This window comes from Chaetodon trifascialis, chromosome 15, assembly GCF_039877785.1.
Source record: "Chaetodon trifascialis isolate fChaTrf1 chromosome 15, fChaTrf1.hap1, whole genome shotgun sequence".
NCBI lineage: Eukaryota > Metazoa > Chordata > Actinopteri > Chaetodontiformes > Chaetodontidae > Chaetodon > Chaetodon trifascialis.
Genome location: NC_092070.1, coordinates 16,890,254 through 16,962,342, shown reverse-complemented (window position 1 = coordinate 16,962,342; position 72,089 = coordinate 16,890,254). Strand labels below are relative to the sequence as shown.

General features: G+C 41.9%; 3 protein-coding genes and 1 long non-coding RNA gene across 4 annotated transcripts in view; 3 read left to right on the top strand and 1 right to left on the bottom strand.

Moving 5' to 3' along the window:
• Positions 1-17,328, top strand: part of LOC139343499 (immunoglobulin lambda-1 light chain-like) — a 22,992-nt gene extending 5,664 nt beyond the window's left edge. Inside the window, exons 3-4 of the mRNA XM_070981195.1 lie at positions 16,062-16,095; positions 16,912-17,328. Of these exons, the coding sequence (XP_070837296.1) occupies positions 16,062-16,095; positions 16,912-17,237 (360 nt within the window). The 3' untranslated portion in view covers positions 17,238-17,328. The remainder of the gene's footprint in view (positions 1-16,061; positions 16,096-16,911) is intronic.
• A 19,044-nt stretch (positions 17,329-36,372) lies between these two features.
• On the top strand, positions 36,373-42,384 carry LOC139343519 (immunoglobulin lambda-1 light chain-like). The gene is made up of 4 exons (XM_070981225.1): positions 36,373-36,412; positions 36,505-36,830; positions 41,018-41,051; positions 41,867-42,384. Exons 1-4 carry the CDS (start codon positions 36,373-36,375, stop codon positions 42,190-42,192), a joined length of 726 nt encoding a protein of 241 aa, XP_070837326.1. The 3' UTR covers positions 42,193-42,384.
• An 841-nt stretch (positions 42,385-43,225) lies between these two features.
• On the top strand, positions 43,226-70,652 carry LOC139343398 (immunoglobulin lambda-1 light chain-like). The gene is made up of 4 exons (XM_070981046.1): positions 43,226-43,265; positions 43,358-43,682; positions 69,385-69,419; positions 70,236-70,652. Exons 1-4 carry the CDS (start codon positions 43,226-43,228, stop codon positions 70,559-70,561), a joined length of 726 nt encoding a protein of 241 aa, XP_070837147.1. The 3' UTR covers positions 70,562-70,652.
• Positions 55,949-57,162, bottom strand: LOC139344173 (uncharacterized). The gene is made up of 3 exons (XR_011603135.1): positions 56,609-57,162; positions 56,145-56,306; positions 55,949-56,047 (listed from the first exon to the last, which is right to left on the bottom strand). It is a non-coding gene; the product is annotated as an uncharacterized lncRNA (long non-coding RNA).
• Positions 70,653-72,089: the final 1,437 nt, after the last annotated feature.

Here is a 72,089-nt window from a genome sequence, read left to right as displayed (position 1 = left end):
CGATGAGAGCTTAATTGACTGGGGGCTGGCGGAGACATTGGGGTTAAAATCGAACCCCCTGGCCAGCCCCATCAAAGCCAGGGCTCTCAACGGAAAAAAACTGTTTTTGATCACTCACGCCACGGAACCACTGGATCTGCAGATCCAGGGGCATTGGGAACTCCTGACCTTTTACTTGGTTACTTCACCCTCTCAGTCTCTGGTTTTAGGCTACCCTTGGTTATGTCAACACAACCCCCACGTGAACTGGATAACAGGGGCTATTATGGGATGGGGGGAGGATTGTGTGGACCACCGCAAACCGGTTCCGGTCCAGGGGAATAACATGACTGCTATTAATCACTTCTCTGTCACCTCTGCCACAGACTCTGAAACCTCTGACCTGAGCTCCGTGCCTTCCTGCTACCACCACCTCCGAGAGGTTTTTAACAAAAGCAAGGCCTTGTCACTTCCCCCACACCGGCCCTACGACTGCGCCATAGACTTGATTCCTGGCTCCCCCATACCCAAGGGCCGGTTGTACTCCATCTCCGGGCCAGAGAAAGCAGCCATGAAAGATTACATAGAGTCATCATTGAGGGCGGGGCTTATTCGTCCTTCCTCGTCAGCAGCTGGGGCCGGATTCTTTTTTGTGGGGAAAAAGGACGGATCTCTCAGGCCCTGCATCGACTACAGCCCCCTAAACGCCATCACCGTCAAAAATCGCTATCCCCTGCCCCTGATGACGTCTGTTTTCGACCAGCTGCAGCAGGCTAAGGTATTTACCAAGCTAGATTTACGCAATGCCTATCATTTAATCAGGATCAGAGAGGGGGATGAATGGAAAACAGGATTTAATACTCCTAGCGGCCACTACGAGTACTTAGTCATGCCTTTCGGTCTCACTAATGCCCCAGCTGTATTCCAGACTATGATAAATGAGGTGCTCCGGGATTTTTTAGACCGGTTTGTGTATGTGTATTTGGATGACATTCTCATTTACTCACCAGATCTAGAAACTCACAGAAACCATGTATCCCAGGTCCTCCAACGGTTGTTGGAGAATAAGCTCTATGTGAAAGCAGAAAAAAGTGAGTTTCATGCCGACACCGTCTCCTTCCTGGGCTTCATTGTAGCCCCTGGAAGGGTGCAGATGGATCCGGCTAAAGTGAGCGCTGTGGCCAAGTGGCCCACGCCTGATAGCCGCAAAAAAGTCCAGCAGTTCCTCGGCTTTGCTAACTTTTACAGGCGGTTTATCAGACACTTCAGTGCTATAGCGGCTCCGCTCCATGCACTCACCTCCACGAAGCAGCCATTCCTCTGGACTCCGGAGGCAGAGGCAGCCTTTCAGCACCTCAAGACCCGCTTCACCACGGCTCCCATTCTCACGATGCCTGATCCTCTGCGGCAGTTTGTGGTCGAGGTGGACGCCTCCAATGAAGGGGTTGGGGCAGTCCTGTCCCAGCGGTCGGAACAGGACGGGAAGGTGCATCCCTGCGCCTTCTTTTCGCGGCGCCTGTCCAGGGCGGAGCGGAACTATGACGTCGGCGACCGGGAGCTGCTGGCGGTCAAGCTGGCCTTGGAAGAGTGGAGACACTGGCTTGAGGGGGCGGAACATCCGTTTATTGTCTGGACCGATCATAAGAACTTGGAATACATACGTAAAGCCAAGAGACTGAATTCTCGCCAGGCCAGGTGGGGACTCTTTTTTAACCGCTTCTCCTTCTCTCTTTCTTACAGGCCGGGGTCCCAGAATGTCAAGCCCGATGCCCTGTCACGAATCTACGACCCCGAACCTGTTGCCAAAGAACCAGAGCCAATCCTTCCACGGACCTGTGTGGTTGGAGCGGTGACTTGGCAGATAGAAAATGAGGTTAAGCATGCAAACGGTGAGAGCCTGCCACCTAGTGGGTGTCCCGAGAATCGATTGTTTGTCCCGGCTGAGCTGCGCCCACAGGTGATCCACTGGGCTCACACCTCGCTGCTTTCCTGTCATCCGGGGGTACGGCGCACCATGTATGCCATCTCCCGGAGGTTCTGGTGGTCATCCATGGAACGGGAGGTCCGGGAGTACGTCGAGGCTTGTTCGGTCTGTGCCAGGAATGAGACGTCCTCCAGGCCACGTATGGGACTTCTTCAGCCGCTGCCCATCCCCTCCAGACCATGGGCCGAAATCTCCATGGACTTCGTCACGGGGCTCCCGGTCTCCCAAGGTAACACCACGGTTCTTACGGTGGTAGACAGATTTTCCAAAATGACTAGATTCATAGCCTTGCCCAAATTGCCCACAGCCAAAGAAACGGCTGAGATTATGATTAACCATGTCTTCAGAGTCCACGGATTTCCTAGGGACATTGTTTCTGACCGGGGGCCCCAGTTTGTGTCACGTTTCTGGAAGGAGTTTTGTCGTCTCATCGGGGCCACGGCTAGTCTCACCTCAGGCTATCACCCGGAGGCCAACGGCCAGACCGAACGCATCAACCAGCAGTTGGAAACCGGCCTCCGATGTTTGGTGTCCCAGAACCCCTCAACATGGAGCAAACACCTGGTCTGGGTCGAGTATGCCCACAACTCCCTGCCCACCTCAGCCACAGGTTTTTCACCCTTCAAATGTGCGTATGGTTACGAGCCTCCTGTCTTCGCGGACCAGGAACCTGAAGTGTCGGTGCCTTCCGCCCATGCCATGATCCGCCGTTGCCGACGAATCTGGGCGGCCGCCCGGCAGCTCCTTATCCGCCAGGGAGACCGGGTCAAAAAGGCCGCGGACCGGAGAAGACGGCCCGCTCCTGCATACCAGCCAGGCCAGAGAGTGTGGCTCTCAGCCAAGAACCTTCACCTCCGAACCACCTCGAGGAAATTGGCACCACGCTTCGTGGGGCCATTCCCCATCACTAAGGTTATTGGTCCTGCAGCAGTTCGCCTGCGTCTGCCCCGGTCTCTCCGTGTCCACCCCACGTTCCACGTAAGCCAGGTCAAACCAGTCAAGGACAGTTCCATGGTCCCGGCCCCCCCGCCCCCTCCTCCTCCGGAAGTTATAGACGGGGGTCCTGTCTACAAGGTCAAGAGGTTGCTGGCAGTGCGCACCCGGGGTCGGGGCAAGCAGTACCTGGTTGACTGGGAGGGTTATGGCCCAGAGGAGCGTCAGTGGGTCCCGTCCCGCTTCATACTGGACCGGTCCCTCATAGACGACTTTGTCAGGGACCATCCTGAACTTCCTGGGCCGTCAGGAGTCGGCCCTTGGGGGGGGGGTACTGTCACACTGCGGTGAGGTCGTCCTGTCTTGGGTTATTGTCTTGTCATTTCCTGTTTTATTTTGAAAGTCTAACTCTCCTCTCGTTTCAGATCACTTGCCCTTCCTCTTGTGTCACCTGTTCGTCATCCCTGATTCCTGATTGTGTCCACCTGTTCCCCATTACCCTCATGTGTTTAAATAGTCTGCGTCTCCCTTTGTCCTGTGCCGAAGTGTTTCGTCTTATGTCCGATCACCAAAGCCTGCATCATAGCTCACAGCCACAGTCTGTACTTGTAAGTCTTGTTTCCTCGTCAGAGTGATTTTTTGTTGTAACTTCTGTAGTTTAGTTTAGCATTTATAGTCTTCTGAGTAATTTGCTTTTTTGGTTTGCCTCCCTTAGGAGTGATTTTTAGTTCATATAGTTCATAGTTGTAGTGAGTCTAGCCTCCATCTTTTAGGAGAGTTTTTTGTTTCTGTCCTGTTCTTTCTATTTCTTTGTTAGCTCATTCTCCATTCGGAGAGACTTTAGTTTAAAGTTTTGTAGCCTTTTGATTTTCCTCTCTGTGAGTGATTTTGATTTTGATAATTTTAATAGATCCGTGTTTGAGATATTTTCCTCCTTTGGAGTGTTTTTTGTTTTCACTAGAGTAGTCAAGAATTCTCATAGATCAGGTTTCATAGCCCCTTTGTTTGCTCTGCATTGAGGTTGTCTTGACTCAATAAAAGTCTGCTCACTGTCATTCTCTGCTCCTGAGTCCTGTTTTGAGTTCGGGCCTGACAGAAAATAACACAAAATATGAAATGTTGAAACAGAGAAATTTCATTGTGGTCTGATCATGACATCCTCATTTAGATTTTAATGCCAGCAACAGCAGTGTCCCAAGGTTTTCCAAGTCAGACTTCAGCTCTTTTGTGGTGTTCATCTTTTCTTCATTGATCAAATGTTTGCAGGTGAAGCGCATCAGCAACATTCATTTGAAAACAATAATAATGTAAAAATATTTCACAGATCTCAGTTACAAGCAATTTACACACATCGATCTGAGCAGCAGCAAGATGAATCGCCCCATGGAGTCCAGACACTGTTGATGGCAGATGAGTCCGTTGATTGACAAGCTGATGACGATGATGAAATGATGAAAGTGAAGATGTGTAAAGACTGGATGTGAGGATCTGATGAGAACAGCTGATATCTTCATTGACAGCCCCTGACAATGTCAACAAAGAAACCATGCCTGAGAACAGTGAATATATGATCGTCTGAGAAGGGCAATAATAATAATAATAATAATAATAATAAGAAGAAGAAGAAGAAGAAGAAGAAGGTCTTAGCGATGTTGTTTTCTTGATGTCGCAGTGCCAGCTGCTCCTCCTCCCTCTGTGTCTTGTCCCATCATCTCTGCTGATGAGGCTCATCAGTTTCATGCCGTCCATAATATCTTGATCATATAAATGGAGTCATATTTGGGAGAGCAGTTACGAGTCATCAGCATGCTGGATATACACATGTATGCATGCATATAATCTCTTCATGGTGAAAAGTAACCTATTACTTTAATCATGAAATACTTATTCAGCACTATTTGTTCTCCAGAAATTTTTTGATGTTCATTGTTGTTTTATATAATTTTCTCTCTTGCATGTACGTAAAGTTAAATGTTTATGTTGACCTCTGGTCAGCTTTGCTCTGAGCTGTTTGTCTATTTTTGTATAAGTACACTGAGAGCAACGGAAAACCAAATTCCTAGTGTGTGTAAACATACTTGGCCATTAAAGCTGATTCTGATTGTTACTGAACACTGTTTACTGCTCATAGTGTAAAAAGCAAGTGTGAAAAACCATCAATCTGAAATCCAGCAACATCGTATTTATCATGTGATCACATTTTTTTTTGGTCTTTTGACTCAAACACCTTAAAAAGAACATTTGTACCACCCCTGAGAATATTAACACCCCTCCTCCTCCTCCTCCTCCTCCTCCTCCTCCTCCTCCTCCTCCTCCTCCTCCTCTCCTCAGTGTCTTTATAAGCTTCAGTCTCTCTTCTCCTCACACTCCAACCCTGCTCACCTCTCAGCTGGACAGTAAGGGACGTTTACAGCACACACTGACAACATGCTGGGGACCCTCTGCACTCTCATCACTGCTCTAACATGTAAGATATTCTTCTCATTGATTTTATAGCTCATATTTTCACACACAAACCTTTCACTCGTGGATTTTTCTCTGTTTGTTGACAGATGTTGATGCAGTGATCGTGCTGACCCAGACGCCTGCTGTCCACACAGTTTCTCCAGGACAAGAGGTTGTTCTCAGCTGCAACATTCAGAGATATGATGGATATTATGTCAGTTGGTACAAACAGGTTCCTGGTGAAGCTCCTCAGTATGTTCTGAGATTTTCCTACGGGAGCAGTTCACCCGAGTTTGGAACAGGATTCTCCTCAGACAGATTCAACTCTAAAGCCTCATCAAAGACAGATTACCAGTTCATCATTAAGAGGGCAGAGGCAGGAGACTCTGCTGTCTATTACTGTCAAACATATGACAGCTCTGCTGCTGCAGCTGTATCACAGTGATTTACACTGTGACAAAAACCTCCTCACTAACTACTTCTGCTTTCTGACTCTCTGACACATGTCCACTGATAATAGACTCAAACCCAGTGTGCGATTTCAAAAATGTTGGGCCCCTGTGTGAAACATGTATAGAAGCAGAATGTGATGAATATTCAAAATCCCACATTTTATTGAAAATAACACAAAATATGAAATGTTGAAATAGAGAAATTTCATTGTGGTCTGATCATGACATCCTCATTTAGATTTTAATGCCAGCAACAGCAGTGTCCCAAGGTTTTCCAAGTCAGACTTCAGCTCTTTTGCGGTGTTCATCTTTTCTTCATTGATCAAATGTTTGCAGGTGAAGCGCATCAGCAACATTGATTTGAAAACAATAATAATGTAAAAATATTTCACAGATCTCAGTTACAAGCAATTTACACACATCGATCTGAGCAGCAGCAAGATGAATCGCCCCATGGAGTCCAGACACTGTTGATGGCAGATGAGTCCGTTGATTGACAAGCTGATGATGATGATGAAATGATGAAAGTGAAGATGTGTAAAGACTGGATGTGAGGATCTGATGAGAACAGCTAATATCTTCATTGACAGCCCCTGACAATGTCAACAAAGAAACCATGCCTGAGAACAGTGAATATATGATCATCTGAGAAGGGCAATAATAATAATAATAAGAATAATAATAATAATAATAATAAGAAGAAGAAGAAGAAGAAGAAGAAGAAGAAGAAGAAGAAGAAGGTCTTAGCGATGTTGTTTTCTTGATGTCGCAGTGCCAGCTGCTCCTCCTCCCTCTGTGTCTTGTCCCATCATCTCTGCTGATGAGGCTCATCAGTTTCATGCCGTCCATAATATCTTGATCATATAAATGGAGTCATATTTGGGAGAGCAGTCACGAGTCATCAGCATGCTGGATATACACATGTATGCATGCATATAATCTCTTCATGGTGAAAAGTAACCTATTACTTTAATCGTGAAATACTTATTCAGCACTATTTGTTCTCCAGACATTTTTTGATGTTCATTGTTGTTTTACATAATTTTCTCTCTTGCATGTACGTAAAGTTAAATGTTTATGTTGACCTCTGGTCAGCTTTGCTCTGAGCTGTTTGTCTATTTTTGTATACGTACACTGAGAGCAACGGAAAACCAAATTCCTAGTGTGTGTAAACATACTTGGCCATTAAATCTGATTTTGATTGTTACTGAACACTGTTTACTGCTCATAGTGTAAAAAGCAAGTGTGAAAAACCATCAATCTGAAATCCAGCAACATCGTATTTATCATGTGATCACATTTCTTTTTGGTCTTTTGACTCAAACACCTTAAAAAGAACATTTGTACCACCCCTGAGAATATTAACACTGATGTAAACTCCTCCTCCTCCTCCTCTCCTCCTCCTCCTCCTCCTCCTCCTCCTCCTCCTCGTCTCCTCAGTGTCTTTATAAGCTTCAGTCTCTCTTCTCCTCACACTCCAACCCTGCTCACCTCTCAGCTGGACAGTAAGGGACGTTTACAGCACACACTGACAACATGCTGGGGACCCTCTGCACTCTCATCACTGCTCTAACATGTAAGGAGGCTGACTTACTGCAGCTTTCAGCTCATGTTGGATTCATCAGTCTGTGTGTTTCTCTTGACTTCATGTCATCTTGTTGTTTCCAGGTGTGAGTGGTGTGACGGTGGTGACACAGAAGCCTCCTGTTGTGACGCTGAGGACAGGAGAGACAGCCACCATGGACTGTAACCTGGGCACTGTGACTACCAGTGTTGCTAGTTGGTACAAACAGATTCCAGGAGGAGTTCCTCAGTTTGTTTTATATTTTTATCACAGCTTTAGTTCTCCCACCTATGGCTCTGGTTTCTCGTCTCCAAAGTTCACATCTACTCATCAGTCACAATCATATTATCGTTTGATCATCAACAATGTGGAGGAGGGAGACTCAGCAGTCTACTACTGTCAAACATATGACAGCTCTGCTAAGGAGGAGGTATCACAGTGATTTACACTGTGACAAAAACCTCCTCACTAACTACTTCTGCTTTCTGACTCTCTGACACATGTCCACTGATAATAGAGCCACAATCAGGCTCAGTGTAACATCTCACCATGTGCGATAAGTTTTATTCGACCATTTAGATGCTCTTATTTTTTTTCCACAAGAATTGATTAATGTACATATTTATGAGTATTTTTGCCTTCATACTTTTACAATGAAATACAAAACAAAAACGCATTGAAGCAATGCACCATTAAAAACACTCCACCAACATGAATAATGAAAGCAACACTCAAACAAATACTGATGATGGTTCAACACAGTTTACGTAGGAATTGGGAAAGGTGAGATGGATTGATGGTGAGCTAAGATGGAGTTTACGGTGCAGTGTGTCAGGTGAGTGAATGGCTGGCAGACAGTGGACAGAGCAGAGCTGAACAGCAGAGCAGGGAGAAGCACAGCAGGCACAGAGAGCTGAGCTGTTGGCTGGAGAGTGGACTGGTGAGATGCTGAGCAGGACAGACAGACAGAAATCACAGAGAATGAGTGAACCTGAACACAGATTAACACAGGATTAATCACAGATACAAACAACACGAGCAATCACAGAACTAGAGCTTGACTTGGCCGCAGCTTTAGCAAACTGAAGGATCTGGAGACGAGTGGCTGAAGAACCAGGGTTGATGTTGTGCAGGGTTGATGAGTTGACGGGCTGCAGGTGAGCGGCTTGGAGCAGGTGTGTCTGCTGAACAGCAATCAGGAAGTGAGGAGCAGAGGAGAGCTACGACCACAACACATCCACAGACAAACACAGAGAAACAACGGCTGTGTCCCTCAGGGGCTGCATCCTTCGGAGGATGCATTTGAAGGCCGATTACATCATAGAGCTGCGCGAAGGCTGTCCCAATTCGTCCAAAGTCCTCCTTTTCCCTGTTTTCGGAGGATGCATCGCTACTATCCTTCGCAGCCTCACATATCCCAAAATGCTTTGCGCACCGATTGTTTTTTTTAACAATAGCGACCAACAGCACCAGCAGCACCATTATTATTGTTATTGTCGTTATTATATCGAACAATAATTTTGTCTGTTGACATAACAGAAAATATGGTTTGCATGTCATTTTGTGAGCAAGGAGCAGACGGAGGAGGTTATTAAATTCCGTGGTCAAAACGACCATCTGTTTACAGGAGCCAAAAACACGGCCACACTCGGATGGAGGTAACTGTTGAGGCATAAATGAATAGCCCATTTGTTCTCTACACATACTGTATTTGTATGTGAAAGTTACATAAAGGAACAAATATAATCTTTGGATCACATCGAATGTTGTTTTTGGGTGGGGGTGGGAATTTTATGTCTGTCCTGATGTCACTTTTTGTGAATCTGTACATATCTGTGATAATGTGATCTTGTGTGTTCACCTTTTGTCATGCTTCACTCATGTTTAGAACAATCCTGCAGAAAATGGGATTGACAAAAAATGATTGACAGGTGCTGATGTTTTTTTTTTTTTTTTTTCTGCTTGATTATGTTCTGTGTTGTTAGATTTAAACTGTTAATTAAAAATATTGTGTTCTAAATTCTTATAACCTTGTTACATTTTCTATTCCATTTCTTATTTACAATATAAGTAGACTTTTGAACTACTTTTCAGTGACAACAGAATTAGTTTATTTTTTTCTGTGATATTTACAGATATTTACAAAGATACAATATGAATATTTCTATTTACACGTGGGCATTCTTAAAATGTACAACTATTTACAAAAGATCAGTAGAAATGACTATTTACAGAGATTTGCAGATTTACAGAGAACATGTATACAGTTGAGGCTGAGCAGGAGTCCCTGGTGGTGCTGCAAGATTATTGAAGCAAACAGTTTCCTGTTCCGATAACAGTGACCATCAGGACCACTTGGAGGCTTGATCCTCACATGGCAGCCATCGATTGCTCCAGTAGCTTTTCCAAAGGCTCTGTGTCTTGCCAGCTCTGCAAACCCCTGAGTTACTGCTGCCAGGCCTTCTGTGGTCTTGGGGAGGTAGATGACCCTGTGGCGAATGGCCACCACCTCCTCAGTGACTCAATGGATTATGCGGTGAACAGTGGAGCGAGCGAGGCATCCCAAACACCCTTTTGCCACCACAACTGGAGGATGTCCCACTCCCCAGCCAGAAGAGACAGACCAAGGTCTCTATTGTGGCACCCCATCCGTGTCGCCTTTCCTGGTGGAGAAGCTCCAGCAGCACCGCCAGGGACTCTCTGCTCAGCCTAAAATCTCGTCTGGTGTCATGATCGTTGAAAAATAATAGCAGAACAGGAACACTGATGTTTATGCAGCAGTACATCACCCTTGTCTGGATGGAGAAGGGAGGGTAAGAACAGGAGGATAAAACAAGAGCAACTGAATTTTAGTTGATGCAACAACTCTAGTGACTGTTAAAGCTTAGACCAATAATGCTTCATTTCTCCATCTGTTACACTTTGGCTCCTCAATATGGTTCTGATGTTTAATAACACAACATTTTAATAGGCTATTGAATTAAGTCAGGGTTATTTACAGGGTTCGTACACACTTAACTATTCAATTCAAGCACTTTTCAGATCTTGAAAACATAGCATTAAAATTACAGCATACAGCAGTATCAAGACTCATGGTTAAATGACACATATGTCACTCTGTCACTATGAATGGTAAGTGATTACATTGTAAAAACAGAAGCCACATGGCACAGCACTGACAAGACAGCGAGAAAAGAGAGCTTCTCATGAGTGATGTGTGTACCCTTACATTTTGTATCCATGGCAACGCACAGCGGTGGCAGCCATAGACATAATATACGTAGACGGCTCATTACGTGCTGGAGCGTAATCCAGCATCACCGACATATTGGGTGGGTCTCCGCTAGCACCAGAGCAGACCAAAGTCAACGTAAAGAGAGCAACTATGCCCCTATTTTATTTATTTATTTTATTTTATTTAGCTTCCCAGCCCCAGTTGCAAGCTTAACAGGGTAGTGTAAGACGCTGGAATGACCTGGAATTTTAAAGCTTACTTTTCCAGGCCTTAAAAAAAAGAAAGAAGGAAAGAATGTACTGAGCAGGTATATATGGGAGCTTTGTATGTATGTATGTATGTATGTATATGTGTTAAAATCAGTGTGTATATATATATACACACACACACACACACACACACACACACACACACACATATATATATATACACATATCTATCATGTGATCATATTTTGATTCAAACAGCACCTTAAAAAAAAACATTTGCACCACCTCTGAGAATATTAACACTGATACAAACTCCTCCTCCTCCTCCTCCTCCTCCTCTTCTCAGTGTCTTTATAAGCTTCAGTCTCTCTTCTCCTCACACTCCAACCCTGCTCACCTCTCAGCTGGACAGTAAGGGACGTTTACAGCACACACTGACAACATGCTGGGGACCCTCTGCACTCTCATCACTGCTCTAACATGTAAGATATTCTTCTCATTGCTTTTATAGCTCATATTTTCACACACAAACCTTTCACTCATGGATTTTTCTCTGTTTGTTGACAGATGTTGATGCAGCCAAAGTGCTGACCCAGACGCCTGCTGTCCACACAGTTTCTCCAGGACAAGAGGTTGTTCTCAACTGCAACATTCAGAGATATGATCGTGCTTATGTCAATTGGTACAAACAGGTTCCTGGTGAAGCTCCTCAGCATGTTGTGGGTTTTTTCTATGGGGACAGTTCACTCAGCTTTGGAACAGGATTCTCCTCAGACAGATTCAACTCTAAAGCTTCATCAAACACAGATTACCAGTTCATCATTAAGAGGACAGAGGCAGGAGACTCTGCTGTCTATTACTGTGAAAAATGGGACGACTCTGCTAAAGAGTGGGTATCACAGTGATTTACACTGTGACAAAAACCTCCTCACTAAATACTTCTGCTTTCTGACTCACTGTCACATGAAGTGATAACTGAGTGAAATATCTCATCTCATCACCAGCCAAAGGAGTGGAAGATCTCATGACTATCCTGCTTCACCTGACCTATGCTCACCTGAAGAGGCTGAGCGGCACTGTGAGAGTCATGCTCTTTGATTTTTCCAGTGTGTTCAAGACCATCCAGCCTGCCTTGCTGGGGTGCAGGCTGATGGAGATACAGGTAGACACTCACCTGATGGCCTGCACTGTGGGCTATCTGACTGGTCGTCCTCTGTATGTTAGACTGGCTGCATGTCTGCAGAAACTCTCTGATCTCTGGCGCTGTGAGCTGCATCAGTGAGGAGAAAGAGTCTGAGTGCAGTGACTCCTTTGTTGATTAATGTGGTCTGATCCAGCTGCCCCTCATCTCCAGTAAGACAAAGGAGCTGTTGGTGGACTTCAGCAGGCAGAAAACACCCACTACACCTCTGTCCATCCAGGGGGAGGATGTAGAAACGTTCCAGAGTTAGACGAACCTGGGAGGCTGTGCACAAGAACTGACTCTACTTTCTGTGGAGGCTCTGGTCTTTCAGTGTCTGCAGCTCCGTGCTGAGGATGTTCTCGCAGGCTGTGGTAGCCAGAGCTGTTTCCTTTGCTGTTGTTTGCTGGAGCATCAGGGTGAGGAGTCCTGAAGTGGCTCCAGGCTCCATTTCAGCTCTGCTGCTTTAATAACAGGACATTATGAAATATCATGGACATAATCACTGAACATTGTGAGTTTAATTTATACACACTTGTATATACACACCTCTAGTCTACATTTGATATCACCAATGATCTGTGCCAATAACCTGTTTACATTTCTAATGTTGTGTTAATTTTGGATTTGCAGACTTTGTGTCACTGCACATGAGTAACAGCCATCTGTGTCAACGTCATATTTATCATGCTGGCAGCCATACAGGGTGGTTCATTCATTGGACAACAAGACCATTCAGCTTCACAAACACCCATATCTCTCCTCCTGCAGGCTGCTGATTGGCCGGTCTTTTGCACTGTGGGTCAATCTCATCCTCTTCAAATTCAGTCAGAAACATGTTCCTCACATGCAGAAAAGTCTTCTTCATCCAAAGTGGAAGACACTCATTCAACACTCGCTTCTCTCCTCCTCTTCTTCTGTCAGGCGCTGCATGGTGTGCATTCAGTGGACACTGAAAACTCGCAGGTTCAAACCCAAAATATTACAGTCATTGGATTAAATACCCAAAATGTATTAAATACTTTTGGAGAACAATCACTTGGTCACCAGCTAATGTCATAAATGTGTCGGGGAGAAAATGAGGCTGGCAGAAGTCGACACCAAAGCAACAACTCCAAAAGCAAAAGGCAATTCACAGAGACATGACATAGAGTCCACAAAGTGTGAGGCTGGAAAACGATAATGAAACCCAAAAACACTGTGAAAAACTGTGGGGAAAAAAGGACTGAAATACACTGGGAGGAAGATTAATGAGGCACAGATGACAAAAATTAGACAGTCAAACGTGGGAAAATAAAGTAAAGTGGGACACAAAAGGTAAAACATGCAACAGGAAATAAAATAAACAAACAAACAAACAAAAACTTATTAACCAGATCATGACAGTTAGTGATGATTGTTCTATATTGTCCATGCATATTGTCATATCCATGTTCTTCATGGTTATAAAGTGACCTGTTTCATTAATCATTCAAATATTTATTCCACCACTATTTGCACTCTGCACCACTGCACTGTGGTTTTCTTGTTGGGATGCACAGAAACAGTCAAACATGATTATAGATGATGTTCATTATTGTTCTACATCATTTTTTCTCCTGTATGTGCGCGTGCTTAAATATTTATGTTTACCTTTGTTCAGCTTTGTTCTGAGCTGTATGTCTATTTCTGTGTGCGTACAATAGACCAACAGAAAACCAAAATCTCGATTGTTGAGTGATTGTTACTGAACACTGTAATAAACAATTGTGAGAAAACATGAATCTGAAATCCAGAAACACATGTCACAGGGTGTGTGCGTGCCTGTGTTTGGGTTGTGGGTCTGCTCTGTCCCCCAGCTCCCTCACCCACCCCCCTCTTGTTGTTAACAAGTGCACCTCCTGATTTGCGGTGATGAGTTGCACCTGTCCACAAAACGACTGGTCCCAACAGCCTTATCTCCGGATGCAGCCGGGGCCAGCTGTTTTGCAAGAAGAGGCTCCTCCCGAGACCCTGAACTCCTAGTGGCTGGTGAACTGTTTTTTATTTATTGAATTTTTTTTTTTTAAGAGACTTTAGTCAAGGACTATTTTAGCAAATATTAAGACTTCATTCTGTGTGCTGAATGACAGACTGCTCTCAAGTAGAAATGCAAGGAAAGCAGTTAGGGGCTCCACCCCTGAACACATACTGATCAGATGATATTTTTTGTTTGTTTGTCTTTTTTGTCTTTTGACTCAAACAACAACTTACAAAGAACATTTGTACCACCCCTGAGAATATTTACACTGATGTAAACTCCTCCTCCTCCTCCTCCTCCTCCTCCTCCTCCTCCTCCTCCTCTCCTCAGTGTCTTTATAAGCTTCAGTCTCTCTTCTCCTCACACTCCAACCCTGCTCACCTCTCAGCTGGACAGTAAGGGACGTTTACAGCACACACTGACAACATGCTGGGGACCCTCTGCACTCTCATCACTGCTCTAACATGTAAGATATTCTTCTCATTGCTTTCATAGCTCATATTTTCACACACAAACCTTTCACTCATGGGTTTTTCTCTGTTTGTTGACAGATGTTGATGCAGTGATCGTGCTGACCCAGACGCCTGCTGTCCACACAGTTTCTCCAGGACAAGAGGTTGTTCTCAACTGCAACATTCAGAGATATGATGGTGCTTATGTCAGTTGGTACAAACAGGTTCCTGGCGAAGCTCCTCAGTTTGTTGTGGGTTTTTACTACGAAAGAAGTTCACTCATCTTTGGAACAGGATTCTCCTCAGACAGATTCAACTCTAAAGCCTCATCAAACACAGATTACCAGTTCATCATTAAGAGGGCAGAGGCAGGAGACTCTGCTGTCTATTACTGTCACACGTGGGACGACTCTGCTAAAGAGGACGTATCACAGTGATTTACACTGTGACAAAAACCTCCTCACTAACTACTTCTGCTTTCTGACTCTCTGACACATGAACATGAATGCTCTCGATAACTACCCTACATGACACTTTTCGACAAACCAGTTTCATCAATCTGATCCTGACCAGTTTCTACCAAATCTCTTTCAACACTGAAATTGAAGGAATAATTAGATTTAGCAGTTGTTGTTTTCTGCTTTTCATTTAATTCTTTTCATTTGCAAGAGACAGAAAAAACACCAACAACTGATAAACAAAGATAAACACTTACTGTTGGGGATAAATATATGTGGTCAATATCTGTATTGATCAGTCAGTGGAAATGATGAATCACTTCTGTTTGTGGTCTCAGAGACTCCGTCTGTGAAACCAGATTAAATACAATGGATTTGAATCAGCTCCATCTGTGTGATTGGTGCTGTCAGCACTTTTTATGCAGCATTTCACCTCCCAAACATCAAATCAGTCTCCAGAAGTTCATGTTATTGCAGTTTTATAACAGTCTGTTCATAAGAGGTCTAACAGGGAGTTTGACCTCTCTGACGTTTAATTGACCTCAAACATCAGAAATGTCGCCATGTGTCAAAACATCTTTCACTTTTCTACATATTGAGTTTTAATGAGGTCATAAGAAGAACATATTGAGTATATTTGCACATACAGCAGTGGGTCTGTGGGTCTCCAACAACGTCAACAAAACACAGGGTGAACACTGTTACAGGACAAAATCCACAGCCTGATAAGTTCAGTACAGCAGGAGCCATTTTTGTGAGTCATTATGTCTCTGACATTATATCAACTGCTTTGGTTAAATCTGATCGTTTGAAGACGACTTTTGGCTGCAGCAAGTTAAACAGAAAATGACTGTTATCCCATCCCTGCAGTCAATAACAGCCAACCAAGTTCAGCTGCATTGTCTGAATGATGTTTCTCATTAGCATTGGACTGAATTGACTGATGATATCTGGACTTTGAACATGTCCAGCGTGAAAACAAAAGGATGCAGCAGAAGACTGAGAATCAGTCCTCAAGTCCAGCAGTGTCTGTGAGCAGAAGCAGACTGATGAAGTGAATGAGATGTTGACAGTGAAAGTTGGTCTCAACAGGATGTTTCAGTTCCACTCCCCTCATCAGTGAGAGTCAGGAGGTTTTTGTACGGCCATGTGTACAAACTGAATCACTGTGGTATTCGGACAAGGCACCAAGCTGACTGTGACAAGTAAGTACTTTTTAACTGATCACAAAACAAGACAGATTCTCTGTTTCTGAGTCAAATTCAGTCAAAATCATCAATTCATATCAGGCTGACTGTTTAGAAAGTCAAACATGTTGTTGAGTGAATTTCACTTTGACTTCTTTTCATCTGCTTTGATGCCAGACTGTGTCTTTGAGGACAAAGTAAAGATCTGCTAATGATCAAAATATGTTCAATGATATCTACAAATACTCTGAAGTGTTTTGATGGCTGAGCAATTTTAACATTTCGGCAAAATCTGTAAAAAATATATTTTATATTTTCAAGACTGATGACACTTTTGTATCATTGTAAAACCAAATGCTAAATAATCTGTCAAATGTAATTTATTCTGTCATATCAACACTAAATTATTGAGTTTATTCATGTTTACTGACTAATCTTCCCAAGTTTAGGGAGTTTTTTCATATAAATGAACATAGTTTTTCTCTCGATGATTAGACAGACAACAGCAAAACAGCTAAATGACCACTGATTTACTGTTGTGCCATTTGTGAGACACAGAAAGTGACTTCATGAATTTGTTCAACATAAAAATGATCCTGAATGAATCCAAATATTTCTCAGTTTGTAACTGATAGACTTTGTTTGAAACAGGAAGAGTGCTCATATTTTAGGTGATGATTTCAAAATGTTTTCACTCATTTAAAAAGCTTCTTCACTTCTTCACTGTGTCTGTTGTATTGTTGAAGAAAACAGGTCAATAATCTGCTGCTGTCATGCTTTGTATCAGTGATTCGATTTGGAGTTATTTGATGAATGTCCTTCATGTATTTTCAGGCTCCAGCCTCCCTCCTCCTGTCCTCACAGTCTTCCCTCCGTCCCGTGCTGAGCTCCAGTCCAACAAAGCCACTCTGGTCTGTCTGTCCAGTCAGTCTGTGCCTTTTGCAGATGTGAGCTGGTTGTCTGGTGGGAGTCCAGTGAGCAGCGGGATCTCCACCAGCACCGCTGTTCAGCAAGCAGACCAGACTTTCCGAATCAGCAGCTCTCTGGCCATCCAGACGTCAGACTGGGACATGGATAAGGTTTACACATGTAAAGTGTCTTTGGGCTCCCAGACTTCAGAGAAAGACATCAACAAGTCCCACTGTCCCACTCAAGAATAGCAGAGGAGCAGAATGAGCATTTCAAAGCTGCTTCTTTACTCTTTGTGCTCTTTGCTCATGACAAGGTTGACATGTTAGAAAAGATGTGTCTGCATGCTTGTAATAAATGTTGTGACAGTGAGGTGGAGGTGTTGTATCAGCTTTGCAACTGCTGCGTTTGTCCAGACTCATTCAATAAAAAGTAAACATACCAAAAACTGTGGACAACAAAAGTGTTTGTATTTATTTGTTTTGTTGAAAACATCATTTAAAACAATAATGTTCACCAAAATGTTGTAACTGTCAGGAGATTTTATTTTCCTCCTCGTGTTCATCTCACATCTCATGAATCCAGGACACAGAGATAACAGACATATTTGTGTCTGATTATTACTTCAGTGTGTTTTCTTCAGAAAGCTACATTGTTATTAGGTGTTAATTTGCAATAAAAGCTCAACACAGATTAATATCACCTTTTTTTGGTTTTAGTTGCTTGCAGTCGTTACAACAATCAGATGAAATGAGCAAATGAAACGGAACGTTTATCCTCCGTCAGTGAAGCGTCACCTCTCTGCTCCTCCCTCTCTTCCTTCCCAGGATGCACCTGCAGGCCTCCTCTGCTTATTTATAGCTGCATGTAAATGAAGAGGTCAAGTGTCAGCTCTCTGTGAAACCAGAGGGAACTCAATTCAATCCCTTTTCTTAAGAAGTGAGCAAAGAAACAAATCTATGACAATAAAAGTGCAGGAAGTCTTTTTCAAATCATCATGTTGTCATATTTTGGGGTCAGTGGGAGACATTGTCCACAGAGACAATAATGGAGACAGAAAAGACTTTTCCCTTCACAGAAGATAAGAGAGCAAGAAATGTGGCAAAGCATGCAGATTGAAGCAAAGCTCCTCCTCCTGTCAGTCACTCTCAGTTTCAGTGTTGTCTTAAATTGCTCCTCCAGCACCTCCTCTCCTCATCCTCCAAACCCTCCAATCTGTCAGCAGGAAGCTCACTTTCCAAGTTCCAAGGCCATTCTCAGCACACACTGACAACATGCTGGGGACCCTCTGCACTCTCATCACTGCTCTAACATGTAAGGAGGCTGACTTACTGCAGCTTTCAGCTCATGTTGGATTCATCAGTCTGTGTGTTTCTCGCGACTTCATGTCATCTTGTTGTTTCCAGGTGTGAGTGGTGTGACGGTGGTGACACAGAAGCCTCCTGTTGTGACGCTGAGGACAGGAGAGACAGCCACCATGGACTGTAACCTGGGCACTGTGACTGATCAGTCAGCTCGCTGGTACAAACAGATTCCAGGAGGAGTTCCTCAGCATGTACTGAGGTTTCATCACAGCTGGAGCTCTCCCAGCTATGGCTCTGGTTTCTCGTCTCCAAAGTTCACATCTACTCATCAGTCAAAATCAGATTATCGTTTGATCATCAGCAATGTGGAGGAGGGAGACTCAGCAGTCTATCACTGTGCTACATGGGACAACTCTGCTAAAGAGTGGGTATCACAGTGATTTAGACTGTGACAAAAACCTCCTCACTAAATACTTCTGCTTTCTGACTCTCTGACACTCGTCCACTGATAATTGAGCCACCAAACAAGCTCAGTGTAACATCCAATCATGTACAATTTGTTATGTTTAGTAAATCAAAGTTATTTTAATTTGGACCCAAGAGGCAGAAACAAAACAGCACGAGAAACAAGGGAGCTGTTCAAAAACACAAACGGTTTATTACAACCAAACAATAACCACCAAATACAACTAAAAAGACCCTAAATCCAAGAAAAACATAAATTCAACCTTAAACATAATTTCTACGACTCTGTGGCGAGCGGGTAGGACAGCAGACGACTCTGCAGATGAACTAACTAATGAAACCACAATGTGGGAACACAACAGAGAAAACCAAAGCGAGATACGCACACAGGCGACTATGAACAAACTAAATCCAAGGTTACTATGAGCACAAAGACGAAATGGCTGGAAAGTCAAGGCGAGACACGAGATAATCTGGCAGCGGGATGATGCCGCTACGCTGCTTAAATGCAGTGGAAATTAGTGGAGTCAGCCTCAGGTGCGTCGTCTGCCCACAGCACTGCCAGGCCACACCTCCACTGCAGACACAGAGGGAGAAAAAACACACACAGACAACTAAGAAAAGAAAAATCATAATCACACACCATAACACAATCATTTGTTTTAGAAAATTAGAATAATTTTATTGTTTTTTCCCCCAGAATTGACAAAGGTATATATTCAAGTATGTTGCATTTATTATTTTACAGTAATAATATTATTATTAATAAACTGATTGGAGAAGTGAACCAGTAAAAACACTCCACTTTCATGCAGAATAAATTAGTTTTTGTTTTGTTTTGTTTTGTTTTGTTTTGTTTTGTTTTGTTTTGTTTTGTTTTGTTTTGTTTTGTTTTGTTTTGTTTTGTTTTTCTTTACAGGTCAGGATTCACACCTGGTGCTGTGTTTAAATGTTCTTTATTCAACAAATGATCTGGAGGTCTGGTGGACTGCCAACATTGTGATTTGAAAAGATTGTTTTGTTTGTTCTATTTACACATAGTTAAATGTTTATGTTGACCGTTGTTCAGCTTTGTTCTGAGCTGTATGTCTATTTCTGTACGTACATTGAGGGCAACAGAAAACCAAATTCTTTGTGTGTCGAAACATACTTGGCCATTGAAGCCGATTCTGATTGTTACTGAACACTGTTTACTGCTCATACTGTAATAAACAACTGTGAGAAACCCTCAATCTGAAATCCAGCAACACCATATTTATTATGTGATCATATTTTGATTCAAACAGCACCTTAAAAAGAACATTTGTACCACCCCTGAGAATATCAACACTGATGTAAACTCCTCCTCCTCCTCCTCCTCCTCCTCCTCCTCCTCCTCCTCCTCCTCCTCCTCCTCTCCTCAGTGTCTTTATAAGCTTCAGTCTCTCTTCTCCTCACACTCCAACCCTGCTCACCTCTCAGCTGGACAGTAAGGGACGTTTACAGCACACACTGACAACATGCTGGGGACCCTCTGCACTCTCATCACTGCTCTAACATGTAAGATATTCTTCTCATTGCTTTTATAGCTCATATTTTCACACACAAACCTTTCACTCATGGATTTTTCTCTCTTTGTTGACAGATGTTGATGCAGTGATCGTGCTGACCCAGACGCCTGCTGTTCACACAGTTTCTCCAGGACAAGAGGTTGTTCTCAACTGCAACATTCAGAGAGATGATGGAAATTATGTCAGTTGGTATAAACAGGTTCCTGGTGAAGCTCCTCAGTATGTTCTGAAATTTTACCACAGTCACAGTTCACCCTACTTTGGAACAGGATTCTCCTCAGACAGATTCAACTCTAAAGCCTCATCAAACACAGATTACCAGTTCATCATTAAGAGGGCAGAGGCAGGAGACTCTGCTGTCTATTACTGTGAAACATGGGACGGCTCTGCTTCTGCAGCTGTATCACAGTGATTTACACTGTGACAAAAACCTCCTCACTAACTACTTCTGCTTTCTGACTCTCTGACACTTCAACTGATAATAGAGCCAGTAAGGAACTGAGTGAAACATCTCATCTGAAGTATATATTTCCATCCATCCATTTTCTATGCCACTTATCCCTTTCGGGGTCGCCGGGGGCCGGAGCCTATCTCGGCTGTCAACGGGCAGGAGGCGGGGTAAACCCTGGACCAGTCGCCAGCCAATCGCAGGGCAAAGTATATATTTGTTTTTTGTTTTTTTGTGTGTGTGTTTTATTGGTGCTGGTCACAGATTCTTCCATCCCTGTGCAGCACACATGTAGGACACCAGGGATTTGTCAGCTCTGAACCTAAAGGAATTGACAGCTTAGCTGAGGAGGGAGCACTGGCTTGTTTTTTTGTGTTCTTGCCATCGTCAGCTTCCTCTTGACGAGCTCCTGCTCCAGTTTGTGAGAAACAAAAATGTTATCACATGTGATTCTGTGACCACGGAGTCTCTTGCATCATTTCCAAGACAGCCCACATGAGCCCATTCCACTGCTGCTGACTTCTCACCTGATGAAGTCTCTGGAGAGGCTGGTCCTCATCACTGGACCATCACTGGACCCCCTTCAGTTTGCCCACCAGCCAAAGTACAGGTTGGGCTGCACAGTGAGAGCCATGTTCTTTGATTTCTCCAGTGTGTTCAACACTGTCCGGCCGGCCCTGCTGGTATGCAAGCAGACAGTGATGCAAGTACACACTCACCTGCAGATGTTTCGGGTTTGTGAATCTGCAGCTGTAACTAGCAGGCAGGTAACAGTGAGATGGTGAGGTGATGAGACTAATAAAGATTGCTGGCTAGCTCGCCTGCCCACGGGCCGTCAGTGAGTTTATTTGTGTTTATTTTTCTTCCCGTCTATTGACACAAATGCCACGTTCATGTTTAAAGTCATATTTTATGCCATTAGAAAGCAGAGATTCTGGTGAATCTATTGGTGCAAACCCTTTCAAGGTACAGTCACAACAGAAGGCACAATTAACGGCAACAGCAGACTGTCGTCATTCAGTGATCCACAGATCAATAACACTCCAACAAAAAACATCTGTTAACATCGACAAAGATCCACATGATCCACTGCTGTGAACATATTTAGTCAAAAACTTGAAAATAATCCACAGAAAGATGTTTTCTCCTTTCAAATTAGTGGGCCATGGGCTTGTCTTCCACTTGTCTTCTGTTTTCCCCCTTTACAACTTTTGGAAAGTCTCAGGTTTCAAATGACACCTCACTTGACCAATCACGATTCACTACATGGAGCCCAGCAACCAGAGAAGCCAATCACAGTCTGAGTTGAACAGGAAGGCCTCCTCTTCTTCTGTGTGAACACTGAGCCAGTCAGAGCCGATGTTGCAGATGACTGACGCACCCAATAGCCAATGAAATTCTGAATATGCTGAAATGCCACTTCAGTGAGTTATTTCCAACCCCAGTCACCTGAAATCAAGGATTTCAGTGCTAATAGTGAGATTACATACAATTTGGAGTGATACGTATAGAATAAATGGCACTCAATTCATCCAACTCAAATCCTTCACTTCCCAGCCCTCCCCCGTCTCTTCTGGTGTGCCCCAGGGCTCTGTCCTGGGGCCCCTTCTCTTCATCATTTATCTTCTACCTCTTGGTAATATCTTCCGTAAATTTCATATCCATTTCCACTGCTTCGTGGATGACACCGAGCTCTATCTTTCCAGTAAAACGACCTCCACTCTCCCACCCTCTTCCCTCACCCTCTGTCTCTCTGAGATCAAATCCTGGTTCACCTCCAACTTCCTTAAACTCAACAGTAACAAGACCGAACTTGTTCTCATTGGTACTAAATCAACCATATCCAAAACCAACAGTTTCTCCCTCAACATTGACAGCTCCACAGTGTCCCCCTCCCCTCAGGTTAAGAGTCTGGGTGTCATCCTCGACAGCTCACTATCTTTCCACTCTCACATCAATAGCATTACCCGGTCTGCCTATTTCCATCTACGTAACATTAATCGTCTCCGCCCCTCTCTCAACCCTCACACCACTGCCATCCTGGTTCACAGCCTTGTCACCTCCCGCCTTGAGTACTGTAATTCACTCCTTTTCGGTGTCCCTCACAAGTCCCTCCATAAACTTCAACTGGTTCAAAACTCTTCAGCCGGCATTATTACCAGAACTCTCTCCTCGCACCATATTACCCCCATCCTGCAGCAGCTTCACTGGCTCCCGGTCAAATTTTGAATCACTTTCAAAATCCTGCTGTATACATTTAAGGCCATCCACAACCTCTGCACCCATGGGGAGCAGAGCTTTCAGTCGCTCCGCTCCCCAACTTTGGAATTCACTGCCACCTGACATCAGAAACACCGATTCTCTCCCCATCTTCAAATCCAGACTCAAAACTCATCTGTTCCAGACTGCCTTCTCTCTTTAATTTCAGTTCTCCTTTTAGCCTGTTTTTAACTTGATGTGTTTTTAATCATTGTGCTCTTATTTATTCTGTGTATTTCGCTTGTGTTTTTGTGTAAAGTGTCCTTGAGTATTTTGAAAGGCGCTTCTAAATTCAATTCAATCTCAATTCAATTCAATTTTATTTGTATAGCGCCAAATCACAACAGAAGTTGTCTCAGGACACTTTCCATATAGAGCTGGTACAGACCAAGCTCTTTTATCTACAAAGAAACCAACAATTCCCCCATGAGCAAGCACTTGGCGACAGTGGCGAGGAAAAACTTCCTTTTAACAGGCGGAAACCTCGAGCAGAACCAGACTCTGGGTGGGCGGCCATCTGCCTCGACCGGTTGGGTGAGAGAGGAAGAGCAAGAGAGGGAGAGTGAGACAGACAGACAGACAGACAGACAGACAGACAGACAGACAGACAGACAGACAGACAGACAGACAGACAGACAAAAAAGCAGTCAGAGAGGGAGAGAGAGAGAGAGAGAGAGAGAGAGAGAGAGAGACAGAGAGAGAGACAGAGACAGAGAGACAGACATGCAGTCACAGTAACAGTGACAGTGGATGTAATAACAGCAGTAGCAGTTGCAGTGGATGTCAGGCAGGGCCAAGGAGCCTCCATGGGAACCTGCAAGACGACAAAGCACAGTCACTAAATAAAATGTATTATTATTATTATTCAATATAAAGATCTTCAAATATGAATATAAATGGCCAACATTTAGATTTCTTGAATATAAATCTGAACATTGATGTCCAGATTTTTATTGTCTCAAATGGCTAGAAAAATAGTTCATAGAGGAACCATAAATGAGAAAAAAAATCTCTGTGGGGGAGTATGGCTCTGGACCCCCCTCAGATGAGGCTGAGCTTTGAATGTTGACGACATCTGGGTCCACCTCTGACTTAGACAACAGGGCTGCGTGTCTGATACTGTGGTGAATGACATTCGGGCCCCACAGGGGACATGACTGTCACCATCTCTGTTCACCCTCTACACTTGAGACCTTTGTCATCGTGGACTCCTTTGTTGAGTGGTGAAGGCTGAACCACCTACAGCTGAACTCTAGTCAGACAAAGGACTGAGATCAGAGGTGAACACATATTCTGATTAAAAAAAAAAAGAATGTTCACTGATAACGATAAAGGATAAACATGAAGTGATGCACTGATGATGATCTGACTGGAGTTAAAAATACTCGTGCAAAGGACATCAACACACCTCCAAACACCATCTGTTCATAAACATTAAGGTTATGAAATATGAGATTGTGTGATTGAACCATTTCATGCCAACAATGTGAAACCACAAACACAATTTATTTTATCTGTGAATGAAACCAGTGTTGAGTGTTGAAACTCCTCCTCCTCCTCCTCCTCCTCCTCCTCTCCTCAGTGTCTTTATAAGCTTCAGTCTCTCTTCTCCTCACACTCCAACCCTGCTCACCTCTCAGCTGGACAGTAAGGGACGTTTACAGCACACACTGACAACATGCTGGGGACCCTCTGCACTCTCATCACTGCTCTAACATGTAAGATATTCTTCTCATTGCTTTTATAGCTCATATTTTCACACACAAACCTTTCACTCATGGATTTTTCTCTCTTTGTTGACAGATGTTGATGCAGCGAAAGTGCTGACCCAGACGCCTGCTGTTCACACAGTTTCTCCAGAACAAGAGGTTGTTCTCAACTGCAACATTCAGAGATATGATGAAAACAAATATGTCTTTTGGTACAAACAGGTTCCTGGTGAAGCTCCTCAGTTTGTTCTGTATTTTTACTACGGGGACAGTTCACTCAGCTTTGGAACAGGATTCTCCTCAGACAGATTCAACTCTAAAGCCTCATCAAACACAGATTACCAGTTCATCATTAAGAGGGCAGAGGCAGGAGACTCTGCTGTCTATTACTGTGCTACATGGGACAACTCTGCTAAAGAGTGGGTATCACAGTGATTTACACTGTGACAAAAACCTCCTCACTAACTACTTCTGCTTTCTGACTCTCTGATACATGAACTAATGTTCTCTGTAACTACCCCACAGAAAAAATAAGATAATTGTGTTGTCACTGAAAAGTAGTTCAAAAGTTTACTTATACTGTAAATAAGAAATGGAATGTAACAAGGTTATAAAATTTTAATTTAGAACACAATATTTTTAATTAACAATTTAAATCTAACACAGAATGTAATCAAACAGGAAAAAACAAACAAAAAAAACATCAGCACCTGTCAATCATTTTTTGTCAATCCCATTTTCTGCAGGATTGTCCTAAACATGAGTGAAACATGACAAAAGGTAAACACACAAAATATTAAACATTCCGACTCAATGTGCTGTTTCCCCGCTGCTTCTCTGACGTCAGCCAGCTCTCTCGCTCCTCTCAACCATTCGGTGAATTGAAAGTTTATTTCAACCAATCCAGAGTTAGTAATTGTTGCCGAAACATTAAAAAGGTGATCCAAGAAGGTTTTTGTCGAGTATTATTTTGTTTTTGATGCATTTGAAGAAGTTTTTTTAAAAATGCTAAAATGACTGTTTTATTGAATGGAGTCTGGTGGCGCAGAAACAGCGCTACAACAGCTGTTTCTGCTTCAGCAAAACAGATCTTACTCATCAACAAAGAAGTATCTCTGTATGGATTCTTTCCATAATAATGTCTGACACTTATTTGTAGGGTAGCACGGTTGCACAAGTGGTCACACTTGTCACCTCACAGCTAGAAGGCCCCCGGAATCCCGCTGTGGGCGCTGGTGGCGTGTCCACCACCACGCCTTCGGTGCCTGCTGCTCGAGGAAAAAAGGGGGCCTTTCTGTGTGGAGTTTGCATGAACCTAAGGTTTCCTCCTTAAATAACTCCCACTAAAATCATACAAGAAGATCACCAAAGGAAGGAGAACCGAAGCACCGAAGGAGAACTGGTCCCCGGGCGCCGGCGTCGGCTGGCGGCTGGCAGCTGGCAGCCCACCGCTCCTGGTCTGCCGCGGAGGATCGACAGACCGAGGATGGGATAAATGCGGAGAAAATAATTTCACGGGAAGCATGCACTGTAAAAAAAAAAAAAAAAAAAAAGCTTAGGTGACCCGACTTAACTATGTCAAGTCATCTTGTTGCTTTGACTGAGTTAATTTGAGTCAACTTATAGTGTCAAGTTTTTTACACTTCAAAACATGAGTTCATGCAACATACAGTCTGTTGACTCAACTTCCTGCATCAAGTAAGTTGAACTTAAAAATATTATTTGAGATAATTTTGAGATGTTGGTTGAATTTATTTGATCAAGTTCCAACAACTGTGAATCAAGTTGGCTCAACATGGAATACATAATTGCTATAACTTGCCATTTGTTGACTCAACTTTCTGTATCAAGTAATGTGGACTGGAAAACATTACTTAAGAGAACTAAAAAAGATGTTGGTTGAACTTATTTTATCAAGTTAGGGCAACATTATTATTTTTTCTCATGCTTTATTGCCAAGTTACTTGAGTTTACAGAAATTACTAGATTTCAAAATTTTAAGCAAAATAATATCTACAAAGAATCTCCATGAGAATTAGACAAACTAAATATTAACCCAAGAAAAAATAGCTGAACAGACAATTCAATAAGGACCTTTATTTAACCCCCAACAAGTCCAACTTCAAGCAGCCTTGCTTCAAAATAAGTGTCAATGGATGTCAAGACATCAAAAAAGACCTTCTTTGGGACATGTTAAAAAAATAGCACTTACACCCTCTAACACACTTTTGCTCACAAACTGAAACTACACTGTCCCACACATACATAATAATAATAATAATAATAAAACACATAAAAAGAAGCGCACCCATCCTTTGGGGAAAAACAATAACTCTCCGAGTTCAACAGAGTCCTTTCTGAGTGAATGTTCAGAGTTGCTGCAGTAAATTCAGTTCAATTCAATTCAATATACCTTTATTTGTCCCGCAAGGGGAAATTCCAATGTACAGCAGCACCAGTAAAAGATAGAATTAGGTAAAAACCACCAAGTATATACAAAGGGGTGTAATAAAAATAAGCATTATATAAAAATAAGCATTATCAAATTATAAATTGTATTTGCGGACTGTTAGGTACAGGATGAATTGTAGATTATTGCACCAGCTATCGCCCAGATTATTGTACAGATCATTTACAAATGATTTACAGATAAATGCACAGATTATTGCACCAGTTTTTGCCCAGATTATTGCACAGGTAATTTACAGATGATTTACAGATAAAATATCAAAAAATTACTTTCAGCAGTTCTTGTTGTGTAGTCTGACAGCTGCAGGAAGGAATGACCTGCGATACCGCTCCTTCACACACTTTGGATGTAGCATCCTATCACTGATGGAGCTCCTCAGTGCAGTGAGTGTGTGTTGGAGTGGGTGGGAGTCATTGTCTGTCATGGAGGACAGCTTGGCTGTCATCCTCCTCTCCCCCCCAAATTGCAAAGAGTCATAAAAACAAACAAAAAAACGTATCTGAGAAACTTGCTCAAAATGTTGAAAATGAAAACATTCAAACATTACTGAAATGTCCACTCTCTTGACAATTTCTCTATAACATCACATGGATTAGTGTTCCTCCAAACAGAGCAATAGAAATAAGTCAGAAAATGAAAACAAGGTGGACATATAATGGACAATTAGTGTGCGTTGGTTCAGCGAGGAGAAACACTTGCAGGACCACCTCATTGAGGGGCAGTTGCCCCAAACAGCACAGCCTACACTGAAGTGAAGTAACCCTGTACAGAAAAAAGAAAGAAAGAAAGAAAGAAAGAAAGAAAGAAAGAAAGAAAGAAAGAAAGAAAGAAAGAAAGAAAGAAAGAAATACAACCATTATCAGCACAAAACACACTAAGTTCAGTTTCCTTATTGTGTATGTGTATTTTTAGATGTGCAAAATACTGTGTATCGCCACAAATCTCTGAAAAAATTGCACAGTTCACAATTTAAAGCTTCCAGATTTTAATGTATCCTAAGATGAAATAAACACGACTTTATTATAAAGTGGACACACTTGGCCATGTCACTCATCTGAATGGTAAGTGATTACATTGTAAAAACAGAAGCCACATGGCACAGCACTGACAAGACAGCGAGAAAAGAGAGCTTCTCATGAGTGATGTGTGTACCGTTACATTTTGTATCCATGGCAACGCACAGCGGTGGCAGCCATAGACATAATATACGTAGACGCCTCATTACGTGCTGGAGCGTAATCCAGCATCACCGACATATTGGGTGGGTCTCCGCAAGCACCAGAGCCAACCAAAGTCAACGTAAAGACAGCAACTATGCCCCTATTTTATTTATTTATTTTATTTTATTTAGCTTCCCAGCCCCAGTTACAAGCTTAACAGGGTAGTGTAAGACGCTGGAATGATCTGGAATTTTAAATCTTACTTTTCCAGGCCTTAAAAAAAAAATTAAAGAAGGAAAAAATGTACTGAGCAGGTATATATGGGAGCTTTGTATGTATGTATATGTGTTAAAATCAGTGTATATCACAAACATCAGCAGTTTCAGTTCAGGCTATTGTGGAATCTTTGTCATCCTAAAGCTGTGAACAGTTGTTTAAATTTAGACATGTCAGGCCAGAAGGTGTGTGTGTTTGTGTACATGTGTGTGTTTGAAAACAGCAGTGGACTGTGGGCCGACACATGATGTGTTGGCTAAAAAGAAAAAACCTTCCTCGTTTTGACAGTTTGTTTTGGTGAAGTTTTATTCCAACACAACTGAGTAAAAAAACTTACTCAAAGTTTAATACGCATGTCAACATGTTATGTGAGATGTCTGGTTTTTGTGTGTGTGTGTGTGTGTGTGTGTGTGTGTGTGCGTGCGTGCATGTGCCTAACTTTACATTAAATATACTCGCACAAAAACAAAGATAAAGAAATTCTTGTGTCATTGGTGTGTACAGAAGGGTCATGATTTTGTGTGTGTGTGAGTGAGTGAGAGAGAGAAATAAATTCAAATGAACAATAAAACTGTTTATTAAAATATTAAATTAATTAATTTATACATTTATTCATATGCCATACCATATGTCTGTATTATGCTCTTTAACAAAGTATTTCAGCATCAAGCACGTGTTTTTAATGTGTGACAGCGTCCTGTGTCATAACTACATCTCTGCCATTTGTAACAAACCAAACCGTGTGAAAATCAGGTAAAAAGTTATGATTATTGTAGTTGGACATACACCTTCCTCAGTAGAAATAAATGCACTGGGGGCGCATGGGAGACCCATCCAAGATGGCGGCCGCGCTGAACGTCAGTTCCAATAGGAAGCGTCAGTCAATGAGGCGTCGACGTATATTATGTCTTTGGTGGCAGCTTCCAGCTGAAGATCAGACCCGGGTTTTTTGGTCAATAGGAAAGGAACTACATTTAAACTCGGTCGACCCGCTTTCAAACGGCATAGGGCTCCTTTCCCACTGGCCAAAAAACGTTTACCGTTCACCCCCACTGCTGCGCGTTGCCATGGATACAGAGTGTAACGGCACACCTGAAAACAATCACCTATCACTACGTGTTTATACAGCACCTAACTCTACATAAAAAAATATCCATACACTACGGCAGTGGTCAGTGTTTTTCAACTCCTCTTCCTCGTGGAACATAAGTTGCTCCGTTATTTCGCTGCCTTGTCAATCCTGTGCCAGGTTGTTTGAGTGCGAACAAAGCCTCTTGTACAAGTCGCAACGTCACGTATATTAGCGGGTTGATCCAGGTATAATATTCCCACAGTTGACACATTTTTTCGTAATAATAAAGACAAGTCGCGCACTGTTTCACTCCTATAAGAGTACACTGTCGGTGCCGAATAATTGTTACAGTCGAATATGAGGCTCAACCCTACATTAACTTGCTGTTTCACTCTGGCGGCGCTAGCTAGCTAGCGCTACATGCCAAAGTATTTCCGAAAAAGAACGAACATGAAATATTCATCACAGGTTTAATATCTTGACGGATAATTTGAGATGGAGAGACATTAGACGACCCATGCACATTACCAACAGATGAACTAACTAAGCTAAAATAATTTTAAATGTACTTACTGGACGGCTCGCCTCCGAGGTAAAAAGATGGCAGTCGGCTCGGATTTAAAGTTCAACACTGCGCGTGACGTCACATTGCGGGCGCATGCGTGTTGGTTGAAATACCGGCGTATTTGCTGAAGTTAACTGAATGGATTATCATGAGTTTTTAATGAGTTTCCGCGCTTTTTTCAAGTTGAAGTTGTTTGAACTCTTTTTACTTTGTTGTAATGGGTAGAGTTCTCTCAGCTTGACAGCAATAGTCCTTCTGACTAAAAGCCCAAATCCCTTTTAACAGTGTAGTTCCACTGTGTCCCGCTCTGAGCTCACGCAGAAACCTGAAATTTGACCTAAAAGTGTTCCTCGATACCGGTCGGTGAATCTTCTTTCACACATGTACACGGACAGTCAATCTGGTTGTATGTGAACGTGCAGGATAGCAGACCTCCACCTGCCCAGCAAGATCACGGGACTCTGCCGTTCACCTCAGGCGCACGAGGACATCGTTTGCATGAAACTGTGGCCAGGTAAGATTCATTATGGAAAAAGTACACATTTGAATAACACGCCTAAACCTCAGTGATAGTTTATGATGTATTTGTAAAATCTACGGAGAAATATAACTATTTTGACAGTGTGGCACTCGCTTTCGTCCCGAAGTGAGGACTCTAACGGAACGCTGCGGGGCTCGCCAAACCGCAGTCAAAAATCTACAAATTTAAAGTTATCTCGCTTTTTCTCCAAAATCTGTGCCGGTCCGCGTGTTTTCGATCTGAGAAAGTAATCAGTATGCTCTGCTGAGTAATTCGGCTTAAAGAATTGACCATGAGAAGGTTTTTAAAGTGTTTTTTCAGTGCTTCATCAATTGCTTATTAGATCAGGCGAATTGAACTGCGTTCGTCTATGGCTCATAGAAGCTTTGGCTTGTTGGGTGCTTCCTGACATTAACGGATCATTAATGTCGCGTCTTAGCTGACATATTTCTGTTCTATATTTGTTTTATTTTGTATGGGGCAGCAATCTCTCCACATAATTGGCTGTTCAAGGTCAATTATAGGTAGGGTTGCCACCCGTCCCGTAAAATACGGAGTCGTCCTTTAATTGACAATTAAATGTTGGGACGCGATTTGTTCCGTATTTTCACAAATGTCCAATACACATGTCTGTCACACACACACACACACACACACACACACACACACACACACACACACACACACACACACACACACACACACACACACACACACACACACACACACAGAGGAAATACTAAGGCCAGCAGGAGGGGATCTGTGAGGGGATCGTCATTGGTGTTTCTATGGTGAATGTGGGCGGGTCGCTGAGCTATTGACCGGCGTAACCACGCAGTTAGTTTCACCGCTCCGTCTCATGAATGAGCAGAGGACTCTCGTGAGCTGCCTGAAGTGTTATTTTCCTGTTTTATTTGCATTTCGTCCTTTTATGAGAGCTGAGGACAATAGCAAGCAGAAAAAAGGCTGAAAACGTGTTTTCGACAGAGGAGTTTCTCCGTATGCTTGGACGAGATAACGGTACTCTGCTCAGATGCGCCTAAATGAGCGCGTGTGTTACATCTGTACGACTGCTCGGGTTCATTCTCAGCATGTACTTTTGCACAGTCACCTTTTCCTCGAGTAAAAATTCAACCACATACATTGAACGGAGTGGACTTCATTTTTGTTATGACGATGCTACAATCATGGCAGGCCCCTATAGACCTATATGCGCAGCATTTTTTTTTTTATGACGGTACCGCCCAACCCTACATCCCACCATGTCCAATCATTTGTTTTAGTAATAATTTTGTTTTCTTTCCACAAGAATTGACAAAGGTAGATATTTATAAGTATGTTGCATTCATTCTTTTACAATAGTAATATTAATCATAATAAACTTGTTGAAGAAGTGGACCAGTAAAAACATTCCTCCCTCATCCAGAATAAATTAGGATTCACACCTGGTGCTGTGTTCATAGTTTCTTTACTCACAAAATGTTCTGGCGGACCGGCAACATTGTGGTTGTAAAAAGATTGTTTTGTTCGTTCTATGTACGGATAGTTAAATGTTTATTTTGACCTTTGTTCAGCGTTGTTCGGAGCTGTATCTCTATTTCTTTGTACATACTTTGAGAGCAACAGAAAACCAAATTCCTGGTGTGTAAACATGATTGTTACTGAAAACTGTTTACTGCTCATACTGTCATAAACAAGTGTGAGAAACTATCAATCTGAAATCCAACAACATCATATTTATCTTATCTTATATTTATTTATGTGATCATATTTTCTTTGTCTTTTGACTCAAACTTTAGAAGAACATTTGTACCACCTCTGAGAATATTAACACTGATGTAAACTCCTCCTCCTCCTCCTCCTCCTCCTCCTCCTCCTCCTCCTCCTCCTCCTCCTCCTCCTCCTCAGTGTCTTTATAAGCTTCAGTCTCTCTTCTCCTCACACTCCAACCCTGCTCACCTCTCTCAGCTGGACAGTAAGGGATGTTTACAGCACACACTGACAACATGCTGGGGACCCTCTGCACTCTCATCACTGCTCTAACATGTAAGATATTCTTCTCATTGCTTTTATAGCTCATATTTTCACACACAAACCTTTCACTCATGGATTTTTCTGTGTTTGTTGACAGATGTTGATGCAGCGAAAGTGCTGACCCAGACGCCTGCTGTCCACACAGTTTCTCCAGGACAAGAGGTTGTTCTCAACTGCAACATTCAGAGATATGACAGCAGTGCTGTCAATTGGTATAAACAGGTTCCTGGTGAAGCTCCTCAGTATGTTCTGAGTTTTCTCTATTCAGACAGTTCACTCTACTTTGGAACAGGATTCTCCTCAGACAGATTCAACTCTAAAGCCTCATCAAACACAGATTACCAGTTCATCATTAAGAGGGCAGAGGCAGGAGACTCTGCTGTCTATTACTGTGAAACATATGACAGCTCTGCTGCTGAGTACGTATCACAGTGATTTACACTGTGACAAAAACCTCCTCACTAACTACTTCTGCTTTCTGACTCTCTGACATTAGTCCACTGACAATTGAGCCACCAAATCAGCTCTGTGAATAATTATAAGAATTTTGCATTTCTTCTTTTACAATGTGAAAATGATAAACAGAACTAACACAAAAATGTGAGAAATGCACCAGTTAAAACATCTCACTTTCATCCATTGTCAGTTGGATTTTTTCTTTTTTTTTTTTTTCACAAGTCATTAATTAAACCTTCTGTCTTTTATCTCTGGTACAACAAAGGAGTTTGTGGGGAAGTTTAGCAGGTGAAAAACACCACCTACAACTATTTAAATCCACAAGAAGGACATGAAAAATGTGAAGGGTTCGAAGTACGCAGGAGGACACTTGGACACCAAGCTGGACTGGACTAAGAACACAGAGGCTGTGCACAAGAAGGTCCAGAGCTGACGCTTCTGTGGAGGCTCTGGTCATTCAGTGTCTGCAGTCCTGTGCTGAGGATGTTCTAGCACAGTGTTTCCCAACCACTGTCCCAACCACTGTGCTGAGGTACATAAGTGTGCCAAGAGAAATCATCAGGTGTGCTGTGGAAGATTATCCAATTTCACCTGATTGGTGCTCTAAGGCTCAGAGCACCAATCAGGTGAAATCATCCTGTGTGTTTTTCTTCAATTCCTGCAAGAATATCAGCTTTGTGTTCAACTAAACAGGCCTCAGTTTCACACTGAGTAAGTAAATTGAGTAAATTGAGACTGGATTTGCATTATATTTCAATAAATGTACTTTCTGTGACATTTTGTTTGGTGGTGGAGTACCTTGTGATTTTTCTAATGTAAAATATGCGCCATGGCTCAAAAAGGTTGGAAAACACTGTTCTAGCAGGCTGTGGTCACCAGAGCTGTTTCCTTCACTGTTGTTTGCTGGGGCAGCAGGGTGAGGGCAGTCGACACCAAAAGAATCAACCTCATGTTGAAAGATGGATTTCAGCTCTGATCTACTCTGCTGGTTTAATTAAATTATCACCTGGTATAGTGAAGTAGTGATGATTGTTACACTTCCAGCTGCAGTAACTATAACAGAAATCTGAATACATGAACCCTGTTTCATGAGACAAACCCCAACATCAAGTGATGAACAGTTTGACTAAAACATTTCTGTTCATCTGTTTGGATTATTAGGAAACATGTTTGTGTGGTGGAAAGAAAATTTAGACAAGTGAAGATACTGAGAATAGAGGTGAACACTTTACCTCCACATGTTCTTCTTACAGAATAACGTTTACTTCACATACAACGATGAAAGATCAACATGAACTGATACACTGATGATGATTTGACTGGAGTTAAAAATACTCATACAAAGGCCTTCAACACACCTCCAAACACCATCAGTTCATAAACATTAAGGTCATGAAATATGAGATTGTTGGCTTGAAATGACTCAGTCACACAAACACAATTGAGTTGATCTGTGAATGAAACCAGTGTTGAGTGTTGAAACTCCTCCTCCTCCTCCTCCTCCTCCTCCTCCTCCTCCTCCTCCTCCTCCTCCTCCTCCTCTTCTCCTCTCCTCAGTGTCTTTATAAGCTTCAGTCTCTCTTCTCCTCACACTCCAACCCTGCTCACCTCTCAGCTGGACAGTAAGGGACGTTTACAGCACACACTGACAACATGCTGGGGACCCTCTGCACTCTCATCACTGCTCTAACATGTAAGGAGGCTGACTTACTGCAGCTTTCAGCTCATGTTGGATTCATCAGTCTGTGTGTTTCTCTTGACTTCATGTCATCTTGTTGTTTCCAGGTGTGAGTGGTGTGACGGTGGTGACACAGAAGCCTCCTGTTGTGACGCTGAGGACAGGAGAGACAGCCACCATGGACTGTAACCTGGGCACTGTGACTGGCAGTGCTGCTCGATGGTACAAACAGATTCCAGGAGGAGTTCCTCAGTTTGTACTGAGGTTTTATCACAGCTGGAGCTCTCCTGAGTATGGCTCTGGTTTCTTGTCTCCGAGGTTTACTTCTACTCATCAGTCACAATCAGATTATCGTTTGATCATCAGCAATGTGGAGGAGGGAGACTCAGCAGTCTATTACTGTCACACATATGACGGCTCTGCTAAGGAGTACGTATCACAGTGATTTACACTGTGACAAAAACCTCCTCACTAAATACTTCTGCTTTCTGAGTCTCTCACAGGTTTTGACTGGCAGTCAGCAAACAGCCAATGCTTTCTGTAACTTCCCCACAGAAACATTTGCTAAATATAAACAATATTCACACATGCAACGAAAGGTCATGATTTATTACACTGTTACAAAACTCATTGTTTACAGAAAATACTATTTTAGAATCAAAAATGAATGATGTGTTTCCAAGAAATTAATGACAGGACTTATTATTAATATGGATCATGCTAAGCTGATGAGAGGACACTTCTCTAAGTATGATAAGGGATAAACAGTTGTGTTGACTCCACCATCTTATTTTCTACCTGTCAGATCACAAAGTTCCTGACTAACAGGATGCAGCAGGTGAGACTGGATAAAATCACATCCAGCACCTGGACAATCAGCAGTGGTGTCCCTCAGGGATGTGTGCTCTGCAAGAGACAGTCAAGACTGAAACATGTCCAGAGTCCTGTGTACATGTTATTGCTGACTTTGACTATTACTCATTACTGTTTATTGAATGTATTTTCAAAAACAACTGTGAGAGAAAACAATTTTGAAATCCAATTAAGTCTCATTTAGCATCTGATCATCTTTACTTCATGTCTTTGAAATGAAACAGCACTTCAAAGAGAACATTTTTATCAACCCTGAGAATATTAACACAGATGTAAAGGTCATCATCAGACCTACAATGACAACAAGAACAACAACAAAACAAACTGGAACAAACTGATTTGTGGATATTTATTCATGACTGAAACCAGTGTTGAGTGTTGAAACTCCTCCTCCTCCTCCTCCTCCTCCTCCTCCTCCTCCTCCTCCTCCTCCTCCTCCTCGTCTCCTCAGTGTCTTTATAAGCTTCAGTCTCTCTTCTCCTCACACTCCAACCCTGCTCACCTCTCAGCTGGACAGTAAGGGACGTTTACAGCACACACTGACAACATGCTGGGGACCCTCTGCACTCTCATCACTGCTCTAACATGTAAGGAGGCTGACTTACTGCAGCTTTGAGCTCATGTTGGATTCATCAGTCTGTGTGTTTCTCTTGACTTCATGTCATCTTGTTGTTTCCAGGTGTGAGTGGTGTGACGGTGGTGACACAGAAGCCTCCTGTTGTGACGCTGAGGACAGGAGAGACAGCCACCATGGACTGTAACCTGGGCACTGTGACTGACTATGATGCTAGTTGGTACAAACAGATTCCAGGAGGAGTTCCTCAGTTTGTACTGAGGTTTTATCACAGCTGGAGCTCTCCCAGCTATGGCTCTGGTTTCTCATCTCCGAAGTTCACATCTACTCATCAGTCACAATCAGATTATCGTTTGATCATCAGCAATGTGGAGGAGGGAGACTCAGCAGTCTATTACTGTCAAACATGGGACAACTCTGCTCAGGAGAACGTATCACAGTGATTTACACTGTGACAAAAACCTCCTCACTAACTACTTCTGCTTTCTGACTCTCTGACACATGTCCACTGATAATAGAGCCACCAAACAAGCTCACTGTAACATCCCACCATGTCCAATCATTTGTTTTCAACAATGTAAAAAAAACTTCACTTCCTTGACCAAGAATGTTAAGGTCGTGGGGAAGGTGAGGACCCAGAATGCAGAGACAATTTAGCAAAGTTTATTGATTTCAAACAAACAAACAAAACACAACAACAACCAAAAATCACCGCTGTGGAAAAAAACTCAGCAAACAAAAAGAAGAGAACAAAAAAAAACAACAATTTCACTGTTGGGGAAAAATGCAGCTTAAGCAGACAAAAACCAAAAATCACTGATGGGGAAAAACTCAACAGACAAGAGCAAACAATCGTTCAGGAAAAATACAAAACTCACATGAGCGAACCAAAAGCACTGCACAGAACTACAGCATCGGCTGGAGAAGCGTGGCAGGGACCAGGAGATCAACCTGTGGTGAGACACAGAGGGTAAGAGAGGGAATCATCTGGTACAGGAGTGTGGGAGAAGCCAGCTTAAAAAGGAGAGTCTTGATGAGCGAGGATTAGAGTCAGGTAGGTCAAGAAGCCGCTCACTTCACAGGAGATCAGCCCCACCCCTGCCACACTCCAGCCCTGCAGAGAAACAGAAACAGAACCAGAGCAGACAAAACACAGCCAGAACAAAGAACCGACGAAAGGACATATTTATAAGTATGTTGCATTCATTCTTTTACAATCATAATATTGATAATAATAAACTTATTGAAGAAGTTAATCAGTAAAAACATTTCACCTTCATCCAGAATAAACTAGTTTTTTTTTAAAGTTAGGATTCAAACCTTATGTGGTGTTATCCATGAAATTTTCAGGGGTCAGGTGGACTGTCAACATCGTGGTTTTAAAAAAATGAAGCCATAATAATTCATGTAAAATAAAAGTGTTAACTTAATCTCGATTACAAGCAATAGAGGCAACATGTGGCTCATATTTGCCATTTGCCACTGCTACATCAGATCTATCATTAAAATGTAATCCTTCTGTTATGTCCAGTTAACTCTGTACTCAAAAGCAACACTCAAAGGCTGAAGATGATTGAACACAGTTTACGTAGGACTTGGGAAAGGTGAGACGAATTGATGGTGAGCTCAACTGGAGTTCTCACGGCTGCAGGTGAGCTGCTTGGAGCAGGTGTGTCTGCTGAACAGCAATCAGGACGTGAGGAGCAGAGGAGAGCTACGACCACAACACATCCACAGACAAACACACAGAGAAACAAAGAGGGGAGCACAGGAGACACGAGGTCAGGGAGAAAACACAGGAAACACCAGGAATAACTGAACGTGACGATGGCTGCAGAGGCTGGGGTCCTTCATATATGTTGTTTCTGTTGGATTTAGTCCGATCAGTCTCAGTATTAATGAGTGCTCACAGAAGGATTCACAAATGTAAATCAGGATTTATAAATAATCTGAAATCCAGCAACATCATATTTGTCATGGTTTTTTTTTGTTTTTTTTAAGTTTATTTAAAGAGGACAGCGCACATCAATCATACATTACTGTAAATGTGCCAGTGTTAGCCAAAAGCTAGTTTCCAACTGTAGTCCTGCGGCATGGTGTTCAGAGCCATTGAGGCATACAAGGGTCATAATACATAATAAAAACAAAACAAAACAGAAAACAAGTACATAGGAGAGATAGAATTTGAGGTCAAAATACAACATATCAAGGTACTGAGAGAGAGACAATCAATACAAAACTACCGGGACAGACACAACAGACAGTTATACATAACAAAAACCATTATGTGCGGTGCCATTAAAAACAAGATGAACTGTCAGGGATGAGTAATTGAGATGAAGGTGCAGCAATGCAAAGACCAGAGCAGGGTTTCTTGTTGGGAGTAATGCAAGATGAGTTATGAGGAAGTAGTACATATCTAAAGTGCTGCAGTGCTAAAGTGACTTGAGAAGAGGTAGTACCTTGTAAAGTGTTGCAGTGCTTCTTATGGTTTACCCATGTCACTGCGTATGTCTGTGAGGGAACATGCACAGCGGCATGGGAAGCTAGGTACATACAGTTAACAATGATTACAGGTCTGGTTGGACTTGAGCCAGTCTTTTAAATGCCTTTTAAATATAAGAAAAGAACAGCAGTCTCTTATGGAAGTTGGCAGGCCATTCCAGATTTTGCTGGAATGGCCTGCCAACTGTGATGACTTGATTATGTTTTTTGTAAGTCTTTTGACTTGAACAGATCCTTAAAAAGAACATTTGTACCACCACTGAGAATATTAACACTCCTCCTCCTCCTCCTCCTCCTCCTCCTCCTCCTCCTCCTCCTCCTCCTCCTCCTCCTCCTCCTCCTCTCCTCAGTGTCTTTATAAGCTTCAGTCTCTCTTCTCCTCACACTCCAACCCTGCTCACCTCTCAGCTGGACAGTAAGGGACGTTTACAGCACACACTGACAACATGCTGGGGACCCTCTGCACTCTCATCACTGCTCTAACATGTAAGATATTCTTCTCATTGCTTTTATAGCTCATATTTTCACACACAAACCTTTCACTCATGGATTTTTCTCTCTTTGTTGACAGATGTTGATGCAGTGATCGTGCTGACCCAGACGCCTGCTGTCCACACAGTTTCTCCAGGACGAGAGGTTGTTCTCAACTGCAACATTCAGAGATATGACAGCAGTGCTGTCAGTTGGTACAAACAGGTTCCTGGTGAAGCTCCTCAGTATGTTCTGAGTTTTCACTATTCTAGCAGTTCACTCATCTTTGGAACAGGATTCTCCTCAGACAGATTCAACTCTAAAGCCTCATCAAACACAGATTACCAGTTCATCATTAAGAGGGCAGAGGCAGGAGACTCTGCTGTCTATTACTGTCAAACATGGGACAACTCTGCTAAAGAGGACGTATCACAGTGATTTACACTGTGACAAAAACCTCCTCACTAACTACTTCTGCTTTCTGACTCTCTGACACATGAACATGAATGCTCTCGATAACTACCCTACATGACACTTTTCGACAAACCAGTTTCATCAATCTGATCCTGACCAGTTTCTACCAAATCTCTTTCAACACTGAAATTGAAGGAATAATTAGATTTAGCAGTTGTTGTTTTCTGCTTTTCATTTAATTCTTTTCATTTGCAAGAGACAGAAAAAACACCAACAACTGATAAACAAAGATAAACAGAGAATTTCATTCTTACTGTTGGGGATAAATATATGTGGTCAATATCTGTATTGATCAGTCAGTGGAAATGATGGATCACTTCTGTTTGTGGTCTCAGAGACTCCGTCTGTGAAACAAGATTAAATACAATGGATTTGAATCAGCTCCATCTGTGTGATTGGTGCTGTCAGCACTTTTTATGCAGCATTTCACCTCCCAAACATCAAATCAGTCTCCAGAAGTTCATGTTATTGCAGTTTTATAACAGTCTGTTCATAAGAGGTCTAACAGGGAGTTTGACCTCTCTGACGTTTAATTGACCTCAAACATCAGAAATGTCACCATGTGTCAAAACATCTTTCACTTTTCTACATATTGAGTTTTAATGAGGCCATAAGAAGAACATATTGAGTATATTTGCACATACAGCAGTGGGTCTGTGGGTCTCCAACAACGTCAACAAAACACAGGGTGAACACTGTTACAGGACAAAATGCACAGCCTGATAAGTTCAGTACAGCAGGAGCCATTTTTGTGAGTCATTATGTCTCTGACATTATATCAACTGCTTTGGTTAAATCTGATCGTTTGAAGACGACTTTTGGCTGCAGCAAGTTAAACAGAAAATGACTGTTATCCCATCCCTGCAGTCAATAACAGCCAACCAAGTTCAGCTGCATTGTCTGAATGATTTTCCTCATTAACGTTGGACTGAATTGACTGATGATATCTGGACTTTGAACATGTCCAGCATGAAAACAAAAGGATGCAGCAGAAGACTGAGAATCAGTCCTCAAGTCCAGCAGTGTCTGTGAGCAGAAGCAGACTGATGAAGTGAATGAGATGTTGACAGTGAAAGTTGGTCTCAACAGGATGTTTCAGTTCCACTCCCCTCATCAGTGAGAGTCAGGAGGTTTTTGTACGGCCATGTGTACAAACTGAATCACTGTGGTATTCGGACAAGGCACCAAGCTGACTGTGACAAGTAAGTACTTTTTAACTGATCACAAAACAAGACAGATTCTCTGTTTCTGAGTCAAATTCAGTCAAAATCATCAATTCATATCAGGCTGACTGTTTAGAAAGTCAAACATGTTGTTGAGTGAATTTCACTTTGACTTCTTTTCATCTGCTTTGATGCCAGACTGTGTCTTTGAGGACAAAGTAAAGATCTGCTAATGATCAAAATATGTTCAATGATATCTACAAATACTCTGAAGTGTTTTGATGGCTGAGCAATTTTAACATTTCGGCAAAATCTGTACAAAATTATTTTATATTTTCAAGACTGATGACACTTTTGTATCATTGTAAAAACAAATGCTAAATAATCTGTCAAATGTAATTTATTCTGTCATATCAACACTAAATTATTGAGTTTATTCATGTTTACTGACTAATCTTCCCAAGTTTAGGGAGTTTTTTCATATAAATGAATATAGTTTTTCTCTCGATGATTAGACAGACAACAGCAAAACAGCTAAATGACCACTGATTTACTGTTGTGCCATTTGTGAGACACAGAAAGTGACTTCATGAATTTGTTCAACATAAAAATGATCCTGAATGAATCCAAGTATTTCTCAGTTTGTAACTGATAGACTTTGTTTGAAACAGGAAGAGTGCTCATATTTTAGGTGATGATTTCAAAATGTTTTCACTCATTTAAAACGCTTCTTCACTTCTTCACTGTGTTTGTTGTATTGTTGAAGAAAACAGGTTAATAATCTGCTGCTGTCATGCTTTGTATCAGTGATTCGATTTGGAGTTATTTGATGAATGTCCTTCATGTATTTTCAGGCTCCAGCCTCCCTCCTCCTGTCCTCACAGTCTTCCCTCCGTCCCGTGCTGAGCTCCAGTCCAACAAAGCCACTCTGGTCTGTCTGTCCAGTCAGTCTGTGCCTTTTGCAGATGTGAGCTGGTTGTCTGGTGGGAGACCAGTGAGCAGCGGGATCTCCACCAGCACCGCTGTTCAGCAAGCAGACCAGACTTTCCGAATCAGCAGCTCTCTGGCCATCCAGACGTCAGACTGGGACATGGATAAGGTTTACACATGTAAAGTGTCTTTGGGCTCCCAGACTTCACAGAAAAACATCAACAAGTCCCACTGTCCCACTCAAGAATAGCAGAGGAGCAGAATGAGCATTTCAAAGCTGCTTCTTTACTCTTTGTGCTCTTTGCTCATGACAAGGTTGACATGTTAGAAAAGATGTGTCTGCATGCTTGTAATAAATGTTGTGACAGTGAGGTGGAGGTGTTGTATCAGCTTTGCAACTGCTGCGTTTGTCCAGACTCATTCAATAAAAAGTAAACAGACCAAAAACTGTGGACAACAAAAGTGTTTGTATTTATTTGTTTTGATGAAAACATCATTTAAAACAATAATGTTCAAAAAAATGTTGTAACTGTCAGGAGATTTTATTTTACTCCTCGTGTTCATCTCACATCTCATGAATCCAGGACACAGAGATAACAGACATATTTGTGTCTGATTATTACTTCAGTGTGTTTTCTTCAGAAAGCTACATTGTTATTAGGTGTTAATTTACAATAAAAGCTCAACAGAGAGATTAATATCACCTTTTTTTTGTTTTAGTTCCTTGCTGTCGTTAAGATGTTGCAAAAATCAGATGAATTGAGCAAATGAAACTGAACGTTTATCCTCCGTCAGTGAAGCGTCACCTCTCTGCTCCTCCCTCTCTTCCCTCCCAGGATGCACCTGCAGGCCTCCTCTGCTTATTTATAGCTGCATGTAAATGAAGAGGTCAAGTGTCAGCTCTCTGTGAAATCAGAGGGAACTCAATTCAATCCCTTTTATTAAGAAGTGAGCAAAGAAACAAATCTATGACAATAAAAGTGCAGGAAGTCTTTTTCAAATCATCATGTTGTCATATTTTGGGGTTGGGGGGAGACATTGTCCACAGAGACAATAATGGAGACAGAAAAGACTTTTCCCTTCACAGAAGATAAGAGAGCAAGAAATGTGGCAAAGCATGCAGATTGAAGCAAAGCTCCTCCTCCTGTCAGTCACTCTCAGTTTCAGTGTTGTCTTAAATTGCTCCTCCAGCACCTCCTCTCCTCATCCTCCAAACCCTCCAATCTGTCAGCAGGAAGCTCACTTTCCAAGTTCCAAGGCCATTCTCAGCACACACTGACAACATGCTGGGGACCCTCTGCACTCTCATCACTGCTCTAACATGTAAGGAGGCTGACTTACTGCAGCTTTCAGCTCATGTTGGATTCATCAGTCTGTGTGTTTCTCTTGACTTCATGTCATCTTGTTGTTTCCAGGTGTGAGTGGTGTGACGGTGGTGACACAGAAGCCTCCTGTTGTGGCGCTGAGGACAGGAGAGACAGCCACCATGGACTGTAACCTGGGCGCTGTGACTAACAATGCTGCTCGCTGGTACAAACAGATTCCAGGAGGAGTTACTCAGTTTGTTTTATTTTTTTATCACCCCAACAGTTCTCCCACCTATGGTTCTGGTTTCTCGTCTCCAAAGTTCACATCTACTCATCAGTCAAAATCAGATTATCGTTTGATCATCAACAATGTGGAGGAGGGAGACTCAGCAGTCTATCACTGTGCTACATGGGACAACTCTGCTAAAGAGTGGGTATCACAGTGATTTAGACTGTGACAAAAACCTCCTCACTAACTACTTCTGCTTTTTGACTCTCTGACACATGTCCACTGATAATTGAGCCACCAAACAAGCTCAGTGTAACATCCAATCATGTACAATTTGTTATGTTTAGTAAATCAAAGTTATTTTAATTTGGACCCAAGAGGCAGAAACAAAACAGCACGAGAAACAAGGGAGCTGTTCAAAAACACAAACGGTTTATTACAACCAAACAATAACCACCAAATACGACTAAAAAGACCCTAAATCCAAGAAAAACATAAATTCAACCTTAAACATAATTTCTACTACTCCGTGGCGAGCGGGTAGGACAGCAGACGACTCTGCAGATGAACTACCTAATGAAACCACAATGAGATACACACACAGAAAACCAAAGCGAGATACGCACACAGGCGACTATGAACAAACTAAATCCAAGGTTACTATGAGCACAAAGACGAAATGGCTGGAAAGTCAAGGCGAGACACGAGATAATCTGGCAGCGGGATGATGCCGCTACGCTGCTTAAATGCAGTGGAAATTAGTGGAGTCAGCCTCAGGTGCGTCGTCTGCCCACAGCACTGCCAGGCCACACCTCCACTGCAGACACAGAGGGAGAAAAAACACACAGACAACTAAGAAAAGAAAAATCATAATCACACACCATAACACAATCATTTGTTTTAGAAAATTAGAATAATTTTATTGTTTTTTCCCCCAGAATTGACAAAGGTATATATTCAAGTATGTTGCATTTATTATTTTACAGTAATAATATTATTATTAATAAACTGATTGGAGAAGTGAACCAGTAAAAACACTCCACTTTCATGCAGAATAAATTAGTTTTTGTTTTGTTTTGTTTTGTTTTGTTTTGTTTTGTTTTGTTTTGTTTTGTTTTGTTTTGTTTTGTTTTTCTTTACAGGTCAGGATTCACACCTGGTGCTGTGTTTAAATGTTCTTTATTCAACAAATGATCTGGAGGTCAGGTGGACTGCCAACATTGTGATTTGAAAAGATTGTTTTGTTTGTTCTATTTACACATAGTTAAATGTTTATGTTGACCGTTGTTCAGCTTTGTTCTGAGCTGTATGTCTATTTCTGTACGTACATTGAGGGCAACAGAAAACCAAATTCTTTGTGTGTCGAAACATACTTGGCCATTGAAGCCGATTCTGATTGTTACTGAACACTGTTTACTGCTCATACTGTAATAAACAACTGTGAGAAACCCTCAATCTGAAATCCAGCAACACCATATTTATTATGTGATCATATTTTGATTCAAACAGCACCTTAAAAAGAACATTTGTATCATCTCTGAGAATATTAACACTAATATAAACTCCTCCTCCTCCTCCTCCTCCTCCTCCTCCTCCTCCTCTCCTCAGTGTCTTTATAAGCTTCAGTCTCTCTTCTCCTCACACTCCAACCCTGCTCACCTCTCAGCTGGACAGTAAGGGACGTTTACAGCACACACTGACAACATGCTGGGGACCCTCTGCACTCTCATCACTGCTCTAACATGTAAGATATTCTTCTCATTGCTTTTATAGCTCATATTTTCACACACAAACCTTTCACTCATGGATTTTTCTCTGTTTGTTGACAGATGTTGATGCAGCGAAAGTGCTGACCCAGACGCCTGCTGTCCACACAGTTTCTCCAGGACAAGAGGTTGTTCTCAACTGCAACATTCAGAGATATGATGGATATTATGTCAGTTGGTATAAACAGGTTCCTGGTGAAGCTCCTCAGTATGTTCTGAGATTTTCCTACGGGAGCAGTTCACCCAGCTTTGGAACAGGATTCTCCTCAGACAGATTCAACTCTAAAGCCTCATCAAACACAGATTACCAGTTCATCATTAAGAGGGCAGAGGCAGGAGACTCTGCTGTCTATTACTGTGCTACATGGGACAGCTCTGCTTCTGCAGCTGTATCACAGTGATTTACACTGTGACAAAAACCTCCTCAATGAAAACTTCTGCTTTTTGAGTCTCTCGCACATTTCAACTGACAATAGACTCAAACAAACTCACTGTGCAGTTTCAAAAAAAATGTTGGGTCACTGTGTGAAACATGTATAGAAGCAGAACGTGATGAATATTCAAAATCCCACATTTTATTGAAAATAACACAAAATATGAAATGTTGAAACAGAGAAATTTCATTGTGGTCTGATCATGACATCCTCATTTAGAATTTAATGCCAGCAACAGCAGTGTCCCAAGGTTTTACAAGTCAGACTTCAGCTCTTTTGTGGTGTTCATATTTTCTTCATTGATCAAATGTTTGCAGGTGAAGCGCATCAGCAACATTGATTTGAAAACAATAATAATGTAAAAATATTTCACAGATCTCAGTTACAAGCAATTTACACACATCGATCTGAGCAGCAGCAAGATGAATCGCCCCATGGAGTCCAGACACTGTTGATGGCAGATGATGCTGATGAAATGATGAAAGTGAAGATGTGTAAAGACTGGATGTGAGGATCTGATGAGAACAGCTGATATCTTCATTGACAGCCCCTGACAATGTCAACAAAGAAACCATGCCTGAGAACAGTGAATGATCGTTTGAGAAGGGCAATAATAATAATAATAATAATAATAATAATAATAATAATAATAATAATAATAATAATAATAATAATAATAATGGAAGAAGAAGAAGAAGAAGAAGAAGAAGAAGAACGTCTTAGCGATGTTGTTTTCTTGATGTCGCAGTGCCAGCTGCTCCTCCTCCCTCTGTGTCTTGTCCCATCATCTCTGCTGATGAGGCTCATCAGTTTCATGCCGTCCATAATATCTTGATCATATAAATGGAGTCATATTTGGGAGAGCAGTCACGAGTCATCAGCATGCTGGATATACACATGTATGCATGCATATAATCTCTTCATGGTGAAAAGTAACCTATTACTTTAATCGTGAAATACTTATTCAGCACTATTTGTTCTCCAGAAATTTTTTGATGTTCATTGTTGTTTTACATAATTTTCTCTCTTGCATGTATGTAAAGTTAAATGTTTATGTTGACCTCTAGTCAGCTTTGCTCTGAGCTGTTTGTCTATTTTTGTATACGTACACTGAGAGCAACGGAAAACCAAATTCCTAGTGTGTGTAAACATACTTGGCCATTAAATCTGATTTTGATTGTTACTGAACACTGTTTACTGCTCATAGTGTAAAAAGCAAGTGTGAAAAACCATCCCTGAGAACCACCCCTGAGAATATTAACACTGATGTAAACTCCTCCTCCTCCTCCTCCTCTCCTCCTCCTCCTCCTCCTCTCCTCCTCCTCCTCCTCAGTGTCTTTATAAGCTTCAGTCTCTCTTCTCCTCACACTCCAACCCTGCTCACCTCTCAGCTGGACAGTAAGGGACGTTTACAGCACACACTGACAACATGCTGGGGACCCTCTGCACTCTCATCACTGCTCTAACATGTAAGGAGGCTGACTTACTGCAGCTTTGAGCTCATGTTGGATTCATCAGTCTGTGTGTTTCTCGCGACTTCATGTCATCTTGTTGTTTCCAGGTGTGAGTGGTGTGACGGTGGTGACACAGAAGCCTCCTGTTGTGACGCTGAGGACAGGAGAGACAGCCACCATGGACTGTAACCTGGGCACTGTGACTACCAGTGTTGCTAGTTGGTACAAACAGATTCCAGGAGGAGCTCCTCAGTTTGTTTTATATTTTTATCACAGCTTTAGTTCTCCCACCTATGGCTCTGGTTTCTCGTCTCCAAAGTTCACATCCACTCATCAGTCACAATCAGATTATCGTTTGATCATCAACAATGTGGAGGAGGGAGACTCAGCAGTCTACTACTGTCAAACATATGACAGCTCTGCTAAGGAGGAGGTATCACAGTGATTTACACTGTGACAAAAACCTCCTCACTAACTACTTCTGCTTTCTGACTCTCTGACACATGTCTACTGATAATAGAGCCACAATCAGGCTCAGTGTAACATCTCACCATGTGCGATAAGTTTTATTCAACCATTTAGATGCTCTTATTTTTTTTCCACAAGAATTGATTAATGTACATATTTGAGTATTTTTGCCTTCATACTTTTACAATGAAATACAAAACAAAAACGCATTGAAGCAATGCACCATTAAAAACACTCCACCAACATGAATAATGAAAGCAACACTCAGACAAATACTGATGATGGTTCAACACAGTTTACGTAGGAATTGGGAAAGGTGAGATGGATTGATGGTGAGCTAAGATGGAGTTTACGGTGCAGTGTGTCAGGTGAGTGAATGGCTGGCAGACAGTGGACAGAGCAGAGCTGAACAGCAGAGCAGGGAGAAGCACAGCAGGCACAGAGAGCTGAGCTGTTGGCTGGAGAGTGGACTGGTGAGATGCTGAGCAGGACAGACAGACAGAAATCACAGAGAATGAGTGAACCTGAACACAGATTAACACAGGATTAATCACAGATACAAACAACACGAGCAATCACAGAACTAGAGCTTGACTTGGCCGCAGCTTTAGCAAACTGAAGGATCTGGAGACGAGTGGCTGAAGAACCAGGGTTGATGTTGTGCAGGGTTGATGAGTTGACGGGCTGCAGGTGAGCGGCTTGGAGCAGGTGTGTCTGCTGAACAGCAATCAGGAAGTGAGGAGCAGAGGAGAGCTACGACCACAACACATCCACAGACAAACACAGAGAAACAAAGAGGGGAGCACAGGAGACACGAGGTCAGGGAGAAAACACAGGAAACACCAGGAATAACTGAACTTCATGAGTTCACAACAATATGGATTTTAAACTGTTTGCAATTTTCATTAAAAGACATTTGGATGTTGTTATTTACATTTATATACAAACTGTTGAACCTGCATTTACAAAGTGGACACAACTTGTCCCCACGTCTGTCCTCTGGTAGGCGCTACAGAGCTCTGTACACCAAAACAACCAGACACAAGAACAGTTTCTTCCCACAGACCATCACTGATGAAGAGTCAAATCAGTCACATGGTGTCAGAAACAATCACTGTACAATAACCCTGAAACACTAAACATCCACAGAACCTGAATTCTAAATGAAAGATTTCAGAGTTTCAACAGACATTTTTCTCACAAATACATATTCAATACAAACCTGAGCATGCTGCAAAAACACATGTATTCATGCATATTGTCACATCATGGTTATAAAGCAACCTGTTAATTATTCAATACTTATTCCAGCACTATTTGTCCTCCTCCTTTGAACTGACATTGTTTCATGTTAATTGTTCAAACATCACCTTAAAAAGAACATTTGTACCACCCCTGAGAATATCAACACTGATGTAAACTCCTCCTCCTCCTCCTCCTCCTCCTCCTCCTCCTCCTCCTCCTCCTCCTCCTCCTCCTCCTCCTCTTCTCCTCTCCTCAGTGTCTTTATAAGCTTCAGTCTCTCTTCTCCTCACACTCCAACCCTGCTCACCTCTCAGCTGGACAGTAAGGGACGTTTACAGCACACACTGACAACATGCTGGGGACCCTCTGCACTCTCATCACTGCTCTAACATGTAAGATATTCTTCTCATTGATTTTATAGCTCATATTTTCACACACAAACCTTTCACTCATGGATTTTTCTCTGTTTGTTGACAGATGTTGATGCAGCGAAAGTGCTGACCCAGACGCCTGCTGTTCACACAGTTTCTCCAGGACAAGAGGTTGTTCTCAACTGCAACATTCAGAGAGATGATGGATATTCTGTCTATTGGTACAAACAGGTTCCTGGTGAAGCTCCTCAATATGTTCTGGGTTTTTACTACAGCAGCAGTTCACCCAGCTTTGGAACAGGATTCTCCTCAGACAGATTCAACTCTAAAGCCTCATCAAACACAGATTACCAGTTCATCATTAAGAGGACAGAGGCAGGAGACTCTGCTGTCTATTACTGTCAAACATGGGACAACTCTGCTAAAGAGTTCGTATCACAGTGATTTACACTGTGACAAAAACCTCCTCACTAACTACTTCTGCTTTCTGACTCTCTGACACATGTCCACTGATAATAGAGCCACCAAACAAGCTCAGTGTAACATCTCACCATGTCCAATCATTTGTTTTCAAACATTTAAATAATTTGGTTTTCTTTCCAGAAGAATTGATGAAAATACATATTTAAGTATGTTGCATTCATTCATTTACAATAATAATAATAATAATATTAATATTAATATTAAACTTATTGAAGAAGTGAACCAGTAAAAACATTCCACTTTCATACAAAATAAATTAGGTTTTTTCCTCTTTCTTTACAAGTCAGGATTCACCCTATATTTTCTTTACTCACTAAATGTTCCAGGGGTCTGGTGGAGCAGCAGCATTGTGGTTTTAAGAAGAACATTTTGTTTGTTCTATTTACATGTAGTTAAACGTTTATGTTGATCTTTGTTCAGCTTTGTTGTCTTTGTTCTGAGCTGTATGTGTAAAAACCAGCCCTGATGGTGGTTTGGGTGTGGAATTGATGATTAAAAAGAGAGTGAGATAAATCTATTGTAGTTTAGCAGGTTTTTATGATCATTTATTGAGGGTGAGAGCAACTCTGACTGTGATCAAGGAGGACATGATGGACAGACTGAGATGAATCATTTATTGTTATCTCAGCTAAAACATTAAAATACACAGTTAAAAGGCTAAAAGACCAAATCTTAAGACTGAGGGCTAAAAGGCCAAAAGCCACACAGCTGTCCATGAGGAGGGCAGCGATGGCGGTGTGCGGCCTGTGCCTGTATAGCTCCACCGTGGCACTCCTGTTTCTCCTGCTTGGCTGCGCTGGCTCTCTTCCTCCAGCTTCACATGCCGGGGGCCGTCCACCTGATACGCATGAAACTCTTTGCAGTATCGTGTACAAACTTAATCAAACATCACACCGTTCTCGTTCACCAGAGTGGTGCTACAAGCCGTTAAGGATATTCACACTGGAGGCAGAGCTCCTCGATCTGCCACTGCGTGTGTGTCGCGTCAGGACACTCTGGATTTCCCTGACTGCCAGTTGGTGGTTGCCTCTTTTTCCCGTCTCTTCCTGGCGTCTCCTGCCACTTCCTGTGCTCCCTCTGTCCCTCCTCTGCACGCACTCCTCTGCACGCACTCCTCTGCACGCACTCCTCTGCACGCACTCCTCTGCACGCACTCCTCTGCACGCACTCCTCTGCACGCACTCCTCTGCACGCACTCCTCTGCACGCACTCCTCTTGTGATTGGCTAACTGTGCCAGCAATCAACTCCACAGGTGTAGGTGATCTTACCTCAAGCAACAGTCAAGGGCCGAAGTGATTCTACACCATTACTTAGACCCCGTTTACACGTCGGGAAAACGCATATGTTTTCATTGTCTTGGCCTCTCGTTTATACGCAAAAAGAGTATTTTTCATGGAAAACGATCATTTTTAAAAACTCTGTTGCCGTGTGAACAGGGTTAAACAGCGTTTTAGGTTCCGAAACGTCACAACATGCGACTGAAAATACTTAACATCATGTGAGCGAGCTATGTTTACACTCGCGCCCACAGGTTTGGCATAGTTATGATGCTGCTCGACTGCGTATTTGTTCGGTTTCATGTAAACAACAACATTTTTGAAAATGTGTGCACGATGTTATCTTTGAAAACGGATGCTTTTTACACGTACCTTAAAAGCATACAATAAAATAATAAATACAACAGTTAAAACACATCAAATTAAAGTATAAAACATACACAAAATTATTAAAAACATGCATGTAATCTATAATTTTCAAATAATCACAATAAAATCACTTCTGCCCTGTGACATCTGTATATTTCTGTGTACGTACACTAAGAGCAACAGAAAACCAAATTCCTTGTGTGTGTAAACATCATTGTGACTGAACACTGTTTACTGCACATACTGTAATAAACAACTGTGAGAAACCATCAATCTGAAATCCAGCAACATCATATTTATCATGTAATCATATTTTTTTTGGTGTTTTGACTCAAACAGCACCTTAAAAAGAACATTTGTACAACTCCTGAGAATATTAACACTCCTCCTCCTCCTCCTCCTCCTCCTCCTCCTCCTCCTCCTCCTCCTCCTCTCCTCAGTGTCTTTATAAGCTTCAGTCTCTCTTCTCCTCACACTCCAACCCTGCTCACCTCTCAGCTGGACAGTAAGGGACGTTTACAGCACACACTGACAACATGCTGGGGACCCTCTGCACTCTCATCACTGCTCTAACATGTAAGGAGGCTGACTTACTGCAGCTTTCAGCTCATGTTGGATTCATCAGTCTGTGTGTTTCTCTTGACTTCATGTCATCTTGTTGTTTCCAGGTGTGAGTGGTGTGACGGTGGTGACACAGAAGCCTCCTGTTGTGACGCTGAGGACAGGAGAGACAGCCACCATGGACTGTAACCTGGGCACTGTGACTAACTATGCTGCTAGTTGGTATAAACAGATTCCAGGAGGAGTTCCTCAGTTTATACTTTATTTTTATCACAGCGATAGTTCTCCCAGCTATGGCTCTGGTTTCTCGTCTCCAAAGTTCACATCTACTCATCAGTCAAAATCAGATTATCGTTTGATCATCAACAATGTGGAGGAGGGAGACTCAGCAGTCTATTACTGTCACACATATGACAGCTCTGCTAAAGAGGACGTATCACAGTGATTTACACTGTGACAAAAACCTCCTCACTAACTACTTCTGCTTTCTGACTCTCTGACACATGAACTAATGCTCTCTGTAACTACCCTACAGAAAAAATAAGATAATTGTGTTGTCACTGAAAAGTAGTTTAAAAGTTTACTTATACTGTAAATAAGAAATGGAATAAATAATGTAACGAGGTTATAAAAAATTAAATTTAGAACACAATATTTTTAATTAACAATTTAAATCTAACACAGAACGTAATCAAACAGAAAAAAAATAAATAAAAAACCCATCAGCACCTGTCAATCATTTTTTGTCAATCCCATTTTCTGCAGGATTGTTCTAAACATGAGTGAAACATGACAAAAGGTAAACACACAAAATATTAAACATTCCGACTCAATGTGCTGTTTCCCCGCTGCTTTTCTGACGTCAGCCAGCTCTCTCGCTCCTCTCCCCATTCGGTGAATTGAAAGTTTATTTCAACCAATCCAGAGTTAGTAATTGTTGCCGAAACATTAAAAAGGTGATCCAAGAAGGTTTTTGTCGAGTTTTATTTTGTTTTTGATGCATTTGAAGAAGTTTTTTTAAAAATGCTAGAATTACTGTTTTTTTGAATGGAGTCTGGTGGCGCAGAAACAGCGCTACAACAGCTGTTTCTGCTTAAGCAAAACAGATCTTACTCATCAACAAAGAAGTATCTCTGTATGGATTCTTTCCATAATAATGTCAGACACTTATTTGTAGGGTAGCACGGTTGCGCAAGTGGTCACACTTGTCGCCTCACAGCTAGAAGGCCCCCGGAATCCCGCTGTGGGCGCTGGTGGCGTGTCCTCCACCACGCCTTCGGTGCCTGCTGCTCGAGGAAAAAAGGGGGCCTTTCTGTGTGGAGTTTGCATGTTCTGTGTGGAGTTTGCATGAACCTAAGGTTTCCTCTTTAAATAACTCCCACTAAAAACATGCAAGAAGATCACCAAAGGAAGGAGAACCGAAGCACCGAAGGAGAACTGGTCCTCGGGCGCCGGCGTCGGCTGGCAGCTGGCAGCCCACCGCTCCTGGTCTGCCGCGGAGGATCGACAGGCCGAGGATGGGATAAATGCGGAGGAAATAATATCACGGGAAGCATGCACTGTAAAAAAAAAAAAAAGATTAGGTGACCCGACTTAACTATGTCAAGTCATCTTGTTGCTTTGACGGAGTTAATTTGAGTCAACTTATCGAGTCAAGTTTTTTTACACTTCAAAACATGAGTTCATGCAACATACAGTCTGTTGACTCAACTTCCTGTAGCAAGTAAGTTGAACTTAAAAATATTATTTGAGATAACTTTGAGATGTTGGTTGAATTTATTTTATCAAGTTCCTACAACTGTGAATCAAGTTGGCTCAACATGGAATACATAATTGATACAACTTGCGATTTGTTGACTCAACTTTCTGTATCAAGTAATGTGGACAGGAAAACATTACTTAAGAGAACTAAAAAAGATGTTGGTCGAACTTATTTTATCAAGTTAGGGCAACATTATTATTTTTTCTCATAATTTTTTGCCAAGTTACTTGAGTTTACAGAAATTGCTAGATTTCAAAATTTTAAGCAAAATAATATCTACAAAGAATCTCCATGAGAATTAGACAAACTAAATATTAACCCAAGAAAAAATAGCTGAACAGACAATTCAATAAGGACCTTTATTTAACCCCCAACAAGTCCAACTTCAAGCAGCCTTGCCTCAAAATAAGTGTCAATGGATGTCGAGACATCAAAAAAGACCTTCTTTGCGACATATTAAAAAAATAGCCCTTACACCCTCTGACACACTTTTGCTTGGGACTGCTCACAGAGTGAAATTACATTGTCCCACACATAAATAATAATAATAATATAATACATAAAAAGAAGAGCCTTCCTTTGGGGAAAAGCAATAACTCTCCCAGTTCAACAGAGTCCTTTCTGAGTGAATGTTCAGAGTTGCTGCAGTAAATTCAGTTCAATTCAATTCAACATACCTTTACACTGTAAAACCCGATAAGTTAGTTGAACTCAAACCATTTGAGGAAACCGATTGCCTTGAACCATTTAAGTTTACTAACTTAAATCAAATATTTTTCTGTAGTTGAGCTGTTTAAGTTATATGAAATCAAACATTCATTGTCATGGTAACTTGGGTAAATTAAGTTAAAATTATCATTCCACTCAGTTAATGAACTTAAAACTAATAAGTACTTTATACTTATATGTAACAGTTCAATAAACAACTTTAAAATGTGTTAACTGAATTGATCAGGATCAAATAACAAAACTTAAATGGCTCTCATGCAATTAAATGTTACCCTTTAAGTTGAGCTACTTTGTTTACCCTCACCACATTAACTATTACATTCTAGTTCTGACAACTCAGTTCATTTGAGGGAATCAATACAATTTGTTCAATTAACACAATGCAAACTCAGAATGTGCGTCACAATCAAGATTTATTTAGTTACTAAATAACCACAATCAAAACAGAGCTGCCTCTCTGAGGTCACAGTACAGGCTCGTCTTAACAGAAATGACACCATACAAATATGAATGTCCAGACAAAATAAATTCAGAGCCAGCAGATTCAAATGATCAGCTTGTTATCAAGCCACTACAGAGCTTGATAACAAGCTGATCATTTGAATCAGGTGTGTTGCAGCAGGAAAACATCTAAAACATGCAGGACAGGGGGTCTTGAGGACTGGACTTGAGAACCACTGATCTAGGACTTTATTCCAGCTCATTTTTAAGGCCAGTTGTTAAGGCCTGAGCTGCTTCCTGCCATAATACAGTCTAGGAGGATAACATGAATGAACTTGAGCTTCTCCAGGTACTGTACTTCAAATTGAGTGCATACACCAGTATCATATTACCTGAACAGTGGTAACACCATATGCATAATACAATTATTAACCATACACAACCATTTCTGTGCAAACAATATAAATCAACTGGCAGCAACAAGTTATTTTGTTGTATTACCATTTACAAACAACTACAGCCTTCCTTTGGCACTTTACTCTAGCTCATTTTTTAAGGCAAGTAGTTTAGGCCTGAGCTGCCTCCTGCCATCATCTAGGTCAAGGAGGATGACCTGGATGAACTCGAAGAAGCCACTGAGCTTCTCTGGGTACTGCAAATGCAGTGCATACACCAATGCAAACAAAAGCACCAGTGCATCTGTCCAGGATCTATGTGCCATGACCACCATGTCTTCAAGAACAATCAACACTTGCTGTGTTTGAAAGGGAACTTGAAGCACCTCCTCCTCGTCCACTACTGCCACCAGAGCCAATGCTCCCTCCTGGGCGGCTTCCAGCTCTTCCTGAAAACAGAGAAAGGGATGTGTCATGTACTGTACAATTTTACAAATCAAATTTGTTAAAGGGATGGTTTCTTTTGACATGAATCTATGACATCCCCATAATCAGTCTTGTGAATCAACAGTGACTTTCCCCCAACTGTATCCTGTGAGTGGAGTTCCGGAAAGTAAACCAATCTGTTAAATTAATCTTGCGCATGATGAGACTTAATTTGAACCACATATTAAAAAAGGAAAGTGACCCTTGCATGCTTGGATGTCAAGAACACACCTTGCATGTTCTGAACACGTCTGATGAATCCTCCTTTAAATAGTGTGGTAGGCCGACCAGGGCTGCTGTTCGAGCTGCACAGATGTCATTTTTGTCCTGTTGCATAAAGACAGGAAATGCATAGGAAATGTTAGTGTTTGCTCTTTCAACATTCAATAACATAATGCATGAAATAATTAAAAAAAACAAAAACCTGTTCTTCAAATGCCATCATAACAGCTTCCATCTTCTGTCCAAAACTGCCAGTCTTCCTCTTTTTGTAGAGCTGTAGCAGCTGAGGTGTATACTTGTCAAGTGCAGCATAGAATGTAGATGGCAGATTCAGATTTGTGATCCTATGGAATTCACTGTAGAGCTGCATGAAAAACAAAAGACATGGCAAGACAAGTTTATTTATATATCCCATTTTAAAGAGAGTTTGTCTCAATGCTCTTCACACAGCATCATTACAACATCCTCTGCCCTTTGATCCTCACATTGACAGAAGAAAAACTCTCATGACCAATCAGAGGAGGATCTCAGTGAGAGACAGGGATCCTGCTCCCAAAACGGGCAGATGTGCAATGGATGTTGTGTATAGACAAGAAAAAACAACAACAAATGATATTCAGACAAAACAACATAACATAACAAATAGAACTACTTTTTTTAACTCACTTGTGCTTCACAAAACAGTGCAGGCCATCTTTCCTTTAGTACAGCAACTGGGGGAGCTGAATTGATTATTTCTTCACGCCTGAGTGCAAAGGTGCGTTGCATATGTTGGTGGATGGATATCATGTCTCTTTCCATCGAGGACTTCTTGAACTGCTCGACAACTGCCAGCCTTTGGGTCTCAAGTGACTGCGTTGTTTCTCCATGGGGATAGTTGGGAAGGAAGTTAATTTCTCCTCTTCTGGGTCTTTTAATTCTGGCCCTGGATGCTGCACCCTCAGGGTTTGTCCTGCTACGCTTTCCTGCATTCACAGCCACATCCTTTATGCCAGCTCTGCTCAGTTTCGTTCTGTAGTTTCCCATCTTAAATCGCAAACTGTTCTGCCAGCCCTCATAGCCTCTTTCTGATCCAGTTTCTTTCAAACACGGGTGTTTGCTCACGAGAGCTTCTGCAGCCAACCCAATCTGTTTGGTACTAGGATACGCTTTGTGCTTATATATTTCAGCAGCCATTACATCCAGTATGTTGTGCTTTTGATCCCTGGTCAACCTGACAGTTTTTCCCTCTTGCATAAAGGTAGAGTTGCCCTCTTTTAGAGTATACTCAACCTCATACGAGAAACTTGGAACAACAAAGGTAGCTGGCCAACGGCAAAGCCGTTCTGGTGAGTCTGTATTATCAGACAGTAACACAGTGTCATCTGTGCTAGTTGAACTCAGATCTGACTCAATAACTCGAACTATCTTAACAGTTGCCTTTGCAGGTAAATCCTCCATGTTAACTAAATTGCAAAGGGCATTGTCAAACTCTGGGTCTTGAAACTGGAGGCGAAAGTCAAAGGCCAGATTCAACTTATCTTTCACCTCAAATATGAGGGCATTTACAGTTTCAGGACGGGAGGGCAGAATGAGCCTCTCAGCATTGACATCATCAAGAATGACCCTAAGTTTGAGAACATCACTTGCTTCCATTTCTCCAGTGTTGGGGAAGCCTGAAACATACAAAGAGAAGAAGAAAAAATATGTCAATGCTCTTGTTTCCACTAGTGGCTAAACTACTTACACATATGGGTATATTCACTGAGGACATTCTTTTTATGTTGTACAGCAAGTTAAACACACATGTAGTCCAGCTAATAATTTTCTTACTTTTAGGATGCATACAAAGAATATGAGCCTATAATTGTGGCTCACAGTAGACATCACCTTTACTCACTCTGTCACGGGTGAACTTCTCTTCATAGAAGGGTGAGGGTCCAAAGATCATCAGTGTTGCTCTTTCATTCAGTCACTGGAATGAAGTGTTTAGTTATTAGAATCAGCCTGCCTGAAACTTTGTATGCAATATGTGGCATTTGATCAGTTAGCTGACTCAGAGATTTCACAGAATGGCTTTTGCTTTTATCATCTGTTAGCTCATACAACCGCAAATGCTGAACATACCATGTCTCATAGTCTTTCAACAGAAAGAAGATGTCACTTCCAATAAGCAATATGTTTCTGATCTCTTCAAACTTGGGCAAGGCAGCATGTGACCCACTACATACAAACATGCCTACAACAAAGGTTGTGCCTTGAATGGTTGCCTGTTTTGTGCCATATACACTGCTGCCGTCTGTGATGCTTGACAGTACTGGGTGTGTATCAATAGGCAATGACTCAATAAATATGGATTGCACGTTTGAAGTCTGTACTGGTGGCTTGAAAAATCTCTGTGATGACAGGTAGAAGGCCATCATGTTTTGGTGTCTCTCTGCCAAGGTTTTTAATACATTTTTGTAGTTGTTGGTGTCACGAACTATTTTCTTAAAAACCTTGTGCTTCCCCTCAAATCTCATTGCCCAGAGATGCACAAGAGGGCCAAAGCACTTTATGAGAAAAGGATAGTGTTCGATGTAATGATGCTTTGGTCGCAATCTTAAGTTGGGGAACACTTCCTGAAGGAGTTGCCTGTGATCTAAAATCTTGCTGGCCATGTACTGAATTGTATCATCTGTGAAACTATGACAAACAGCAAGCTCAACGATATCTTTTAGTTCCATTAGGACCTCCCATATTTTGTCCCCTTCTGGCACTCTGAAGCCAATGAGAACAGGTAACAGTCTAAGAAGAGTATGGTTCTCGTGCCCATTTCCACCAATTGTTCCCCGAGAAGCAAAATTTTGAGGAACTGGGTGAGGACGGTCAACCTTATCAGAATGCTGGTAGGGAAAACAGAGAATTGCTTTATTCAGCTCCTCCAACGTGAAATATTTTTTTGAAATCAAACCTTTCAAGCAGTGTGCCAGCTCCACGGGGACCACTCCTTCAAACAAATCGTGGAGGACATCTGGCGGAAATCCTGTAATGGGATGGAAGAAGGAGAGATGGTCAGACAGAACGCAACTCCGTTTTACACCATAATTGTCCTCAGTTTCATTTGTCTGTAATTCTTGAACCAGATAATCATGGGAATCTTTTCTTCTCATTTCAAATCCACCAGTCACTGCATCCGAGTTCTGCATTTCTGTCTGGGTGGCAAGGCAGAATCTGCAGAAATAGGTTGACCTGAAACTCTCATTAAAACCAGCTAGCCCATGGGCTGCAAGGTTATCGGCCACAACAGAGTAGACTGTGCCTTTGAGACAGTCACCAAATGTTTCAATGTAGACACCCACTTCTTCAAGTGTTTTGAGGTCAGCCAAGAGGGGTGCAAAAACCTTTTGATATCCAAACTGTCGTACATCATTTGAGTTGCACAAAAGAGCCAGCTGGGTAGAATGGAGGACTGAGCGATACTTAGCTGGTATATTAGCCAATGTCCAGTACACACCACATACTTTGTGAATTTTTTTTGACGTTCCGAGAGGGTTTGCAATTTCGAAATCATCAACATAGAGAATTATTGATAATTTATCACCCTCATCTGAAAGAAGCTGATTTTCCCGATAGTGGGAGCCATCACAATGGGAAAAGTACTGTCCAGGCACATGTGGTGTGCTTTCTTTCACTTTTTCATGTACATCACGTTTTTGCAACAACTGCTGTAAGGATGTAAGAACAGGCACATACATGTAGGTGTGCTGTGATGACTCAATTAGGTATTCAACAGGCTTAACATATGGAATTTTCCTCAACGTAAGATTTTCTCCTCTTAGCTGTTGACAGCGGTCCCTCAGAGGTAATAGATTTGTGTAGAACATTGCTCTCTGAAACTGCCTGGACAATCTCACTTACAAGTGAGTCAGTGAAAGTGCAGTCATGTTTTTTCAGTATTTTGATCACAGCTTCTCTGACGATTGGTTCTGACAGTGAAAACAACTCATCAATGTGGTCAATAATTTCCTGTATTGCCATCTGTGATACATGAAGAATTGTTTGCATTTTCAAAAAGAAAGCAGCCAGATTGTACTGTAACTGCTCTGCTAATCCCTCAGTGCTGATACCTGTTACTGGGGCAGCATCATCATCACCACCATCATCATGTGATTGCTCCACAGAGTCACGTTCCAGGTCACTATGGGAAACATCTGGAACACTTTGCACTACAACTGCTACATCATAGTCTGATGCATTTTGATGCTCTCTGCATTTGTGTGCATTGTATGTGGAGTAAACATTTGTTTTAAACTTACAAGCCGTAAATGGACAAGGTACCATTTCCTTTTTCCTTAAATGTCCCCTTAGATGAATGTACATTTCCCTCTCAACAAATGGCTGTTTAAATTCACAAACAGGGCAATGAAATGCTCGATCAGTCATCAAATCAGGACTATCACCACCTACCACTCTTCTAGCTGAATGACTTCGGGACAAATGGACTTTGAGTGAATTGAAAGTACTAAATGTACACATGCAACTGGTGTACAGGCAAGGTAGAGGTGAAACCGTCGAAAATTGGCCATGGTTGAGTCTGTAATGTCTCAGTAACTGTATTTTAGAGCAGCTGGAAAACGAACACAGCTTACATTTCCACATATTTAAAGCAAACAATCTATCTTGAAGTTGGCTGAGTATGGGTAAACTCGTTTTTTCTGTCCACTGTAGAACTAAGTTGTCTGTTTTTTTCTTTTTTTCTCCCTCACTGAAGCGCCAAATGGAGTCTGGGCTCTGCTTAATCAATTTCAGGGTTCTTACATTAACGTTACAATAACGTTCCTACATGGAAGCCCTGGAAACTAACACACATATATACATACAACTAACATATGCTGTACACTGGCACTCGGCAGCCGTCGTTCTTCAACAGGTTTCAAAAAATCACGACGGTTATTTTTTTTTAATCAAGCTAGGCTATGGCTAGGACTCTGCATAAAGTTTGAAATGCTAATAACCCGCACACCAGCGCATACGCATATACTTAAGTCAAACAGCCTGACAAACAAAGAGCTTGCTCAACAAACGTACCAAATAAGAAATATATCGCAAGAAAGTGAAGTTACCTGGTGAGAAGCAGAGCTCAGGTGGGGCTGAGAGGAGAGCAGTGCAGCCGCAGTCGTTAGCGCCACTTCCTCTGATTACGCCGCCAGATATCCAATCAGGCTTCGGTCCCAGGGTCCGCGGCGTCGGTTCAAAACATACATAAAAAAATAGGCTGACGCAGTTGATGGCGGAGTTATCCAGGTGCCGTCTTAAACACACATAGTTTGACTGCTTCAAGTGTGGAAAAAGACAGCGTCATAGAGACAACCTACACACACTGCCACTATAGTTGCTATCACTCAGCACAAACTCCGCTAGCTCAATGCTAACATATAATGTAAAACGCCATAGACGGGCTAACGAATTAGCATCGCTATTGCCATTTGACAGCAACCAGACAGCAATAGTAGTAAAGCATAATTCTGTAGAACTGTGAATGTGTCACTTTATACAGTGAGAGTTTTAATATTTTTCATGCGAGAAAGACGCTGTTTAGACCCAAGTCTGTGAGCCAGTTTATCCAGATAGCACTAATTGGGAAACTTACTTCAACGTTTTGAAAGAATTGTAGAGCCACTGTGGGTGGTCCCCAGCAGCAGCAGCAGAGTCTGTTGAACCTATCGTCCGGCCGGTCCGGACCATTCCGACCAGTGTCATCCCAAGGGAGGAAAATGAGTGGAATAACGTATCTGCACTGCGCGTTTACTGCTGGTTGAATTCCATTCAGGAGGTAAATGTTTGATGGAATGATGACTGTGGCAGTATTTTTTTCTGAATTAAAAGTGAAGAAGAGCAGTGCTGTGTTGGCTATTATGTACAGAAATCACCAAATAAATGTTTTAACTGGTCGCTCTACGTGAATTCTTTATTGGTTAACATAGTTATGGTACAAGGCAAAGATGATTATTGACAGGACTTAAATTTCTTTATAACCCTAATGGTGTTAACTTAATCAAAATGAGTTGGGAGAATGAACAGAGTTGCATCACCAACACTTGAATGCTCCAAAACGTTAAGTTCACTTAAAGCAACCGAGTTATTACGTCAATATTTCACTTTTGAGTTGGTTAAATTTATGTGAATGAGTTACCGTGACTTTTTTCAAAGTTTGAGTTACTGTAACTCTTTTCTTTTATTAACATGTACTGTTAGGTTTTACAGTGTATTTGTCCCGCAAGGGGAAATTCCAATGTACAGCAGCACCAGTAAAAGATAGAATTAGGTAAAAAACAGCAAGTATATACAAAAGATTGTAATAAAAATAAGCATTATATAAAAATAAGCATTATCAAATTATAAATTGTATTTGCGGACTGTTAGGTACAGGATGAATTGCAGACTATTGCACCAGCTATTGCCCAGATTATTGTACAGATCATTTACAAATGATTTACAGATAAATGCACAGATTATTGCACTAGTTTTTGCCCAGATTACTGCACAGGTAATTTACAGATGATTTACAGATAAATTATCAAAAAATTACTTTCAGCAGTTCTTGTTGTGTAGTCTGACAGCTGCAGGAAGGAATGACCTGCGATACCGCTCCTTCACACACTTTGGATGTAGCATCCTATCACTGATGGAGCTCCTCAGTGCAGTGAGTGTGTGTTGGAGTGGGTGGGAGTCATTGTTTGTCATGGAGGACAGCTTGGCTGTCATCCTCCTCTCCCCCCCAAATTGCAAAGAGTCATAAAAACAAACAAAAAAAACGTATCTGAGAAACTTGCTCAAAATGTTGAAAATGAAAACATTCAAACATTACTGAAATGTCCACTCTCTTGACAATTTCTCTAGAACATCACATGGATTAGTGTTCCTCCAAACAGAGCAATAGAAATAAGTAAGAAAATGAAAACACGGTGGACATATAATGGGCAATTAGTGTGCGTTGGTTCAGCGAGGGGAAACACTTGCAGGACCACCTCATTGAGGGGCAGTTGCCCCAAACAGCACAGCCTACACTGAAGTGAAGTAACCCTGTACAGAAAGAAAGAAAGAAAGAAAGAAAGAAAGAAAGAAAGAAAGAAAGAAAGAAAGAAAGAAAGAAAGAAAGAAAGAAAGAAAGAAAGACAACCATTATCAGCACAAAACACACTAAGTTCAGTTTCCTTATTGTGTATGTGTATTTTTAGATGTGCAAAATACTGTGCATCACCACAAGTCTCTGAAAAATTGCACAGTTCACAATTTAAAGCTTTCAGATTTTAATGTATCCTAACATGAAATAAACACGACTTTATTATAAAGTGGACACACTTGGCCATGTCACTCATCTGAATGGTAAGTGATTACATTGTAAAAACAGAAGCCACATGGCACAGCACTGACAAGACAGCGAGAAAAGAGAGCTTCTCATGAGTGATGTGTGTACCATTACATTTTGTATCCATGGCAACGCACAGCGGTGGCAGCCATAGACATAATATACGTAGACGCCTCATTACGTGCTGGAGCATAATCAGGCATCGCCGCCATCTTGGGTGGGTCTCCGCTAGCACCAGAGCCAACCAAAGTCAACGTAAAGAGAGCAACTATGCCCCTATTTTATTTATTTATTTTATTTTATTTAGCTTCCCAGCCCCAGTTGCAAGCTTAACAGGGTAGTGTAAGACGCTGGAATGATCTGGAATTTTAAAGCTTACTTTTCCAGGCCAATGAAGTGCCGAGTTCTCACCCTCTGAAATGCACATCGCCTCTCCTTAATCCTAAAAACACTCATTGTGAAAAACTTTCTCTCTGCTTATCTCTGGTTCTCGGTTGCTGTTGTCTCTTGCTGTCGGACGCGCACCGGAAGTATTGCCCGGAAGTACTGCCCCGCACACTCAAGTTCAAAGGTCAACGGTCGCCATATTGTGCACAGAGCGAAACGGGGTGCTTTTCATTACATAAATTGGTCTCCTCGTCTCCTCCCCTCGCTTCCTCTCCTCGCATCTTAGCTCCACCCAGCGAGGACATGAAAGAGGGATGCGAGGAAGGGACGTGAGGACGTAGGAAACGAAACTCCGAAATGAAAAATCCTCGCTCCACAGCGTCAGTCCGAAGCGACGTCAATTACTGATGACATTTGCACAGCTGTAAAAGCTGTAAAACGTGATATTATGGTCAGATCTGCAGACTGTTCTACTCCTGATTGCTATTGATGAGTTTTCAATTATATGCCGTTAGAGGCATAACAGAGGACGGGTGTATGGTAGATTAAACCAACAGCCTTGTAGCCTTGCTTTAAAAAACTGTAATATACCAAGAATTTTCATTAATTTCTTGGTGACAGATACAATTGTTAAAAGGACACAGTTGAAACAAGAATCAAGATTACATTTGTGAAGACCTGCTCCCGCCATGATTCATTCGTGTGCCACATACGACACACCCCTTAAATAATAAAAGACTTCCGCGTAGGCTACACCGGTGTATCCTCACTCTGATCTCCTTCAGAAGCCTCCTCTCTCCTCGCTCCTCGTCTCCTTCAGGTGCATTTAAGCAATTGGAAGATCCTTCATCATGGCGGAGGGGAAACGACTTCCGGGTCGACGAAGGAGAGAGGAGACGAGGAGGCACAATTAAATGCAATGAAAAGCACCCTAGGAAGCGTCAGTCAATGAGGCGTCTACGTATATTATTTCTCTGGTGGCAGCTGCCAGATGGAGATCAGACCCGGGTTTTTTTGGTCCATAGGAAAGGAGCTATATGCCGATCTCTAGCGGGTCGACTAGCATTAAAAAACCCGCATCGACCCCGCTTATTTCATTGGGGAAGCGGCTCATAGTTACCGGGCTGACACGTTGTTTTTTTTTTTTTTTTTTTTTAATTTAAACTCGGTCGACCCGCTTTCAAACGGCATAGGGCTCCTTTCCCACTGGCCAAAAAACCCACACGCAGCCGGTGGGCCGTTCACCCCCACTGCTACGCGTTGCCATGGATACAGAGTGTAACGGCACACATGAAAACAATCACCTCTAACTACGTGTTTATACAGCATCTAACTCTACATAAAAAATATCCATACACTACGGCAGAGGTCAGTGTTTTTCAACTCCTCTTCCTCGTGGAACATAAGTTGCTCTGTTATTTCGCTGCCTTGTCAATCCTGTGCCAGGTTGTTTGAGTGCGAGCAAAGCCTCTTGTACAAGTGGCAACGTCACGTATATTAGCGGGTTGATCCAGGTATAATATTCCCACAGTTGACACATTTTGCCGTAATAATAAAGACAAGTGGCGCACTGTTTCACTCCTATAAGAGTACACTGTCGGTGCCGAATACTTGTTACAGTCGAATATGAGGCTCAACCCTACATTAACTTGCTGTTTCACTCTGGCGGCGCTAGCTAGCTAGCGCTACATGCTAAAGTATTTACGAAAAAGAACGAACATGAAACATTCATCACAGGTTTAATATCTTGACATATCATTTGAAGTGGAGAGACATTAGATGACCAATGCACATTACCAACAGATGAACTAACTAAGCTAAAATAATTTTAAATGTACTTACTGGACAGCTCGGCTCCGAGGTAAAAAGATGGCAGTCGGCTCGGATTTAAAGTTCAACACTGCGCGTGACGTCACATTGCGGGCGCATGCGTGTTGGTTGAAAGGCCCACATACGTATTTGCTGAAGTTAACTGAATGGATTATCATGGGTTTTTAATGAGTTTCCGCGCTTTTTTCAAGTTGAAGTTGTTTGAACTCTTCTTACTTTGTTGTAATGGGTAGAGTTCTCTCAGCTTGACAGCAATAGTCCTTCTGACTAAAAGCCCAAATCACATTTGAATAACATGCCTAAAACTCAGTGATAGTTTATGATCTATTTGTAAAATCTACGGAGAAATATAACTGTTTTTGACAGTGTGGCAGTCGCTTTCGTCCGGACGCTGCGGGGCTCGCCAAACCGCAGTCAAAAATCTACAAATTTAAAGTTATCTCGCTTTTTCTCCAAAGTCTGCGTCGGTCCGCGCGTTTCGATCTGAGAAAGTAATCAGTATGCTCTGTTGAGTAATTCGGCTTAAAGAATTTACCATGAGAAGGTTTTTAAAGTGTTTTTTCAGTGCTTCATCAATTGCTTATTAGATCAGGCGAATTGAACTGCGTTCGTCTATGGCTCATCGAAGCTATGGCTTGTTGGGTGCTTCTTGACATTAACGGATCATCATTGTAGCGTCTTAGCTGACATATTTCTGTTCTATATTTGTTTTATTTTGTATGGGGCAGCAATCTCTCCACATAATTGGCTGTTCAAGGTCAATTATAGGTAGGGTTGCCACCCGTCCCGTAAAATACGGAGTCGTCCTTTAATTGACAATTAAATGTTGGGACGCGATTTGTTCCGTATTTTCACAAATGTCCAATACACATGTCTGTCACACACACACACACACACACACACACACACACACACACACACACACACACACACACACACACACACACACACACACAGAGGAAATACTAAGGCCAGCAGGAGGGGATCTGTGAGGGGATCGTCATTGGTGTTTCTATGGTGAATGTGGGCGGGTTGCTGAGCTATTGACCGGCGTAACCACGCAGTTAGTTTCACCGCTCCGTCTCATGAATGAGCAGATGACTCTCGTGAGCTGCCTGAAGTGTTATTTTCCTGTTTTATTTGCATTTCGTCCTTTTATGAGAGCTGAGGACAATAGCAAGCAGAAAAAAGGCTGAAAAAGTGTTTTCAACAGAGGAGTTTCTCCGTATGCTTGGACGAGATAACGGTACTCTGCTCAGATGCGCCTAAATGAGCGCGTGTGTTACATCTGTACGACTGCTCGGGTTCATTCTCAGCATGTACTTTTGCACAGTCACCTTTTCCTCCAGTAAAAATTCAACCACATACATTGAACGGAGTGGACTTCATTTTTGTTATGACGATGCTACAATCATGGCAGGCCCCTATAGACCTATATGCGCAGCATTTTTTTTTTTTTTTTAATGACGGTACCGCCCAACCCTACATCCCACCATGTCCAATCATTTGTTTTAGTAATAATTTTGTTTTCTTTCCACAAGAATTGACAAAGATAGATATTTATAAGTATGTTGCATTCATTCTTTTACACTAATAATATTAATCATAAAAAACTTGTTGAAGAAGTGGACCAGTAAAAACATTCCTCCCTCATCCAGAATAAATTAGGATTCACACCTGGTGCTGTGTTCATAGTTTCTTTACTCACAAAATGTTCTGGCGGACCGGCAACATTGTGGTTGTAAAAAGATTGTTTTGTTCGTTCTATGTAAGGATAGTTAAATGTTTATTTTGACCTTTGTTCAGCGTTGTTCGGAGCTGTATCTCTATTTCTTTGTACATACTTTGAGAGCAACAGAAAACCAAATTCCTGGTGTGTAAACATGATTGTTACTGAAAACTGTTTACTGCTCATACTGTCATAAACAAGTGTGAGAAACTATCAATCTGAAATCCAACAACATCATATTTATCTTATCTTATATTTATTTATGTGATCATATTTTCTTTGTCTTTTGACTCAAACCTTTAGAAGAACATTTGTACCACCTCTGAGAATATTAACACTGATGTAAACTCCTCCTCCTCCTTCTCCTCCTCCTCTTCCTCCTCCTCTCCTCAGTGTCTTTATAAGCTTCAGTCTCTCTTCTCCTCACACTCCAACCCTGCTCACCTCTCAGCTGGACAGTAAGGGACGTTTACAGCACACACTGACAACATGCTGGGGACCCTCTGCACTCTCATCACTGCTCTAACATGTAAGATATTCTTCTCATTGCTTTTATAGCTCATATTTTCACACACAAACCTTTCACTCATGGATTTTTCTCTGTTTGTTGACAGATGTCGATGCAGTGATCGTGCTGACCCAGACGCCTGCTGTCCACACAGTTTCTGCAGGACAAGAGGTTGTTCTCAGCTGCAACATTCAGAGATACGATGGAAATTCTGTCCGTTGGTATAAACAGGTTCCTGGTGAAGCTCCTCAGTTTGTTCTGAGATTTTCCTACGGGAGCAGTTCACTCAGCTTTGGAACAGGATTCTCCTCAGACAGATTCAACTCTAAAGCCTCATCAAACACAGATTACCAGTTCATCATTAAGAGGGCAGAGGCAGGAGACTCTGCTGTCTATTACTGTCAAACATGGGACGACTCTGCTGATGCAGCTGTATCACAGTGATTTACACTGTGACAAAAACCTCCTCACTAACTACTTCTGCTTTCTTACTCTCTGACACATGAACTAATGCTCTCTATAACTACTCTACATGAGACTTTAAGAAATTACAAACCAGCATCATCAATCTGATCTTGAAAAACCAGTGTCATACAAACATTTTGTCCAAATCTCTCTCAACAGTGAAATTGATGAGATAATTCAGCATTTATTGTTTTCTGCTTTTCATTTAATTCTTTTCATTTGCACGATACAGTAAAAACACCAACGACTGATAAACAAAGATAAACAGAGAATTTCGTTCTTACTGTTGGGGATAAATATATGTGGTCAATATCTGTATTGATCAGTGGAAATGATGAATCACTTCTGTTTGTGGTCTCAGAGACTCCGTCTGTGAAACCAGATTAAATACAATGGATTTGAATCAGGTCCATCTGTGTGATTGGTGCTGTCAGCACTTTTTATGCAGCATTTCACCTCCCAAACATCAAATCAGTCTCCAGAAGTTCATGTTATTGCAGTTTTATAACAGTCTGTTCATAAGAGGTCTAACAGGGAGTTTGACCTCTCTGACGTTTAATTGACCTCAAACATCAGAAATGTCACCATGTGTCAAAACATCTTTCACTTTTCTACATATTGAGTTTTAATGAGGTCATAAGAAGAACATATTGAGTATATTTGCACATACAGCAGTGGGTCTGTGGGTCTCCAACAACGTCAACAAAACACAGGGTGAACACTGTTACAGGACAAAATCCACAGCCTGATAAGTTCAGTACAGCAGGAGCCATTTTTGTGAGTCATTATGTCTCTGACATTATATCAACTGCTTTGGTTAAATCTGATCGTTTGAAGACGACTTTTGGCTGCAGCAAGTTAAACAGAAAATGACTGTTATCCCATCCCTGCAGTCAATAACAGCCAACCAAGTTCAGCTGCATTGTCTGAATGATGTTTCTCATTAGCATTGGACTGAATTGACTGATGATATCTGGACTTTGAACATGTCCAGCGTGAAAACAAAAGGATGCAGCAGAAGACTGAGAATCAGTCCTCAAGTCCAGCAGTGTCTGTGAGCAGAAGCAGACTGATGAAGTGAATGAGATGTTGACAGTGAAAGTTGGTCTCAACAGGATGTTTCAGTTCCACTCCCCTCATCAGTGAGAGTCAGGAGGTTTTTGTACGGCCATGTGTACAAACTGAATCACTGTGGTATTCGGACAAGGCACCAAGCTGACTGTGACAAGTAAGTACTTTTTAACTGATCACAAAACAAGACAGATTCTCTGTTTCTGAGTCAAATTCAGTCAAAATCATCAATTCATATCAGGCTGACTGTTTAGAAAGTCAAACATGTTGTTGAGTGAATTTCACTTTGACTTCTTTTCATCTGCTTTGATGCCAGACTGTGTCTTTGAGGACAAAGTAAAGATCTGCTAATGATCAAAATATGTTCAATGATATCTACAAATACTCTGAAGTGTTTTGATGGCTGAGCAATTTTAACATTTCGGCAAAATCTGTAAAAAATATATTTTATATTTTCAAGACTGATGACACTTTTGTATCATTGTAAAACCAAATGCTAAATAATCTGTCAAATGTAATTTATTCTGTCATATCAACACTAAATTATTGAGTTTATTCATGTTTACTGACTAATCTTCCCAAGTTTAGGGAGTTTTTTCATATAAATGAACATAGTTTTTCTCTCGATGATTAGACAGACAACAGCAAAACAGCTAAATGACCACTGATTTACTGTTGTGCCATTTGTGAGACACAGAAAGTGACTTCATGAATTTGTTCAACATAAAAATGATCCTGAATGAATCCAAATATTTCTCAGTTTGTAACTGATAGACTTTGTTTGAAACAGGAAGAGTGCTCATATTTTAGGTGATGATTTCAAAATGTTTTCACTCATTTAAAAAGCTTCTTCACTTCTTCACTGTGTCTGTTGTATTGTTGAAGAAAACAGGTCAATAATCTGCTGCTGTCATGCTTTGTATCAGTGATTCGATTTGGAGTTATTTGATGAATGTCCTTCATGTATTTTCAGGCTCCAGCCTCCCTCCTCCTGTCCTCACAGTCTTCCCTCCGTCCCGTGCTGAGCTCCAGTCCAACAAAGCCACTCTGGTCTGTCTGTCCAGTCAGTCTGTGCCTTTTGCAGATGTGAGCTGGTTGTCTGGTGGGAGTCCAGTGAGCAGCGGGATCTCCACCAGCACCGCTGTTCAGCAAGCAGACCAGACTTTCCGAATCAGCAGCTCTCTGGCCATCCAGACGTCAGACTGGGACATGGATAAGGTTTACACATGTAAAGTGTCTTTGGGCTCCCAGACTTCAGAGAAAGACATCAACAAGTCCCACTGTCCCACTCAAGAATAGCAGAGGAGCAGAATGAGCATTTCAAAGCTGCTTCTTTACTCTTTGTGCTCTTTGCTCATGACAAGGTTGACATGTTAGAAAAGATGTGTCTGCATGCTTGTAATAAATGTTGTGACAGTGAGGTGGAGGTGTTGTATCAGCTTTGCAACTGCTGCGTTTGTCCAGACTCATTCAATAAAAAGTAAACATACCAAAAACTGTGGACAACAAAAGTGTTTGTATTTATTTGTTTTGTTGAAAACATCATTTAAAACAATAATGTTCACCAAAATGTTGTAACTGTCAGGAGATTTTATTTTACTCCTCGTGTTCATCTCACATCTCATGAATCCAGGACACAGAGATAACAGACATATTTGTGTCTGATTATTACTTCAGTGTGTTTTCTTCAGAAAGCTACATTGTTATTAGGTGTTAATTTGCAATAAAAGCTCAACACAGATTAATATCACCTTTTTTTGGTTTTAGTTGCTTGCAGTCGTTACAACAATCAGATGAAATGAGCAAATGAAACGGAACGTTTATCCTCCGTCAGTGAAGCGTCACCTCTCTGCTCCTCCCTCTCTTCCTTCCCAGGATGCACCTGCAGGCCTCCTCTGCTTATTTATAGCTGCATGTAAATGAAGAGGTCAAGTGTCAGCTCTCTGTGAAACCAGAGGGAACTCAATTCAATCCCTTTTCTTAAGAAGTGAGCAAAGAAACAAATCTATGACAATAAAAGTGCAGGAAGTCTTTTTCAAATCATCATGTTGTCATATTTTGGGGTCAGTGGGAGACATTGTCCACAGAGACAATAATGGAGACAGAAAAGACTTTTCCCTTCACAGAAGATAAGAGAGCAAGAAATGTGGCAAAGCATGCAGATTGAAGCAAAGCTCCTCCTCCTGTCAGTCACTCTCAGTTTCAGTGTTGTCTTAAATTGCTCCTCCAGCACCTCCTCTCCTCATCCTCCAAACCCTCCAATCTGTCAGCAGGAAGCTCACTTTCCAAGTTCCAAGGCCATTCTCAGCACACACTGACAACATGCTGGGGACCCTCTGCACTCTCATCACTGCTCTAACATGTAAGGAGGCTGACTTACTGCAGCTTTCAGCTCATGTTGGATTCATCAGTCTGTGTGTTTCTCGCGACTTCATGTCATCTTGTTGTTTCCAGGTGTGAGTGGTGTGACGGTGGTGACACAGAAGCCTCCTGTTGTGACGCTGAGGACAGGAGAGACAGCCACCATGGACTGTAACCTGGGCACTGTGACTGATCAGTCAGCTCGCTGGTACAAACAGATTCCAGGAGGAGTTCCTCAGCATGTACTGAGGTTTCATCACAGCTGGAGCTCTCCCAGCTATGGCTCTGGTTTCTCGTCTCCAAAGTTCACATCTACTCATCAGTCAAAATCAGATTATCGTTTGATCATCAGCAATGTGGAGGAGGGAGACTCAGCAGTCTATCACTGTGCTACATGGGACAACTCTGCTAAAGAGTGGGTATCACAGTGATTTAGACTGTGACAAAAACCTCCTCACTAAATACT

Excerpts from the sequence above, each read along its gene's own strand:
- LOC139343398 (XM_070981046.1), top strand. The coding sequence starts at position 43,226 with ATGCTGGGGACCCTCTGCACTCTCATCACTGCTCTAACAT. Across the intron at positions 43,266-43,357 it reads TCTCATCACTGCTCTAACAT|GTGTGAGTGGTGTGACGGTG; the intron begins GTAAGGAGGCTG and ends TGTTGTTTCCAG. Across the intron at positions 43,683-69,384 it reads GACAACTCTGCTAAAGAGTG|GGTATTCGGACAAGGCACCA; the intron begins GGTATCACAGTG and ends CTGAATCACTGT.
- LOC139343519 (XM_070981225.1), top strand. The coding sequence starts at position 36,373 with ATGCTGGGGACCCTCTGCACTCTCATCACTGCTCTAACAT. Across the intron at positions 36,831-41,017 it reads ACAACTCTGCTCAGGAGAAC|GTATTCGGACAAGGCACCAA; the intron begins GTATCACAGTGA and ends TGAATCACTGTG. Across the intron at positions 41,052-41,866 it reads CACCAAGCTGACTGTGACAA|GCTCCAGCCTCCCTCCTCCT; the intron begins GTAAGTACTTTT and ends ATGTATTTTCAG.